Genomic DNA, 71,829 nt, shown 5'->3' on the forward strand with positions numbered 1-71,829 from the left:
TTGGATCCTGGCTCTGATGAAGCAAGAATGACAGACTGTCCAGATGTTGACCACTTGTTCCAGGACCCCTGTCGTGGGACTCCCATCTCCTTCATTCTCTAGGGTGTTTTATGCAATAGGCCATTCCGGGGATCCAGGAGGTCAACTCAAACTGTCCCAGCTGGAGCAAAGTGACTTCTCCATGCAGTGGCGCCAACTGACCACATGCTTCAGGCTATGTCCCCCACCCACCATGGGGTCTGGCCCTTTCAGGGTCTCCTGTGCTCCTGCAGAAGTTGTGCAATCTCCTCAGATGTTGCCTTCCATATGGGACACCTGGGCTTGATTCCCAGCCAATGCACTTGATGCACAGTCACCGTCCACCTGTCAGTAGAGGCTTTGGTGTTGCCAGGATGCTGGACAGGTTTCAGAGGTGCTTCAGGACAATGATGCCTAGGAAGAAAGGCCTGGCAATCTACTTCTGAAAATCAGCCAGTGGAAACCCTATGGGTCACAACAGTTTGATTTGCAACTAATCATGGAAATGGTGGAGGTCCAGGAAGAGTTTTGGTTCATCGTGCATGGGGTCTCCATGAGTTGGGGGCCAATTGACTGCAGCCAACAACAACCTTGGAGTTACGTGGCCATACCCATAATCTGATATTTGTCACTTTATTCAACTGAAAAGATTTACTGGGCTTTTGCCCCTCAAACCTTTTAAGCTCCCACTTCTTACTACTATTCTAACTAAAAACAGTTGGCTCTTCCATCATAACAAAACCCAAAAATCAAACCCATGGCCATCGAGTTGATAGGACTCATGGCAACCCTGTGTGTTACAGAATAGAACTGTTCAGTAGGGTTTGTTTGGCTGTAATCTTTACAGAAGCAGATCACCATGCCTTTCTTCCATGGTGCTCCTAGGTGGATTTGAACTGCCAAACTTTAGGTTAGTAGTCGACTGTAAACTGTTTGTGCCAACGCTGAATTTCTGGGCTCTCTACTCACCTTCTGCTCTGCTTGCAAACCGGTCAGTTCTTTCCTGAGCTTCTCTTTCTCTTTATAATACTTTCCCAGATGCAGCCAGCTGTGGCTGACGTACACAAATTATTAAAGCTCTGCTGTCCAACCCCTTTCCTAGAGCTACAAGTTCAGTAAGCACAGCTTCTGCCCTCCAAGTCGTTGTAGGCAATAGTCTTAGCAAATGGTTGCCCTGTGTCACCTAGATGTCCAACCGTTCACCCTACTACATCTGTCTCCTCACCTCCTGCCACTTGACCGACAAGCCGATGCCACCTTATTTAGAATTTTTCACATCTGCCTCTACCACCTTCTGAGTCCTATTTCTGTATCAGCCAGGACAAGCAACACTAGCTGCTGTAACAAACAACCTGCCACTTCAGTGGCTTAACATAAAAAAAAAAGTGTAGGTTTTGCTCATGTTTAAGTCCACCAAAGTTGGGACTGTCGTCCAAGCCCTGGCTCGGGAAGCTGGGCTCCTTCTGTCATGCAGCTCCACCATCTCACAGTCCACCAGCAGAACAAGGAGGACCAGGTGGAGTGTTTAAGGGCGGGGCTTAGAAAAGTGCCCACTGTTTCTACCACATTCCATGGGCCAGAGTCTAGTCACGTGACCTTAAATCACTGCAGTGGATGCTGGGAAATGCAGTCTTCCTGTGGGCTCAGGAAGAGGAAGCAGCGGTGGTGAGCAAGTAGTTGGATCTGTCATTTCTCTGGAAGGTGGAGGTGGGGGCTTGTCCTTGAGTCAGGTCTCTCCTTGTTCTTCTAAAAATCGCCTACTGAGTAAAACCTCAGTGTTTCATTTAATTCCATCCATGCAGTCATTCTTTAAGCAGCACTGGTGAACATCTCAATGTGCCAGGCATGATGCTTGGCATGGGAAGGTGGGAGGTTGGTGGGGGGACTAACATTTATTAAGCGGCTGCTATGTGTCTGGCTCTTGGAATGATTATTTAACTCTTATGGTGTTGGCGAACAATATTGAACATACCATGGACTGCCAGAAGAACGAACAAATCTGTCTTAGAAGAAGTGCAGCCAGAGTGCTCCTTAGAAGTGAGGATGACGAGACTATGTCTCACACACTTTGGACATGTTATCAGGAGGGAGCAATCCCTGGAGAAAGACATCATGCTTGGTAAAGTGGAGGCTCAGTGAAAAAGAGGAAGACCCTCGACAAGCTGGACTGACACAGTGTTACAACAATGGGCTCAAGCATAGCAATGATTGTGAGGGTAGTGCAGGACTGGGCAGGGTTTCATAGGGTCACTGTGAGTTGTAACTGACTCCACGGGATCTAATAACAACAACATAGACATAGAGATACTGTTTTTATTCCCATTGTATAGATAATGCTGTGGACTGGATTGTGTCCCTCCCCGAAATATGTGGTAGACTCCTTACCCTTGCACCTGCTTAGAAACAGGTTTTTCTTATGGTGACGAGGCCATAGCAGAACAGGGTAGATCCTAAGCACAGTCGGTTCTGAGTTCTAAGAACAGCAGGGCAGACACAGAGATTCGCAGGGAAGATGGGTATCTGCCGTGGAGCACCAAGGAACCTCCAGAAACTTCTGGAACTACTGATGAGGAAAGCCCTCCCCCTAAAGCCACACCCTGAATTCAGACTTTTAGCCTCCAGAACTGGAAGAAAACAAATTTCTGTTCTTTAAAGCCACTCACTTGTAACATTTCTGTTACGGCAGCCTTAGGTTAAATAAGAGAGAGGAGCAAATTGGTTCAGAAAAGTGATCTTGCCCAAGGAGATCAACTGGGATGAAATCTTACATTCATTCCAAGTGACTAACCTATGTTTTCATCCTGAGGAAGTTTGTATCCTCCGATCCAAGGTATGATAGGACAGACAGACACAAAACCACATCATTACCATCCAGGGAGATTAGTGGATGAGGTATTGTCACAACACTGACCCTATAGCCAGGCTTGGGGGCAGGGAAGAGCGGGAAGGGAGATGATTGAGGAATCTTCCAGGGGAAGGGCATATGAGCTAGAATTTTAAAGGATAATTAGAAGCTTACCAGATGGAAAAACCCAAAGGGGGAAAAAAAAAATCCCTTGCCATCCAGTTGATTCCGACTCATAGTGACCCTATAGGGAAGAGCAGAACTGCCCCATAGAGTTTACAAGGAGCAGATGGTGGATTCAAACCACCAGTCTTTTGGTTAGCAGCTGAGCTCTTAACCACTGTGCCACCAGGACTAGATGGAGAGGGAGGAAAATGTATTTGCTACCTGTGGCTCCCTGTGGCCTCTGTTCTAGGACAGGCCGTGCATGGGGGCAGCCCATCAGGTTCCAGTTTGGGGTTTCTTGTTCTCATTCGTGATGCTGTGACAGGGGCTTCTGGTGGGAGAGCTTGTAGCTGTTCTGAGCCGGCCGGGCTGTGTCTGCTGGAGGTGGAGATGTTCTGATAAGATGTGGTGATCGTGACCCACAGAACCAGGAGATAAGGGCAGGCGAGATGTACGTGGTGCTTCCTGCTGTGGACTGATTGGCTGGCCAGCTCAGAGCCGCAGCTGCGGGCTGCCCCAGCCCTGGGACCCACTGTCTTCGTCAGTGAAATGCTGAGGCTGCACTTCTCGCTCCCTTGTGCGTGGCTGTGTCTCCAGGTCAGTGGGTATATGGAGGGCCCCATCCGGACAGTCAGGGGCTGGGGAGGGAACAGGGTGTTCTGTGAGGGTTTCATCGGCTGATTTAAGGAAGTACATCTCCAGGGCTTTCTTTCTTGTTCGTCTTGGTCCGGAAGTGCCACTGAAACCTGTCCGTCATGGGTGACCCTGCTGGTATTTGTAGTACTGGTGGGGTGGCATCCATTATCCCAGCAACAAGAAAGCCACCCCCGGAGCTGGGTTTCAGCCCCAGCTTTGTTATTTGTTAGCTAGACCATGGGGAAGTCACTTAGGTACTGTGACCTACAGAATGGGCTAGCTTCCTTTAATGGCTGGAGTAAACGGCTGGAGAATCTGAAGTTCCTAGAAGGGATTCTGGTGCAGAATAGATGCTCAGTAAAAGGCACCTACACGTTTATCGTCATCACCATCATTCATTCTCCTGGTCTGATTGCAGCCTCTCTACAGAGAGGCACCCATTCCAGATAGTTCTTGAGCTCTGCAGCCATGTGCCAGGCTCTGGGAACACAACAATGACCCAAGCTGTGGCCTTTTCAATCCCCTCACATACATGTAAGAGCTGGACAGTTTGATCTGATGTATTCTAATTGTGGTGTTAGCAAAGAATATTGATATACTATGGACTGCTGGAGAAATGAATGGAACAGGCTTAGAAGAAATACAACCAGAATGCTTTGCTTAGTTTGCACACATCATTGGGTGAGACCAGTTTTTAGAAGAGAACATCATGTTTGGTAAAGCAGAGGGGCAGGGAAAACAAGGGAAGCCCTCCATGAGATGAACTGATACAGGAGCCACAACAATGGACTCAAGCATACCCAGGACCATGATGACAGCACAGGATGGGGCAACGTTTCCTTCTGTTATACCTAAGGTTGCCATGAGTCTGAGCTGACTTGATGGCAACCGACAATAACAACCCCCTTGAAGCTTCTGGGCTGTGGGGGGAGAGAGACTGAATTTAATAAGTAATAGAACCCATATACCACTAATTGGGCCGAGCTCTGTAACAGAAATGGACACAGTGCTGAAAGCAGCCAAAAAGGGGTCTAAGCCACACCTGGGGTCAGGTAGGCACAGATGGGCCAATCAAGATCCAGATCCAGGGCTTGCCTGGTCCTTCAGCTTAGTCAGGGGCAGAGCTGGGCTTCCACCCCTGTCTGACTCTGGAGACATTCTGTTCTTCTGTACCTGTACAGTGAGGCCACCATGCTCTTGGAACCTGTATTTGCCTTATCCTGGTCACCACAGTCCCCAAAATACATAAGGGTAAAAAGTCACCATTTCCCTGTTTTTGTTCTGCTGTTAGTTGCCATTAAGTCAGCTCCAGCTCATGGGGACCCCGTGTACAACAGAACAAATATTACTGGCTTCTGCACCGTCTTAATGATGACTGATGTGAGTCCACTGCTGTGGCCACTGTGTATTTTGAGTGCCCGCCAACCGAGGTGGCTCATCTCCCAGCGCCCTACCGGGCAATATTCTGTTGTGATCCACATTGATTTGTCTTCTCAATTCAAATGTTTCGCCATCTTCATCGCTCATTATGCTCCTCCCCGCCCCCGTAGCACTTACCACAAACTTTAACTGTTCATTTAAGCTTGATGATTTCAGTTTATAGTTTATTTATTTAAATATTATGTCCGTCTCCCCAGTGAAGCTGTAGATGCCAACGTTTTGTCTGTGATAACCTAGGACTTGGGTGGTTTCTCTACCTCAGAATCTTCAAGAGCTGCTCTGTACTCACTGAATGCTGCCCGGTCATCGTCTGGTAACACCAAAGAGCTTGTATCCAAGGGTGGAGGAGGCAGCCTGGCCCTAAAAACAACACAGATCTGGGGTCAGATCTGGGTCCAAGTCCAAAATTTGCCACCTAGTTATTATCATCATGACCTTGGGCAAGCCAGTTCACCTCTCTGCATTCCAGTTTCCTAGTCTGCGTATTGTTGTTGTCGATGCCGAGTCAGCTCCGACTCATGGCGACCCAGTGTACAACAGAACAAAACGTTGCCCAGTCCCGTGCCATCTTCACAATTGTTAGTGTGTTTGAGTCTGTTGTTGTGGCCACTGTGTATCTGAGTGCCTTCCAACATAGGGGGCTCATCGTCCGGCACTCCGTCGGACAATATTCTGTTGTGACCTATAGGGTTTTCAATGGCTAATTTTGAGAAGTACATCACCAGGCTTTTCTTGCTAGTCCTCCTTAGTCTGGAAGCTCCACTAAAACTTGTCCACTGTGGGTGATCCTGCTGGTATTTGAAATACCGGTGGCATAGTTTCCAGCATTGTAGCAACATGTGAGCTACCACAGTAGGACAAACTGACAGACGGGTAGGGTCAGGTCTGCATAGTGAAGGTCAAATACCTGCTGTTACCTTATGTGTAGCAGTCTCTGGGTGGTAGACATGGTTTAAGTGCTAGACTGCTAGCTGAAAGGTTGGCTGTTGGAACCGACCTAGAGGCACCTCAAAGGAAGGCCTGGTGACCTGCTTCTGAAAGGTCATAGCCTTGAAAACAGCTGCTATGGAGCAGTTGTACTCTGACATACAGTGGGTCATCCTGAGTCAGTTCTAACAGCAACAAAAACAATTCTAGTTTCCCAGTGCTGCTGTAGCAAAATATCATCAATTGGATGGCCTACGGAGCCCTGGTGGCGCAGTGGTTAAGACTTTGGCTGCCAATCAAAAGGTCAGCAGTTTGAATCCACCAGCTGCTCCTTGGAAACCCCATGGGGCAGTTCTCCTCTGTCCAACAGGGTTGCTACGAGTTGGAATCGACACGACCACTACGGGTTTGGGTTTTTTTTTTTTGGGGTGGCTTGTAAGAACAGAAATTTATTGTCTCACAGTTTGGGAAGCTAGAAGTCCAAATCAGGATATTGACTACACTGGTTCCTCCTGAGGCTTTGAGGGAGAATCTGTCCCGCGCCTCTCTCCCGGCTTCCGGTGGCTGCGGGTGTTCCTTGGCTCGCAGCCGCAGCATCACATCGTTCCTTCCTCTGTGTCTTAGGATTTGTATCGGAAGGAGTCCCGGTGGCACAGCAGTTAAGTGCTTGGCTGCTAACCGAAAGGCCAACAGTTCAAACCCACCAGCTGCTCCAAGGAAGAAAAGACCTGGCACTCTGTGTCTGTAAAGAATACAGCCTTGGAAACCCTATGGAGTGGTTCTACTCTGTCCTTTAGGGTCACTAGGAGTCAGAAGCGACTCCACGGTAACAGGTACTCGTATAGGATTAGGGTCCACCCTACTCCAGTAAGACCTCATGTTAACCTAACTGATAGACAATTTCAAAGACCCTATTTCACATTCCCAGGTACAGGGGTTTGTACTTCAACATGTCCTTGGGGACACAAATCAACCCATAACACTGCCCACGGCTGACTTCCTCACGGGTCACCTTTTCCTTGTCCTCCAGGGAAGGTGGCACCATCTCCTGGGCTCGGCTCAGGTTCCAAGACATCCTAAGTCTTTGTTTGGGAATGTGATCTAGTGAGCGACAGGACACTAGACAATTGACCTTCATGCTTTCTGGTCAGTTTTTTCCCCCTGAGATGAATTTTCCTTATTTGAACTGTCTTGGTGCTCTCTCTTAAGCCCTGCTGATTTCTTGACGTGGTAGGACCTTGGGGGCTAACCCACAAAACCCCAAAAGGATCAAAGTCTGAGTCACTGGAGAAGTCTTTGGAGTCAGATCCCTCATACACCCCAAGAAGCAGGCTTTCTCCTTTTAACTTCAGTGAGACCCAGCTTTGGGCACGGCCTGCGCTCAGCTCTTGGCTAATTCTACCCTGTTTCGGGCCCATTCCTCAGACCCCGTGTGGTTGGGAGCAGGGTATGGAGGATCCAGGGGAGGTGCATCTGCAGTGTGGTGGGTTGGTGAGGTGGGGAACAGCCCAGGGCCTCTGAAGCCAGCCCCTGCCCACACCCACTTTTGATCCTTTCAGCTCAGGCTGCTCTGGCCTCCCAAGGTGCTCCAGAAACCAGCATCTCCACCTCTTTCTACCAGCCCCCCACACCAGGGGTCTCTACCAATGTCCTAGGAATCCAGCCTCCAGAGGATTTTTTTTCAGGGCCAGTCCTAAACACCTCGTGCTCTGGAGAGACCTGCACTTGTCCAGCCAGTGCCCAGTCAGCTGCTCCGTGGGACAGGGCAGGGAGGGAGGGAGGGAGGCCCATTTTGCAGATGAGAAAATGGAGGTTCAGACAGGAGAAGTGAGTTTCCCAGGGTACACACAGCACCTTTCTTTATGGGGTAGTGAGCGTCCATCCCTGGGAGGGCACGGGGGACATGGTGTGGAGGAGGGTGCTGAGGCGCTGCTGAAAACGGGTAGTGCTCTCTCCTCAGACCACACTGGCTTTCCCTCCTCTGAGGCCACCCAAATGGCTACTGCTCTTTCCATTTCTCCCCTCCTCCCAGGCAAGCTGGACTCCAGCCTCTGTCTGAAGTGAACTCGATTTATAAGTTCCAACAAGAAACACTGTGATCTAACTTCTTGTGGCTTCAGGAGATACCAATCTGTGGTAACACTTCAAATTAAGTGACGTGAATGAGTAATTACTTTCTGAACCTGAGGAGTCTCATTGAATAGGATCGTTATTGTGTGCTAATTAAAATCCCACTGATTATTAAAATTACATTTGGGCGTTTTAATAACTCTATCAGGGACGTGCAGATAAAGCCCAGAGATAGAAACCAGTGTGGAGTCTTGTTAAACCCCAATAAATATTGGTATTAATTCAAACCTGTCCTCATTGCTCTGGGAAACTTGAACGGCATTTATGCTGGAGCTGTGGGTCGGGGTGTTGCAATGAAATCTTCACCCCTTTGGAACCCGAATGCTAGAATCTTTTGAGCTTTATGAAGTCTGAGTTTGGGGCAAGCACCTGCAGAGGACAGCGTGTTAGGAGAACCGAGGAGGAGGTGTGGGGTGGTTGTCACACACTCCTGTCAACCTCCTTCCGGGCTATTCTGAGAACAAGAGTAGAACTGGAACTGGGAGCCAGCTCTGAACCTGATTGTCATCAACCCATTGCTGTGGAGCCTAGTCCAGCTTGATTGTCATTAGAACATACTGGGAGTTGGGGGGAATTTCAAGTCATTTAGGCACCAACACCTGGCTGCTTAGCACAATCACCTGGGGATCTTTGAAAAATGCACATTCCCAGGCAGCTCCTGGAGACTGTGATGTCCATGAGGCTGGTGGAGCCCAGTCCAGCCCCTCATGTGATCCGCCCAGTTTCAGGGTTTCCTGTTCTCCCATGGGTGTCTTGGGGAGGCCTCAGGGACACGTCTACCTCTAGCCCCTCCTCTCCTAGCTCCTGGGTATTGCAAATATGTTTACATGCTCCGCTGCTAACCAAAAAGTTGGAAGTTCAAGTTCTCCCAAAGCTGCCTTGGAAGGAAAGCCTGTCTTCTCCTCTTCTGCCTTTCAAAGGGACACTTGTCATTTGAAGGAGCCTTGATGGTGCAGTGGTTAAAGCAATCGGCTGCTAACGGAAAGGTCAGTGGCTCAAAACCAAGAGCAGCTTCGTAGGAGAACGACGCGGCAGTCTGCTTCCATAAAGATTTATGGCCTTGGAAACCCTGTGGGGTCACAATAAGTTGAAGCTGACTTGATGGCAGTGGGTTTTGGTCATCGGATTTAAGACCTATCCCAGTAATCCAGGATGATCTCATCTTAAGAACCTTCACTTAGTCACATCTGCAAAGAACCCTTTTTCCAGATAAGGTCCCACTTACTGGTTCCGGGATTTTGGACGTGGACATATCTTTTGGGAGGCCACTATCCAACCCACTACAGAGGCCTAGAAAGTTATTTCTTCAGAGGAGAGAGCTGTGCCCCAGGGGTTCGATGGAGAAATGGCCTTGTCTCCCCTCAGCAGAGGAAGGCATTTGGAAGGCCCACTGGGCTTGGCGTTCGCACATGGCTGTTCTGGGACAGGTTGCGGATGGGCCTGGGGTCCCTGGATGGTGCAAACAGTTAAGTGCTCGACTACTAGCATAAAGGTTGGCGGTTCAAACCCACCCAGGGGCACCTCAAAAGAAAGGCCAGGAGGTCTCCCTCTGAAAGGTCACAGCCTTGAAAACCGTGTGGAGCAGGTTCCACTGTGACACACAGGAGTTGTCACGGGTCAGAACCAACTCGATGGCAACTAACAACAACAGTGGGCATGGCCCAGGAAGGAAACGGGGGGCCCCTCAGACTGGGTCACTGGCGGAGAATTTCACAGATACGCCAAGTGCCGAAGCCTGAGCAGGGAGGAAGACGACGGAGGAGACAGTACAGCGCCCCGGTGCCCTGGTCCTGGCCGCCACCCGAGGCCTGAAGGCAGGGAGGGGGATTTCTGGCACCCAGGCAGAGTGGGGAGGGGCTCCTGACAGGGCCGAGGAGACTTTGGGGGGACGCCTGCAGGGAGGGAGCTGGGATGACATCTCTGACCTTATGCCTCCCTCTCTGACCTCCAGGCAGAGTCTCCCACTGATGGAATGTACTGGAAGCTAGAGGCCTGTCGGTCCTCACAGATCTGCTTTCCGGGCCCTGAGGAGGAGCAGGAGAGCAGGCCAGACAGGCACCTGGACAAGGCCAGTTTGATTTATCAGGAATGGGGCTCTGTGAAGCAACTTGGTCTAATTTCACAGAGAGCATGACCTTTGACCTGACTTGAGGGACAAGTCGAGTTTGGACTGGTGGGATGGTTGGTGGCAGCAGGCCCAGATCTGTGGGTTGGAGAGAGGCAAGCACGGAGGTGTGGTGTTGGGAAGTAGGAAGCGGGCGGGGAGAAGAACAGGTGGGTGGAGGTTGGCCTCCCGTCTCTGACGGTGAAGAGAAGGTTGGCCTACTGCCTTGGCAGGTGAGGAGTATTTGATTCCGCAGGCAGCAGCATCCGTCTGGTGTGGAGCAGGGTGGTAAGGGGTGCAGAGCTGTGTTCTGGGTCCCTGGTGGTATAACCCTAAAGGTCGGTGGTTCAAACTCACCCAGCGGTGCCTTGGAAGAAAGGCCTGGTGATCCGCTTCCGTGAAGATTACAACCAAGAATACCGTACGGAGCCCAGTTCTGCCCTGAGTCAGAGCAGACCCTACGGCACTGGGTTTGGGCTCATGGTTTTAATGTGGCAGAAAGGCCAGGACTGGGGAGAGGCTGAGATGGGGAGCGTGAAGGGTTGCCGTCTTGGTCTAGGGAGGAGCTAGCGGGGGTGTGGGGCCGTGGCAGCTGCAGGGGTGCAGGAGAGGAGAGTGGAGGGAGGGGCCCGGGGTTCTGGCCAGAGGAGCCATCAGGACTGAGGGCTGGAAGCAGGTGGAAGGGCAGCGGGGGTGACCACGCCCCCCGCCTGGTGAAACCATCAGAGCCACCTGGGCCTGGCTTGGGCCTGAGGGACTGTCTTCCCAGTCCTCTGGGCAGGGACGAATTATCCAATAACCAAGGAAGCACGGGCTTACTTGTGCTTACTTACTAGTCTGCAGTGAACAATTTCATAATTGGTTAGTAAGTAAGCAGGTCATCCATCCCTATCAGGGACTGTAAATTTGAAAACAGGCTTTGATTCTGTAGGAGGGTGCTGTGGGGTTGGGAGGGAGATAGATGCCAGCCATACCTTGAAACACAATCTTTTGATGTGGTGAAAAAATGTGAAAATGTTTAGTACAGATAATCTGGTAAGCAAGGTACTATTGGATAATCGGCCCTTGCCTCCGGGTGTTGGGGAGCCCCTGGGTGGGGCAAATGGTTAACACACTCGGCTGTGAACTGAAAGGTTGGAGGTTCAAGTCCACCCAGAGGCACCTTGGAAGAAAGGCCTGGCAAGCTATGTCTAAAAAATCAGCCTCTGAGAACTTTATGGAGCACAGCTTTATTCTGGCACACGTGATGTTGCCATGAGTTGGGGCTGATTCAGTGGCAACTGGTTTTGGTTTCTGTGTGCTCAGCGTGCTCCAGGGTCTTCTACGCCCATGATCTCAGGGCATCCCAAACCCGGCTTCACGTTGGTTGAAGTCTCTAGGGGTGTTCCTTAGGGATGCATCTTCCTGGCCCCCCTCAGATGGTCTGCACCGTCCTTCCTGAGACTGATGCAGCTGTGCTGGGTGATACCTCTGCTGTTTCTCAGCCTCCCAACCCCGAGGGCAGGCCCCTGTCCTCTGTCCCTTTCACTAGTGCGGAAACTGAGGCTCAGGGCTGAGCTGCTGGCCTGGCCTCTCACGTTTGAGCCCTAGACTCTGGCCTCACAGCCCAAAGCCTGGAGGAGGTTGAGGGGCAGGGTGTGGCTAGCTTTGATTCCAAAGTCCTCAGGGCTGCAGGCAGCTCCCTGGGAGGTCGTCTCGTCAGGCCAGGGCCACACAGGGAGTGGGTGAGCGGTGCCAGGCCCTTCCTGGTGGCCAGGACTGAGCAGACAAGCTGGACGAGGTCCCCCAAGCTCTTCAAGCCCCCTCAGTGGAAGCTGGCCTGGGGGCTGTGGAGGGGCCGGCGGGCCACTGGGGCCTTGAGGATCCGTGTTGAAAAGATTAAGAGTGGGAAAATGACATGTATCCCTCCCACTTCACCTGAAAATGCTGCCGAGTCAAATCAAGTCTTTATGTCTTGGAGGTTTTTCTGCATTAGCTGCTCTCTGCAGAGAAAGGCAGGTGACCTCAGTCATCCAACCTGTGAAATGGGAACGAAGGGATGTGGCCACTCAGTGTCACACAGTGCTGGTCCCATGGCCCACCTTGTGTACTGGGCACGTTGCTGCTGACTCCTGGTTTCTTTATCTGTGAGATTGAAATAGCCATGCCCCCAGCAGTGGGGGCCGTGGTGGTTCAGTGGTAAAATTCTCACCTTCCATGCAGGAGACCCAGGTTCGGTTCCCAATCAGTGCACTTCATGTGCGGCCACTGCCCGTCTGTCAGTGGAGGCTTGCCTGTGCCTATGATGCTGAACCAGTTTGGGTGGACTAGGAAGAAAGGCCTGGTGAACTATTACAAAAATCAGCCAATGGAAACCCTCCTTCGGGGCTCCACGAAATCTTATTCACCCTTAAAAACCCTATTCAGATGTTATTTCTGCTGATAACCATTTCCTGGCCAATCTACAACTGATCACCGGGATGACACGGGACTGGCCAGTCTACAACTGATCACCGGGATGACACGGGACTGGGCAATCCACAACTGATCACCGGGACAGCACGGGACTGGGCAATCCACAACTGATCACCGGGACGGCACGGGACTGGCCAGTCCACAACTGATCACCGGGACAGCACGAGACTGGGCAATCCACAACTGATCACCGGGACGGCACGGGACTGGGCAATCCACAACTGATCACCGGGACGGCACGGGACTGGCCAGTCCACAACTGATCACCGGGACAGCACGAGACTGGGCAATCCACAACTGATCACCGGGACGGCACGGGACTGGCCAGTCCACAACTGATCACCGGGACGGCACGGGACTGGCCAGTCCACAACTGATCACCGGGACAGCACGAGACTGGGCAATCCACAACTGATCACCGGGACGGCACGGGACTGGGCAATCCACAACTGATCACCGGGACGGCACGGGACTGGCCAGTCCACAACTGATCACCGGGACAGCACGAGACTGGGCAATCCACAACTGATCACCGGGACGGCACGGGACTGGGCAATCCACAACTGATCACCGGGACGGCACGGGACTGGCCAGTCCACAACTGATCACCGGGACAGCACGAGACTGGGCAATCCACAACTGATCACCGGGACGGCACGGGACTGGGCAATCCACAACTGATCACCGGGACGGCACGGGACTGGCCAGTCCACAACTGATCACCGGGACAGCACGAGACTGGGCAATCCACAACTGATCACCGGGACGGCACGGGACTGGGCAATCCACAACTGATCACCGGGACGGCACGGGACTGGCCAGTCCACAACTGATCACCGGGACAGCACGAGACTGGGCAATCCACAACTGATCACCGGGACGGCACGGGACTGGGCAATCCACAACTGATCACCGGGATGACACGGGACTGGCCAGTCTACAACTGATCACCGGGACGGCACGGGACTGGGCAATCCACAACTGATCACCGGGACGGCACGGGACTGGCCAGTCCACAACTGATCACCGGGACGGCACGGGACTGGCCAGTCCACAACTGATCACCGGGACGGCACGGGACTGGCCAGTCTACAACTGATCACCGGGACGGCACGGGACTGGGCAATCCACAACTGATCACCGGGATGACACGGGACTGGCCAGTCTACAACTGATCACCGGGACGGCACGGGACTGGGCAATCCACAACTGATCACCGGGACGGCACGGGACTGGCCAGTCCACAACTGATCACCGGGACGGCACGGGACTGGCCAGTCCACAACTGATCACCGGGATGACACGGGACTGGCCAGTCTACAACTGATCACCGGGACGGCACGGGACTGGGCAATCCACAACTGATCACCGGGACGGCACGGGACTGGCCAGTCCACAACTGATCACCGGGACAGCACGAGACTGGGCAATCCACAACTGATCACCGGGACAGCACGAGACTGGGCAATCCACAACTGATCACCGGGACGGCACGGGACTGGGCAATCCACAACTGATCACCGGGACGGCACGGGACTGGCCAGTCTACAACTGATCACCGGGACGGCACGGGACTGGCCAGTCCACAACTGATCACCGGGATGACACGGGACTGGCCAGTCTACAACTGATCACCGGGACGGCACGGGACTGGGCAATCCACAACTGATCACCGGGACGGCACGGGACTGGCCAGTCCACAACTGATCACCGGGACGGCACGGGACTGGGCAATCCACAACTGATCACCGGGACGGCACGGGACTGGCCAGTCCACAACTGATCACCGGGACGGCACGGGACTGGCCAGTCTACAACTGATCACCGGGACGGCACGGGACTGGCCAGTCCACAACTGATCACCGGGATGACACGGGACTGGCCAGTCTACAACTGATCACCGGGACGGCACGGGACTGGGCAATCCACAACTGATCACCGGGACGGCACGGGACTGGCCAGTCCACAACTGATCACCGGGACAGCACGAGACTGGGCAATCCACAACTGATCACCGGGACAGCACGAGACTGGGCAATCCACAACTGATCACCGGGATGACACGGGACTGGCCAGTCTACAACTGATCACCGGGACGGCACGGGACTGGGCAATCCACAACTGATCACCGGGACGGCACGGGACTGGGCAATCCACAACTGATCACCGGGACGGCACGGGACTGGCCAGTCCACAACTGATCACCGGGACGGCACGGGACTGGCCAGTCCACAACTGATCACCGGGACGGCACGGGACTGGGCAATGTTTGTTCCATTGTGCGTAGGGTCACCATGAGTCAGGGGCTGACTTGATGGCAGCTCACTCTGTGACAACATGGGGCAGGTAAGAACTGCCAGTTGCAGCTGTTACTACAAGAACTTTGCCAAATCCAACACGATGTGCAGTTGTCAGTTGAGCCAAATATTTAGTGAGCCTCTACAGAGCGCCACATGTGGTGAGTATTGCCGTGAGCACATACAAAAATATGTATATACCTATGGACCTGGCGACCAGAAGCTTAGAGTACAGGGAGGGATGTAACGGCAGGCAGAAGATCCAACCGAAATGGAGAGCATGCGTCTGTGCTCTGGGTACCTTCTGTGTCCTGGGTGTTGGCCTGAGCCCTCTCTGGGGCCCGGAAGTGTGAACCAGAGCAAGCAGACCTTTCTTAACATACATTATGGGGACCCTTCACGTCCTGGGACTGTCCCAGGCTGCTTGTAGTCAGCCAGACTGAACTACTTGGCAACTCTTCCTCACCTTGCTCTGCATTTTTCCTCCTTCATGGCTCCACAAACTCCTATTCATGCTTTAAAACCCTACTCAGATGTTACTTCCTCTGAGAATGGTTTCCTGGCCTGTGCCCATCCTTGGCTGGGTGAGGTGGCTTCTTGGCTTTCCCAGCCTGTGTGCCCTCTCACACTGTTTTCCCTTGTTAAAATGTTAGCTGCCGGAGGGCACTGTTACTCACCTCTGTGTCCCAGGGCCTGATGCGACACAGAGCGAAGGCCAGGCTTGTTAAGTAAGTGAATGGGCATAAAGGGAAAGAGACCACAGCCCCTGTCCCCAGGAACAAGCATGCATACAGGGTGCGGGCCAGTGAAAGCTCAGGGTCAAGTGTGGCATGGGGACTGGGGCAATCCTGGAGGGTTTCCAGGAGGAGGGGGCCTTTGAGATGGGATTTGAAGCTGAGAGGAGGTCTGATTTCTAAATTCTTTTTCATCTTGCAGGGTGGGAGTCTGGCTGGAGGTGAGGCGGAGCACAATGACTCATCTGGGGAGAATGTCCAAGGCCGTTCTCTGTCCGCCCAGAAACAAATGTACGTTTTGCCAAAAGGGGGAGCAGATGCCCATCCCTCCATGGCCTGGCTGGCCATGATTACTTCCAAAGCAGCCAGAATGTTTCATTTCTGTAAAGGTGGGAAGGAAGAGCCAGGGAGTGCCAAAGGAACGTGAAATGGGGTCGAGAGAGCCAAGCCTGCTAAGGGCCAGAGGCTGGCCTCCCACTCGGGGGTTCTGAGCAGTGGCAGGAATTCAGGGCCAGCCATGAACTATTTCTGGCCCAGCAGTTGCTGTTCCTTCAGTTGTTGGTGCAAAACCAGGCTCGCTGGGTACCTTCAATGGGTCGGGCTTCATGCTGTGGGCTGGAGGGTGGGGCAGATGGGCAAGTCATGCTCCCTGCCCCCCGGGAGCTCATAGGCTAAGAAGACAGAAGTATATGGAGGTGATCAAGTACACCAAAGCCTTGTGACTCTGCAGAGATGGGCTGCGAGGTGGCGTGGCCATTCACCCACCATACGCTTGCAGCCAGCACCTCTGTGTGTCCAGTGTCACGCACCAGATGGTGAAAGTTCTGCCCACACAGAACTTACGTTCAGCAAGGGAGCCCGTCATTAATGACAGCGTCAATGGCCAGAGCTAGGGACACCAGTAAAACAGAGGTCTTTCCTGGTCAGGAAGGTCATGAGCTGAGATATGGAAGTAAAGAGGCAAAGGTGGGGTAGAAGCCTCCCAAGAAGAGAGAACAGCACGAGCAAAGGGCCTGGAGCAGGAGGGAGAACGGTGGGTGAGGAGCCGGGAGGGGGCTGTGATGGCTGGAGTGAAGAGTGAAGAGTGTGGGCAGAGTGGTGCAAGTCGGGCTGGAGGGGTGAGGCAGGGAGCTGCCCAGCATACCAGGCACCCCAGGCTCAGCAGTGCCTTTTGGAAAGATGATGCTGGTGAGGGGCTGATTGGGCAGATGAGAGTGGAAGCTGTCCGAGGTGCAGGCATTGGTTCCAGGGAGGGAAGGCGGTGCCCAAGACCAGGACTGTAGCAGAGCTTGGTCTATGTGGCATTAGATCTTATATTTTCCATCTAAACTTTTTTCCAGGAATGTCTTTGAGCTATACCCATTCATCCATTCTTCACTGACTTTCTCTTGAGAGGAACATGATGGAGGTGTTTGTGGGTTCCAGTTCAGTGCACCAGCATTTGGTGCCAGCCACGGGAGGGCTGTGGTGGTCACCCTGTCCACGGGGACACGGGAAGCTCATTCCCCACGATGGCCCAGTGGGAAACCTGGCAGTGACCACGGAACTCAGTCTGTACTCTCGTGGCGGGTGCCTAGGGGGCCTCTGGGGACCTGGGAGCAGACTGAAGGGGCAGGGGAAATTTCTGCCTGAGGCCGTGCTTGCCTTTTCTGGGTGCAGAAGGCAAGGAAGGGCATGCCAGGTGAGGGAACAGCCATCATGGAAGCATGGAGGCTTAAGAGATTGTAGCAAGCATGTGAGGACGGTGGTTGGCTGCTGTTAGAAAGGGAGGTATGGGGTGGGAAGTGGAGCAGAGACGCCCCTGCCCAGGTGGGCTATTTGGAAAAGCCCAGGCTCTGGGCAGGCAGGCGGCAGGCGCTGGGGCAGGACACGGCCTGGGCCTGCCCCAGGCAGCAGGGCGCTTCCAGCAGGTGGCCCTTTGATCTCTCAACAAATAGCCCATTCAGCATCTCCAAGACAGGCCGGCTCCTGGCAGCCAGGCTGGGAAGGTGGGCAGACGCAAGGGATTGTCTGCCCAGTCCCAGGGCTGCACGCACGCACGCAAGGAGCAGCCAGCTTCCAGCAGTTGTTGCAATGGCCTGGTGCCAAGGACTCCCTGACGGGACTGGAGCGGTCTGGCTCTCTGCCTGCCTTTGCAGGTCCTGGGGCACAGCGGGAGGGGAGGAGGCCGTTGCCAGGGCTTGGGGCTCGGGGGTGGGAGGGTGTCTGTGTGTGTGTGCACAGATCCCAGAGAGAGAGATGGGCCCTTCAGGGCCTCAGCCTCACCCCAGTGCACCCAAAACTGGCCGAGGGGAAATTCCTTTCCTCCACTGGCCAGTTGCAAAGCCCATGTGTCAGGAGAGGAGAGGCTGGGCATAGTGGCCCTAAATACTGAAAAGATTGGATTTTCCTTCTCGTCCTCCACCCACTGTCCAAAACAAGGACAGTACTAAAACCACAAGAGGCAATTTTATCTTTTGAAATGACACAAAACATGCATGAATGCCAAAAACAAAATAGCTTTTTTCCTAGAACTTTGGGGTTCTTTCTCTTCATTCACGTATTTTTGGTGTCTTTGCTTCTCCGGTGTCCTGAGTGCGTATTCCGAAGACCTGTTGGATAAGGGATAATGCTAGAGAGAGGCCCACTTGCAAATTGCCAAGCCCAAGAGAGAAAGCTTGGCTGGGGCTAAACGGTGTTTGGGGCTGATGTTGGGGTTGGGCGTGGACTCACATAGCCCTGGCCTTTGACCTTCTTGGCTTCACCTAGCTGAGTATCCTCAGACAAGCCACTTAACCATGCTGAACCTCAGTCTCCTACTCTGGAAACTGACAATACTGCCCATTTTCAGAGTTGTGGTCAAGCACATAAGTACTAACCAAAAGTTTGGCTGTTCAAGCCTGCCGAGAGGTGCCTCAGAAGAAAGGCCTGGCATTCTGCTTCTGAAATGTCACAGCCTTGAAAGCCCCACGGAGCACAGTTCTATTCTGCACACATGGGGTCACCGTAAGTCAGAGCTGACCCTGTGGCCACTGGTCAGGTTTGCTTACGAGGTTACTCTAGGTGGTGTGTTCACACATAGTAGGTACTCAGAGATCATCCGTTTTCCATCTCTTAAGCAAGAAAAGTTGGCTTAGGAATAAACTTTAATTAAAATGTTTTGGTGCAAAGAGTGAGTCAAAAGTCACAAAATTGTTCATGGATGGTTTTCGTTGAGTTCAAACATCCAGGAGACCATTTAATCAACTGTCTGTTTTCTTTCTGGCAGACTTGCTGACACACTCAGCCCTGAAAAGTCAAAGAAAGCAACGCAAGTTTTCAAATTCCCTTTCTTCACTTCCTCCCTCACACATTCGGTTATTCCGCAAACAACCAGCCAACACCTACTGTGTGTGGGTCGCGGCTGCTCCTTAGGATACAGCCAGGAGGAGGGGAGGCTGAGGTGGTGGGAACTGGGCCACTCAGGCCCAGCTGGTCCCTGCAACTCACTAACCGTGACCTCGGGCAAGTCATTTAAACTCAGTAGCTCTCAGTTTTCTCATTAGTATAATCAGGATAATAATATTTTCCTTGCAGGATTGTTTGTGAGGATTAAAGATAATGCCTGGCTCAGGGTGCCAGTGGGAGCAGCATTCATTATTAAGACGTGGTCCCTGTTCTCCCGTCACCCAAGGCCTCGAGGTGGTGACGGACAGACAGACTGGCAAGTGTAACACAGAGTGATTTGTCTAAGAAAAGTGCCTCCCTCCATCTGTATATGAGTGTGACGGAGGTGGGACATGGGCGCAGGGACTTCTCGGAGGAAACTTACCCTTTTCTTTGAGTAGACCTTTTCTCCCTGCCCTGTTGTAGAAAGGTCACTGGCAACTAAGCAAGTCTTCAAAGTGCCTGTAAAGACAGAGCTTGGGGGTGAGGCAGGGCAGGGAGCTCCCATGGCTGCTGAGTAATAAGGAGACCCCGGAACCCGGCGGCAGGGCCTTGGAGCTGGGCTGGCTGGGTGCTTGGCTTGGATGAGTTGGAGCAGCTGCAGGAAAAGCCAGAACTGGTTCCCCTGGAGTCTGTTTATCCTGCTTATCTGACCTCAGAACGCAACCATCCTAATGATTTTTAATGAGTCCAATGTGTCTCCAGTCTTGGCTGGACCCATTGGCCACGCTACCAGATGACCCTTTTTTCCCACTTGCCTCACCCAGTGGGAGCTGGTCTCAGCGCCAGGTGGGATTACACGGTTGGACTTGGAGTTAACAAGTCTTTGACCCAGGCTTTGCATGCGCTCCTGCAAAGAGGTGGCTCCAACCAAACCCCCGTACAGAGCCAGATGGAAAAATGAGCCAGCAAGTGGTCCCGGCCATGAGGTTCCTGGGGGGCACAGTTTGCACTCAACTACTAACTTAAGGAGCCTCTGGGTGGTGCGAACGATTAAGTGCTTGACCACTAGCAGAAGAGGAGGGTGGTTCGAACCCACCCAGAAGCAATTTGCTTCGAAGGGTCCCAGCCTTGAAAACCCTCTGAAGCAGTTCTACTCTGCACATGTGGGGTCGCCATGAATTGGAATTGACTCGACAGCAACTAACAACAACACTAACCTAAAGGTTGGAGATTCAAACTCACCCAGCTCTGCCGTGAAAGAAAGGCCGGGCGATCTGCTGTTGTAAAGATCACAGCCAAGGAAACCTCACGAAGTGGTTCTGCTCTGCACAACCAGCTGCCACGAGTCTGAACCGACTTGATGGCCGTGGCTGTTGAAGTCTAAGAAGACATGGCCCCAATTCCAGGTGCACTTCTCATTGGTCGAGCTCTCAAGAAACAAAGCTGCCTACCCCTCTATTTGCTCATCTGGGAAATGGGTATGATAACGAGGCCTTCCTTGAATTGCGAAAATGTGACACTCACTCTCTCTCTCTGGGCCTGGCTTTTGCCTTTAGCAAAATGGACTCCTTCTCAGGAGCCTCCCAATTTTGTAATCCTGTGACTCTTGCCGGCCAGCTCCTTCGTGTCAACACCTGTTCCCACCCACCTGAAAAATACCTGCCCTTGGATGATATGGACAATTTCACAAGACCGGCAACGATGGCCTAGGGTGGCCGCCTGCCCAAGGACTTGCAGGGACGGGACTGAACAGGAGTGATTAATGTGGACGCTCACTGGTCCCCAGGCCCTCCTGGTTGCCACCAGACAAAACTGGACCAGGAAGAACTGTGGTGTCTGCGGCCTCTTAATGGTCACTGGCCAGCGCAGAAATTTCTAGAAAGTGAGAGCTTCTCCATTAGTCAATCAAAGGATTCAGACCCTCCCTGGGCCTTCCAGCTGGGTCCTGACTCTTGCGTCACCGTACCCACCCTCTTTTGGAAGCAGTAGCCTGCCTGTTGACTGAGTCACCCAGAATTTTCGCCAAAAAAAAAAACAAAAAACAAAAAACACAACTCAGTAGCGACTCAATGGACAAGAGGCCTGGGGAAGGGCCTTGTCTTTTCCTGGCTGTCTGTGTAGCTGGGATATCCCCCTCCTTTTCCCATTTTACAGATGAGGACCCTGAGGGGTGAAGGGGAGCCGGAGAGACTTGCCTTGAGGCAGGGAGACCGGGCAGCTTTGCCCTGGGGTCTGTCGGCCTGCAAAGTCCTCCCTTTTTATTGTTATTTCTTAATGGTTTTTCAGTGGGTGAGACAAGGGACTTGAGGGCCTGAATTTGAATGCGTCTCTTAATATAGACTGGTGGTTCTCAAACAGAGTGAAAAAAGTGGAGGGGGTGATTTCGGCCCCCAGGGGACATTTGCAACACGTGTAGACATTTTTGGTTGTCACAGTGGGGTGGGGGCGGTATGCATGGACCCTACAGCACCCACCAGCAACAGCGAGGTCCTGAGTAGTGTAAACGATTAAGTGCTTGGCTGCTGGCCAAAAGATTGGTGGTGTGAACGCTCCCAGAGACGGCTCAGAAGAAAGGTCTGGCAACCAGCTTCCAAAAAGTCACAGCCTTGAATGCCCTATGGGACAGTTCTACTCTGAAGCACAAGGGATTGCCCTGGTTTTGGTTCTTTATTTTATTTTATTGGCCTTCTCTCTACACCCGCAACGTCTGCGCTCATTTCCTCTTTTCACTGCAGTCCTGCCTTTGCTCTCCCCGTTTCTCCAGGCCTCTCCTGGGGGCAAATCTTTTGTTCAAATCCCTGCGCAATGAAGGCTTCCGATGCTGCTTGCTGCTAGTGCTGCCTCTCCTGTCAAAATCCCCGTTCTGCTCACTGACAAGCGACTGGCGATTCCCAGCACTCTACCACCGGCTGCCCCCTTCTCACTGAGGGGTAAGCTATTTCTCTTCCTCAGCCCTGCTTCCCACACAACCAACGGCTTCAAATAGGTATCAGTGGCCCCATTCTATAGGGAAGACAAATGAGGCTCAGAGAAGGTCCTAGGTTTGCCCCAAGGGCCCCAGGCTAGCTTACTTCAGGCCAGAGGTGGTGCCCCGGGTTGAGGGGGCACTGTGGGGGAGTCCAGGTGCCTTCCTTGGCAGCCCGTAAAGCGGCCGGTAGAGCACTCAGCTGCTGTTGTAGGACGTTCAGTCGTTCATAAATCCGCTTATTGTCGGAGAATGCCAGCATCAGCGTGGTGAATGAATGGTTTATCCATTCAGCAAACTTTATGTCACATCTTTCGTGTGTCAGGCACGTAATTATTGTTGTTAGTTGTTGTCAAGTTGATTCCGACTCACGGCGACCCCATGTGTGCAGAGTAGAAATGCTTTATAAGGTTTTCAAGGCTGTGACCTGGGGACGCACATCTCTAGGGCTGTCTTCTGGGATGCCTCTGGGTGGGCCTTCTTTCTTTCTGGTCTTCTTTCTGTGCCCGCAGCTTCTGTGCTCATTTCGCCGTTCGCCTGGAATCACCCAGCTTTCGAACCACCAAACTTTCCGCTAGCAGGTGAGTTCTTAACTGTGTGTGCTACCCAGACTCCTAGGCATATAATAGGTGCTCAATAAAAAATGTTCTGTTGTGGTTTTTGGAAGCAGGGGTGGAGGGCATTTATATCTCTGGTCTATGGAATGAGAACTTAAAATACTTTGATTCGAATTTTAGAACCATATGTGGTAAAACTGGGAGGAACGCTGGCGATTCTCTTTATCCGGTGTCTTCATGTCCCACATGACAACATGGCCCAGCAGGGAAGCGACTTGCCCAGGGCACCCAGCAGCCCAGAACCGAGCCTGGACTTGCCCCTCCTGGCTGCAGTCTTAACAAGAAAGGGTTTTACTTTCTCAAAACAGCTGATCGCCATGGTGTCTATGGAAGAGGTGTTGCTAGCCTGGGCTTGGTGAACATATGTGACTGGAGGGGTTTAGAGGTGGAAGAGGAGGAGAGGGGACCGAGGTCTCCTGTGCCCTCACTATGTCCCCATTGTCATCACTTCATTTACTGGGAGGAGGTGTCATGGTCCCATTTCACAGATTGAAAACTGAAGCTCAGAGAGGAGAATTGACCTGCTCTTGAGCCCCGAGTGCTGAGCTGGGGGCTCGGGTCTTGCAACACCAAAGAACCCTTTGGGGTGGTGGGTAGAAAGAACACGGTAGTGTTCCTCATGGTGTGCATTGCTGCTCGAGCATTAGAGAGCTGGGTTTGAATCCTGCCCCTCACTTCCTTGTGACCTGGGGCAGGGCACTTTAACCTCTTTGCCCCTCATTCTGTTAGGCTTTCCGCCTCACAGGGTGGTGGTGATGAATGAATGAGTAAGAAGCATCCAGGACTGAGCTCTGTGCCCAGAACATGCTGGGCTCTCCATGCTGGATGTTATGTTGTTGTTATCAGGGAGAACTTCGGTTTCAGTCCTGGATCTTCCAGTCCCTTTTCATGCTACCTTGGGTGAATCTCTTAGCCTCCCTGAGCCTCAGTATCCTTCTGTGCAAGACGGGTAGCACCCCTCCCTCTTTGAGGGTGGTGCTGGGTCCTGGCAAGCCATCCAGCCAGCTTGAACTGCTATTTTTATTTCCACTTCTCTGTAGAGGTTGTTGGCGTTAAAAGAAAGGGAAAGGGGATCTTGATGCTGAAGGAAGATGAGTGGGGAGTGGAGGGAGCCGGGAGTCAGTCCCTAGGAATTCCGGTTTTTGGCAATTTGCCCTGGGTTACTCTGGAAAAGCAGGGCAGACACCAAGTGTCCCTCTTGCTTCATCTGGCTGGGCGTTGCAACATTGGCATAAAAAATATAGCTGTCCTGGGAGAGCCGCCTGAGTCATGGGAACCTGGGGAAACTTGTACAGGAGTGGCCTGTAATCCAGGGCCTGTCCAGGGCAAGACTCTCTGCAAGTAGCCACTAGACAGTTGATCCCTGTTGGACATGCAGACGCAGAGGCCTCCACGTGCAGGGGGCTGGAGGTGCTGCCCTTGTCCCCATCAAAGGTGTTTATTTTGGATGCACCATCAGGAGAGACTTATGCCTGGAGAAGGACATCATACTTGGTAAGGTGGAGGGTCAGAGAAAAAGAGGAAGACTCTTTATGAGTTGGATTGACACAGTGGCTGCAACAGTGGGCTCAAGCATAGCAACAATTGTGAGGATGGCGCAGGACTGGGCAGTGTTTCCTTCTGTTGTACATGGGGTCGCTATAGGTTGGAATCAACTTGATGGCACCTAACACCAACAACGGGTCCAAGGACAGGGAAGACATAGCAGGGGCTTCTGTGGCCTCCCCAGCATGCAGAGAGGCCCAGATGCAGCTTCTATTCTGGCTCAGCCATGAACTTGCTGGGTGGACTTGGGCAAGTCCTGGCCTTAGGGCCTCTGTAAGAGGAAGTCATCAGACTCATGTCTATCATCATCTCAAGTTTACTCTTCTCTAAGTTGTGTTCTCAGCTCCTTATCCAGCCCAGAGCCTGGTGTACAGTGGATTCCCATTGATGAGGACATGAATGAATGAATGATCAAAACACTGATTCTCTGCTTCTTTGCAGCCCCCCAGAGTACCTGGCTCCAGCATCAGTTCTGAGCAGAATCATTGGCAAATACTGAATGGCTGCATGGTTCAAGGGTGTAGGTTCACCCAGAGAGGCTAAAGTTGGTGGATTGGAAGAAGCCAGTTAAGGAAGTTTGTATATTTAGTGTTTTATGCTCAAAGTACTTACGGGGGAAAGGTAATCCTTGGAAATCAAACACATCTTGTTGGTTGATGCTGGTGTTAAGTTTTTCTTGGAGGCAGGGCCTGGACAAGGTGGCCAGAGCTCATGAGAAAAGGCAAACCACCCATACACGAGGTTAGGCTTAATTACCTGAAATCCCCTCCTCTGTTGAGTGAAAAACACGGTTTTCATCAGCTCCGTATTAATTATGGCTGCCGAGAGCTGTAATTGGCAAAGGCATGTTTTTAGCTCATGACTCAAGGCTGACTCAACGTTGGGGACCAAGCTTTCCATGGCCTCAAGCTGGGCTCCCTTTTTTCCTGGAAACGCCTAAGCTGTTTGCCAAGCCCTCCAATGGGCCCTGCCAGCCTTCCTGGGAGGCTCAGCACCCTGACTTCAGCTCTTGGCTTACAAGCTGGGGCGCAGCGGTGGGGAGGCAACCTGTTTTCCTCTACCTCCAGTGGGTCTGTCTGTTCTAGATGCTTCTGCAGGTGCCCTTGTGTCAACCTGACAATAACCCACAGAGGCAGGTTCTACCCTTCAAAAAGGTGAGGCAACTGAGGCAGTGGAGCTTCTAAGCAGTAGAGCTCGGATTTGAACCAAGCGCTTTCTGACTTGGAACCTACTTTTTTTGTTTTCTGTTGCTCTTTGGTGAGCTCCCTCAGGTTTGCTGCAAGCCGCTAGGTGTCTGTCCTGGGAGATTCCTGGTCTTTTGGTTTCTAGAAGGTGAATCTTGCTTAGTTTAAGCTGTGGCCCATGACGATTGGAGGTGAGCTTGTTCCTGGCTCCATCAAAAGGCTTTGAGGAAATGCCAAATTATAAAACATGGAGGATTTTCTAGGTGGGGAGAGAGGACTTTGTCATCAATCCTGGCCTAGTTTCTGGATTGATGATTTATTGACTGATTGAGAACTCAGCGTGTTTGTGAGGCTGTCTTCTCATCTCTGTTTATCTTCTCGTGCATCGTTTTCTCTGCTCTTGAGTTGTCTCCTGGGTCTGACCAGGAATGTCCGCTGGAGGGCCGATGGGCATCCTGAACAAACACTCTTTAGGGTGTGAGCTAAGGTGTCTGGAAGGTTCACACATGGGCCCCTCAGTATATCTCCCTTCTCCTCATTCCTGCTTCAGCTCTCAGAGGCTGACCAACTGTCTTCTCATTCCTTGCCTTCTTTCACGCTGGCTGTCCTGGGAGATGGGTCTTAATAGATCCAATTGACCGATGAGGAAACTCAGGTTCTAAAGGTGAAGTGACTCTTTCTAGCCAAGATGAAAGACCAGGTTTTGATTTCCCCAGTCCAGGCCCTCCTACCACCCGTCATGCTGTCTCTGTTTAGAATGAGGTGAGTGTCCGGTGAGTCGGCTCCTGCTTACGTATCAAATACGACTACAGCATTTTTGCTGATTGTCTGGTCACACAGGGAAGGCCCCCGAGGGGACTACCTTGCTGCTGTAGAGTCGATCCGACTTATAGTGACCCTACAGGACAGTGTAGAACTGCCCCACACATTTCCAAGGAGTGCCCGATGGATTCGAACTGCCGACCTTTTGGTCAGCAGCCATAGCTCTTTACCACTGTGCCACCAGGGTTTCCCCAAGGGGACTAATAAGTATGAATTACCCTCCAGGCACCCCACTTTGCTATTTACAACCATTTGCTCTTTTTTTTTTCTCTTACATACCCTGAGGGGCTGAGTTTTATTATTGCATCTTTTTAGATGGGTAAACTGAGGCATAGAGTGAAGTTAGGCATCTTGCTCAAGATGGCATGGTGAAGACTGCAGCCCTAGTCTGCCCAACTCCCAGGCCATGCTGTTTCCGGTACCCCATTCTGCTATGTTTTGCCTGCTATGTGGGCAGGGGCTCTCTGTTGGGGTACCAAGGGATCGCATGACAGTGCTCCTGTGCGTGCTCCGGAACAGTGCAGGGTAGTACATCACCATCCAGGAACCATGGGCAATGCAGACAGGTACCTTCTGGAGACTCATGGGGCAGCTAGCGTTTTCAGGGCATGAGAAGACTTGCTGTAAGAGCCTGCTGTTTAATTTTACCTAATTCTCTAGCCCCCACACTTGTCTGACCACAGTGGCCCTTTTCTTCTCTTTTTTCCCTTCCCTCTTCCCTTTTACCCCTTCCCTTCTCTGCCCCTTCTCTTACATTCTTTTCTCTTCTCCTTTCCTCCCTGCTTCTCTCTTTCCCTCCTTGTGTCTCACTCTTTATCCCAAATAACCAGAGATCATAGACCCTCCCTTTGAGAGCTATGGCTATAAGACCTGGAGGAGGAAACCTCTCCAATTCAGTCTGAACAAGTATTGGTTTCTGCACCTGCTTTGGGCCTGATTCTGGGCTCGACTTTTACCACTTCTGGCAACAACCCTGCAGAAAGAACATTACCCTCCATTTCCCCAGTGAGCAAAGTGGATCGGGAAGCTCAGGCCACCCTCCAAAGTCATGGTGAATGGTGGAGCAACACGAAACCACTTGATTCTATCTGTCCTAGGCACCCTTTTTCACTCTGTTTGTACCAGCAACGTCCTCAAAAATGGAAGTTTTCAGTGGATTACCTGGACCTCTGGGCTCCGTCTGTGGCATCTTCTGTGCCGGCTGACCACTTGGGGACCCCAGCTATATCCGCCAGCTTCACATCACACTGAAACTGTGGCTGTGCCTGTTGTGTGAGGGCTGGAGGGGAGAGGAGGCCCGTTGTTTATCTCTATCCAAAGGAGTTGGCATTTGAGTTCATGTGCATCTCACCAACGGGAAAGACAAGATCCGCGCCTCTGCCTTCGTGTCTTGTTCTCTGGTCAGAGCTGCTCCCAACTCTTAGCGTTACATACTGCTTGGTGACACGGTGGCCATCGCAACACTCTCTTTCTTTCTTTGTAATTTTGAACAGGGTGGGTGTTCAGCTCCCTAGTGATGCCTGTGATTGACTCTGATGCTGAGGGGCAGCTCTTGTCCCCAAGATACCGGGTCCGGCTGCTCTTCCTTCCGTCTGGCCGGGAGGCCTGTTGTGTTGACGTAAACCTGTCTTCTGAGATCTTAAAACATTTTTGAACCAAATAGCGGTGATTCACTTCTAGATGGGACAGCAGGGCTGGGAGATTAAGCTTTGCAGTCTCTCCTGGCCAACTTCCCTGTTATCTCCCCGTCTCCTTCCCTTTCTTCCTAATCTACACAGGGCTTCCTTTGACCTCCTCTCCAAGCCCCAATTAGTAGTGGGTGGGGCTGCTCGGTCAAGGGCGTATGTGGTGGTCCATGCCCTTGAGGAGATTTTCTCTCTGTGCCTCTTGCCCTGGGGAGTGGGCTGCTGACTCAGTGGGAAGACCTTCCCTGGGGGATTTCAAAGCTTTGGAGGTTCTACTCTTGGTGGTGGATTGAAAGGACAAAAAAAAAAGAAAGGCAAAATATCCCAAAGGAAGCATTTGGACTTGATCATCTAACCTCATACCACCAGTGTTCAGGTTGTATGATCTCAGGTTTCACTGGGACATTACAGTTTGGTGTTGATGCAAACACTATTGACAGATAGACAGAAGCACAGAGAGAGAGAGGAAGACCGGTAGTGTTTGCTGAGAGCTTTCCCTGGGCCAAGTGCTTTCCGTGCCCATAGATTCTGGCACTCTTTGGACCAATAATAATGATGATGATGATGATCATTGTTGTTTTTGTCAGGTGCCATCGAGTTGGCTCTGACTCATGGATAACAGAATGAAACGTTGCCCAGGCCCGTTTCATCCTCACATTCTTTGCTGTGTTTGAGCCCATTGTTGCAGCCACTCTGTCAGTCCATCTCATGGAGGGTCACCCTTCTACTTTACCAAGCATGATGTCCTTCTTCAGGGACTGGTCCCTCCTGATAACATGTCCAAATTAAGGGAAGCGAAGTCTCACCTTCCTTACTTCTAAGGAGTATCCTTGCTGTGCTTACTCCAAGACTAATTTGGTTTGGTCCTCTGGCAAACCATGGTATATTCAATATTCTTTACCAACCACCACAATTGGAATGCATCAGTTCTTCTTTGGTCTTCCTTTTTCATGCTGAAGGTGGTAGCCAACACACCTGGGTGTGCTGTACACCGGGCATTGCTTTCAGTGCTTTGCATGTATTAATAACCAATTTAATTTTCCCAGCAGTCTTGTGAAGTGGTAACTGTTATACTGATTTTACAAAAAGCACAGAGATGTTAAGTAACCTGCTCAAGGTCACACAGCTTGAAGGTGATCAAGCTGGGATTCAAACCTAAACAGTCAGACTCTAGGGTCTGTGCTGGTATTCGTTTTGCCAGACTACAAATACTTGCTTATTAGGGACAGCCTCCCCAAGCTTTTGCAACCGTGAGGGGTGAGGGTGTGGGTTTGGGGGACGGCACAGGGGTTCTGCACATCTAGATCTCACTAACACCAACGCTAACACGGTTCTCCCCAACAAACCTCCAGTGGGTGGGAGCATGAGTTGGGATTCACCTTGCTTACAGTGGGGGTGGTCGGGGATGGGAAGGGTCGCTATGACATGTAAGCAGACCCCTGCCCAGAGGAAATGACAGCCTGGGCACACAGGAAGGGGTCCAGAGAATAAATCTGGGGGGAATGGGGCAGGGCCAGGATCAGCTATTGCTGCTGTTGTTCCTGTTTCTTGGCGAGGAGGTTCTAGGAGCTGCATCGGACTCCGTGAGGCATCTTGTGTTTAAGTTTGTCATGCAGATGTGTAGCTGTGCTCACCACACTGTGGGTAGTATGCCGTCCTCTGGATGTCTGAGTTACGGAACCCCTGACCACTCCTGCCAGCTAACGAACCAACGAAGCAGAGGTGGAGGCTTGCAGTGAAGGCTCCATAGCCATCAGGGGCAAGATTTTGGCCTCAAGTGTGGGCGGAAGCTGATGGAACTCTGTCTGGCCAGGCGTACTCTTGGATAAGTGGGTTTCCTGCACTTAGATGCTCTTTGCTTTGTTTCATTTTATCCTATTTCTCCCTTACTACTTTCACAGGTCTGCAGTGTGGGTGGAAACCCTGGTGGTGTAGTTGTTAAGAACTAAGACTGCTAAGCAAAAGGTCAGCAGCTCGAATCCACCAGGCGCTCCCCAGAAAGTCTATGGGGCAGTTCTACTCTGTTGTATAAATAGGGTCACTATGAGTCAGAATCCACTCGACAGCAATGAGTTTTGAGTTTGCGGTGTGGGTGCTGGCACCCACTTTTACGAGAATAGAGCAGAGACTGGAGTGGCCCCGTGGCTTCCCCAGGTCTCACGTTGGTGAGTTGCAGCCCAAGCTGTGTGCATAAGGGATCATCCACCCACGTGCAGAGTCAGCTCACGGCGACCCCATGTGTGGAAGAGCAGAACTGTGTTCCACGGGGCTTTCAGTGGCTGAGTTTTCAGAAGTAAATCACCAGGCCTTTCTTCCAAGGTGCCTCTGGGTGGACTCCAACCGTTTCAGTGAGCACGTTCACCGTTTGCGCCCCCCGGGACTCTGTACCATTGATCACCTGGTCCCAATGGCCTACATCCCTGCGGCCCCTCCTCTCCCAGCACGTGGCTGCTCCACATCTCCTCCCCCTCTCCGTCTTGCTGTGCCTCCACTGGGAGACGGTGGATGAGGAGCGCAGGGTTCTTGGAGTGGAAAGACCTTCCCTGCTGCGACTGGCTTGTGCCGAGTTCTGAGTCTGCTCGGCCTTCAAGGGCGCTGAGTCTGGAGCTGAATGCAGCCTCTGTGGAGCTGTGATTTGGTTTCCTCTTGGAAAAAGGCTGCTTCCGGATTGCTAGAGAAAGAGAAGAAAGTCTTTAAAAGGCTCCGGTGCTCCCGTTGGCCTCCAAACCGTTGGCCTACGACATCTTGATGATTTAAGTGTGGATGGATTGAAAACATGTGGCCTATGTTTCCCCTGAATTCAAAATCATGTTAAACTTAAAGGAAAGTTAAAAAGAAAAAAAAAATGTAAAAGTCAGAGGAACAGCCTGGGTTTTACTCAAAACTTGGCCTAAGGTGTTAGCGGAGTGAGAGCAAGATTCAAATGGGTACACCCAGCCCTTCCAGAAATTTCTTCAGTTGGTCAGGAGGCAGAAGGACCCCTGCAGACCCCAGATTTCCCCAGGGCAGACCCAGGTTGGCTGGGTGCAGCTGTGTGCGCAGGGAAAGCCTGGGATTTGAGAAGAAAACAAGGCTTTCACCTCTTCTTTTCCAGAGGCCCCTGTCCATCCTAACCGGGCCTGGTGCATAGCTATCCTGGCCAGCCAGTGCTTACTGTACACCTACTGTGTGCCATACGGCTTGGTGGAGTCTGAGGTAAGCGCCCGTTGCTTCTGTCTTACCCCTTGCTTTGCCCAGTTGAGCTACTCACTCTTCTCTGCCTTGGCTGCTCCTATCCCGCTACTTGCTTCTCTTTCTTGTCTTTATCCATCAGATCTTCTTGTCCATTCACACCCACATTGTCCAGGCTCTGTGCTCCATCAACACTGCAAAGGACTTGTGGGGTGGCCTGCCTACTGCAGACCAGGGCTTGTGATGAAACCCACGATTGCTTCACATCAGATCGGGGATGCTGGGCTGAGCAAAGGGGTTTTAGAGTGTGCTGTGCAGCTAAGCTCCACCCCCCATCATTTCTGGAGGGCTCTCTTTGCGCCCCCCACTGTGCCTTGTTTACTGCCGGGAATGATCTTAGTTTAATAGAATACGGGCGGGATTCTGCTTTCATGTGGTTGGGAAGCAGAGGCCCACACAGCTATCTGTGGAGTTTTACGGCTGAGCTGGGGGAGTTGGTAGATTTGTTGGGGAGAGTCCTGATGCCGGCAGCTCACTGGCAACCAGGCTTATAAATAGCTGCTGCCAGTCAAAGTGTAATGATTTCAATCTTCCCACTGTATAAATAAACAGCACTGCTCAGGAGTTCTCCTTGGCTGCAGTTTTGGCCCTCATATCTCCAAGGCTTGCAGAAAACCCAGCTGGAACTTTCGAAGAAGGAGAAAGAACTGATACTTGGGGAGCGACTACTGTGTGCCCGGCCTCGTGGGAGATGCATACATAGGCTGTTCCGCTGAACCCTCACGCCATCCCCAGGCATCAGCATGGTCCCATCTGATAGATGAGAAGATGGAGGCCCAGAGACGGCAGTAAACAGGTCCAAGGTCGCAGGCCAGCCGGAGAGAAATCAGCTCATGCCTGTTGACTTGCGAAGTCCTGGCACTTCATGTTTCCACCTTGTTTCAGGCATCCTACAACGACTGTATAAGGTCGATATTTTTGTAAGGCTTGCGTTCTTCCTTGATCGGATAAGTAACACATGTTCCTTCTTTACAGGAAAGTTTGAGAATTCAAAAATGTATAAAGGAAATTAAAATCACCTGCATTCCTGCCACCCAGGAACATAAGTGGGTTTCATATACATTGTCCCAGTGCTTAGGCAGCTAGGCAGATAGATATGAGAAAGAGAGATGGCCTTGTAGGCACAGATGCTGGTGGAGAAACAAAGTGAGATCGTGGAGCAGATACTGTCTTGTAGGTTTTCTCTTCATTTAACGTTATCTTAAGCTCATGTTTTTGTGCTGTTATCTCCATTTTCCATTTGAGGCGTTTGAGTCTCAGAGGGGTGAAGTGACTCTTCTAAGTTCACGCAGGTACACAGGGTCCGCTTCACTCCCTGTCACCTTTTTGTCTCTGGTCTCCCTGTCCTGTACCCAGGTGCAGGCACAATTTAGGGCACCAATCAACTTGTTCCTATATCCATATACAGTGGGTATACCCTGGATATACATGGGACAGTGAGCCCATATACCCTGCATATGCATTGGACAGTGTATCCATGTACCCTGGATATGCACAGGACAGTGAGTCCATACACGCTGCATATACACTGGACAGTGTATCCACGTACCCTGGATATGCACAGGACAGTGAGTCCATATATACTGCATATACACTGGACAGTGTATTCATGTACCCTGGATATACATGGAACAGTGAGTCCATATACACTGTATATACACTGGACATTGTATCCATGTACCCTGGATATACACGGGACAGTGTATCCATGTACCCTGGATATACATTGGACAGTAAATCCATATACTCTGGATATGCACAGGACAGTGAGTCCATATACACTGCACATACACTGGACAGTGTATTCATGTACCCTGGATATGCACAGGACAGTGAGTGCATACACACTGCATATACACTGGACAGTGTATTCATGTACCCTGGATATGCACGGAACAGTGAGTCCATATACACTGTATATACACTGGACATTGTATCCATGTACCCTGGATATACACAGGACAGTGTATCATGTATCCTGGATATATATGGGACAGTGTATCCATGTACCCTGGATATACACAGGACAGTGTATCATGTATCCTGGATATATATGGGACAATGTATCCATATACCCTGGATATACATGAGACAGTGAGTCCATATACACTGCATACACACTGGACAGTGTATCCATGTACCCTGGATATACACAGGATGGTGTGTCCATATATACTGCATATACATGGGACTGTGCATCCACATACACTGAATATACACTTACATGAGGGACAGTGAATCCATATACACTTGATACACACAGGACAGTGAATCTATATACACAGAATAGTGAATCTGTTTACACTGGATAAACGCTCTATAGGATATCCATATACACCTGCTGTACATTGGATATACACTGGATAGTGTGTTCATATACATTGGATCACTAAAAGTCAGCATTCCCATCCCGACTCTGTGACTTACTAGCTGGGTGGCCTTAGGCAACTCTGCTTTTGGTTTTCATCATCTGTAAAATGGGTACACTGTGATTCAAAGCACTAATGAATTTGAAAATGTTTTGTGAAGAGTGATCTATAGATTGTCATTCCTCCTTTGGAACATGGTCAAGCATATGTTTGGGTTTTGATGCCTAGCTTTATCACGTATTTACCATACAAACTTGGGAAAGCCACCTACCCTGTGTCTCAGTTTTCACACATGTAGCCTGAGGACAGTGATACTCACTTCATAGAGTTGTTGTTTGGATTGTAATAAGGGTCTGTTGAATAGTCTCATGGGCTGTGTTAAGGTTTTCTCATTCATTCATTCAGTCCTCACAAGCACCCAATGTGATTTAGGTATGTTTATTATTCCCATTTTACAGATGAGGAAACTTAGACAGAGTTGAGAAATTGATGACTGAGGTCACACAACTAATAAAACGGATCTGAGATTGATGAAGACCCCTTGGAACTGGAAATCTTTCCCATACAAGACTCAAGCCAGGCTTCTGGTTAAAAGGTTAGTTTAAGGCATTTTCTCTATTACTATCCCTCAAAATGTATGCCAGCCAGCAAATAAGAAAAATGAAACAACTTCTCATTTTCCTTGAAACAAGGAAAAGGCACAATCCTGGAGCATAATGCACATCTTTCAGTCACTGCAAAATTTGAATCAATGGGAGGGTGCCGAGAGCTGGTACCCATCTCCTTGGTCTTTGAGCAGGAAACAGGTTTCCCTAGGAGTAAGTGGCCCAGGGTTAAAAGGCGTATCCAACAACCCATTGATTTTGACAGCATTGTCTCTGACACAGGCAGGCAATGACCCTTTAGAGACCCAGTTTGACATTATGCTTGGATGGGACAATGGAGCTATAGGAGAAACCAAGCCCACATGTCTTTTCTAGCCCCTAAGACTAAGGCTCCTGGTTTGGAGAAAGTGCTGGATGTAAGGTAACGTGGTGTGTGTGTATGTGTGTGTGTGTGTGTTTGGGGGGTGGGGCAGAAACGCAGTGAATACTGGAGAAAATTCAGAGACCTCTTAAGGAAAAGGGAAATCCTCTCTTAAAGCCCTCAACACCAAGCAGGGTGCAGATGCCTTAGGGACAAGGACAACAAAAGGGTGGCTCCAGAAAACAGGCTGAATCCATGTTTCCATTGTCTCAGATCTTTATCTGGCAGAGCACAAGAAAAAACAAAAACAATGTGAAAAAGAAAAATGTTAAATAAAGCAATATTAAAACAAACATGATAGAAAACATCATCAAGGACATGGTGGCCAGGCTGACTCTAATAGGCCCTACTGGCATTTTGAGAAGTATATTCATCATAAGGTAGGGCTCCTGTACATTGCGGGATACTTAGCATCCTTAACCCCCATCCCTAAAATGCCAGTTATGCCTATCCAGTTATTCTGTCAACCAAAAACACTTTTGCCCCATTTTAAAAGTACAAGGATGTGAAAATGATTATAAAAATGACATATCTTTATAATAGATAAGCAGACAAGAGGAATAAATACATAATCTGTGCTCTTTCGGAAGGCCAGAACAAATGACACCGAAAAATATTAAATGATGTAACTGAAGAAAGCTCTACTGAAATAAGTAAAGGGCTAATCAGAGGCACATCATGTCCTAGAAAAATGCAGTGGAGAGAGAGCGACATCAATGCATAGCCTTCTAGAAAGACTGAATTTCAAAGGTAAGGAAAAAACTCTATTGGCTTCTAGGAGAAAAAGCATATTTTTTGAGGTATAAAAGAGAAAAGTAATCAGGGTTATCTTATAATTTTCTTATAATCTTATAATTTTCCACAACTATATTTAATTCCAGAAGACTAAACATATGCACACACACACACAGACAAATCCTTTGCTGTCAAGTTGATTCTGACTCATAATGCCCACAGAGAGGTAAAGATAGGTATAAAAGGTATGAGCCAACAATTTTATACCCAGCTATGTTGTCCTTCATATATAAATGTTTTAGGACTATTGACAAGCATGCACAACAAGCTCACAGATTGCAATACCTATGAGTCCTTCAGGGAAAATAAACACTCCTCAAGCTGAAACTCCCAATTATTTTGTCCTTGAGTCTAGATAACACAAGAAGAACTAAAATATACAATGCAGGAATGAAGATGTCATGGCCAAACGGAGCATGTCATGGTCATTTAAATACAGGACTAAGACTGAACAACTGTGAAATCTTGTTTACTGAAGAGAACTCAAATATTATAAAGCTAGGCAATAGCAACACAACTTAAAAAACTGGAAGGAAGGGAAGGAGAAGTATATGATGTTAATTTCCTTCTCCTTCATAGTGGAGAGTTAATAGTCTAAAATTGAAATGTAATTTAAAAATGAAGCCAACCCAAAGTATGTTATAATCTCTTTTTTTAATTTAGAAGGATCTTTTAGACAGGAAACCCTGGTGCTGTAGTGGTTAAGTGCTATGGCTTCTAACCAAAGGGTCAGCAGTTCGAATCTGCCAGGCGCTCCTTGGAAACTCTATGGGGCAGTTCTACTCAGTCCTATGGGGTCGCTATGAGTCAGAATTGACTTGGCAGCACTGGGTTTGGTTTTGATTTGATTTTAGGCAGGAAGGAAAGTCTGGTGGTGTAGTGGTTAAGTGCTACGGCTGCTAACCAAGAGGTTGGCAGTTCATATCCGCCAGGGGCTCCTTGGAAACTCTACGGGGCAGTTCTACTCTGTCCTGGAGGGTCACTATGAGTTGGAATTGACTCGACACCAGTGGGTTTGGGTTTAGACAGGAAATCATATTCCATGTATCAAAGACAATTTATCTGAAATTTAGTAAGTCTTTCAGTTCTTCGGTTTCTTTTTTTATTTTCCTTTCATTGAATTCAAGTACAATAGAATTTGTTGTTAGGTGCCGTCAAGTCAGTTCTGAGTCATAGTGACCCTATGTACAACAGAACGAATCACTGCCCGGTCCTGCATTATCCTCATGATTGTTGTTATGTTTGAGCCCATTGTTGCAGCCACTGTGTCAATCCACCTCATGGAGGGTCTTCCTCTTTTTCTCTGATCCTCTACTTTACCAGGCATGATGTCCTTTTCCAGGGACTGATCTTTCCTGATAACATGTCCAACGTATTTGAGATGAAGCCTTGCTATCCTTGCTTCTAAGGAGCATCCTGGTTGTACTTCTTCCAAGACAGATTTGTTCTTTCTTTTGGCAGTCCATAGTATATTCAATATTCTTTGCCAACACCACAATTCAAAGGTGTCAATTCTTCCTCTGTCTTCCTTATTCATTGCCCAGTTTTCACATGCATATGAGGTGACTGAAAACACCATGGCTTGGATCTGGGGCACTTTAGTCCTTAAAGTGACATCTTTGCTTTTTAACACTTTAAGGAGGTGTTTTGTACCAGATTTGCCCAATGCAATGCATCGTTTGGTTTCTTGACTGCTGCTCCATTTTCTGCATTTATCATGATGTTCCTTATTGGTCCAGTTGTGAGGATTTTTGTTTTCTTTATGTTGATGTGTAATCCATACTGAAGGCTGTAGTCATTGATCCTCATCAGTAAGTGCTTAAAAGTCCTCTTCACTTTCTGCAAGCAAGGTTGTATCATCTACGTATCACATGTTGTTAGTCTTCCTCCAGTCCTGATGTTGCATTCTTCTTCATATAGTCCTTCTCAGAGTATTTACTCAGCAAACATACAGGTTGAATAAGCATGGTGAAAGGGTACAACCCTGATACATACCTTTTACGATATTAAACCATGCAGTGTCCCCTTGTTCTTTTTGAACTACTGCCTCTTTTTATACGTATGCATTCCACACGGGCACAATTAAGCGCTCTGGAATTCCCATTCTTGGCAGTGTTATCCATAATTTGCTATGATTCACACAGTCGAAAGCCTTTGTGTAGTCAATAAAACACAGGTAAACATCTTTCTGGTACTCTCTGCTTTCAGCCAAGATCCATCTGACAATCCACATTGTTTTCTGAACCTGGCTTGAATTTCTGGCTTTTTCCTATTGATGTACTGCTGCAACTGTTTTTGAACTATCTTCAGCAAAATTTTAGTTGTGAGTGATATTAATGATATTGTTATATAATTTCTATAACTAATGATATTGTTATATAATGACCTTTCTTTCTGATATGCGTAAATATAGATCTCTTTCAGTCAGTTGCCAGATTTATTGGCATAGATGAGTGAGCATCTGTTTTGTAGAAACATCTCAATTGGTATTCCATCAATTCCTGGAGCCTTGTTTTCCGCCAACGCCATTCAGCTTGGACTTCTTCCTTCAGTACCATCGGTTCCTGATCATATGCTACCTCTTGAAATGGTTGAACATAGACCAATTCTTGTGGTACAGTGACTCTGTGTATTCCTTCCATCTTCTTTTCATACTTCCTGTGTCCTTCAATATTTTGCCTATTGAATCCTTCAATATTGCAACTTGAGGCTTGAATTTTTTCTTGTAGTTTTCTCACCTTGCAAAATCCAGAGTGTTCTTCCCTTTGGTTTTCTAACTCCAGGTCTTTGCACGTTTCATTTTTTACTTTTACTTTGTCTTCTTGAACTGCCATTTGATATCTTCAGTTTAGCTGTTTTACTTCATCACTTCTGTCCTCTTTCGCTCCTCTGCATTGAAGAGCAAGTTTCAGTCTCTTTTGGCATCCATTTTGGTCTTTTCTTTCTGTCCTGTGTTTTTCATGACCTTTTGCTTTTTTTCGTATATAATGTGCTTGACGTCAGCTCACAACTTGTCTTTGTCGTTAGTGTTCAGTGTGTCAAATGTTTTCTTGAGATGGTCTCTAAATTCAGATGGGATATACTCGAGTTTGTACTTTGTCTCTCATGGACTTGTTTCAGTTTTCTTCAGCTTCAACTTGATATTGCATAGGAGCAACTGATGGTCTGTTCTGCAGTTGGCCCTTGACCTTGTTCTGACTGATGATATTGAGCTTCTCCATTGTCTCTTCCCACAGATGTAGTTGATTAGATTCTTGAGGATATGTGATAGCCCCTTTCTCAGTTCATGACATTTGAACGGGGGCTTGGCAACTCCAACCCATCCAGCCACACTGCAAAAGAAAGGCCTGGAGATATATTTCCATAAAGGAAACCAAGGAAACTCTATGGAGCTTAGTTCAACTCTGTAACACAGGCAATTGTCATGAACTGGAATTGACTCCATGGCAATGGGTTTGGTTTTTTGGTTTGGTTTATACCCTTCTCCAAATCAAGAATGTACAGGTGACCTGGACACAGGAGAATGGTGCATTCCATTGCCCTGGGTACAGTGATTAGTTCAGGGGTTGGCAATGACTCAGGATGGTCCAGTGAGAGTGAATACTGGGAGTATTTCTGGTGGACCAGCAAAAAGGCATTCTATTTTCTGCTAGCATAGTCGAAGCATAGATGAGGTAAGCCTGTAGCTGTTAGGGAGCACCGGGTTGATTCCAGGAATAAAGCCCACACAGAGACAAACAGCCAAGACCAAGAGAGGGAGAAAGACCAGGGTGCCATTGCGTTGTTGAAGATCTGGGATCCAGCAATGCTGGAATCTAGTCTACCATAGACTTTTGAGATATACAAGACAATGGAGGCACCTTTTTGCTCTATTGAGTTGTCTTTCTGTAATTTGGAGCTGAATCATCCTTATGCACTTGGAAACACTACCCCAGGCAGGACAGAGGTGGCATCCAGATTGTCTGACAGTCTGTGTGCAGTTTTTTTCTGTCAGACTCTTTCCAGTACCTCTCAATAATCTCACCCAACATTTCAGTCCCTCTGAGGATGCTGCTCTTTCTGTGCAACAGGAAGCCTTAATCACTGACTTTGCACCCTGTATCTCAGGAATGGATTTCCCTATGAAGACGGAACTGTACTAGACGAATGAATTACAACTAAAAGGTTGTCACTTGGCAAGTTTTGTTTTAAATGATCTAAATTAAAGGAATGGTCTTTCCCTTTTAATGTGCGTATAAAATTATTGCACTTTCCTGTTTAACAATATAGCTTCCATTCTCATTATCGGAATCATAAAAAAGACTGAGGCGACAGTTTCTTTTTAAAATGCAAAGTGTTATATGCCAGAAGTTATGAGAAATTCGAAGGGGACTTTTCCTCATCTAGGTACCACAAGGTGACTTTCTTTCTCTCTTTTGGTATTTTCCACAATTCTGGTCCTATTTTCTTGCCTTAAAATAATGATAATCTCTACCATTAGCCTAAGGAAAGAAGAAAATACTCACATAAACTCCTGCATCTTTTGTGGAGACAAAAAGGAGTCAGTGAGCTTCTCAAAATGAAAGATAAAAATGTAATGAAAGGAAGGCCACGTAAAGCACATTTATTCCAAAGTGCCCTTTTATTGGATTGTGATCTGATTGTGTTTACAAATATATAGCCAGAAGGCTTTTAATTTTGGGGCAATTTCATTGTTCATAGATATACATCCAGCTACAGATATGCGTCTATGAAATTATGTGCTTATGTGTTTTAAATGAGATACAGCTCTCTCCTTTAATGCAATAATGTTCCTACTTTATGATCTTCGGTTGCCCAAAGTTGGGGCAATTTTATAACAATCTTATCTGAAATATCATCACAGATGAAAGATGCAAATAAAGTGACGTTAGGAGACAGGGTTGAAATTTGAATTCACTGGAATCTCGGGAGCCAGCAAGGGCAGACTTTATTAAATCACACAGGTTTGAGTTCTTGCATTTCCAGCCACTTCTTGCCTCCTTGCTGTCTATTTTTTCTTTTAAGCCTGAGTTCAATAAATAAACCCAACTAACAATTAAAAAGTCCCCAAATGATTCTAGATTGAAAAAATGCAAAAATAGCCTGGCTGGCACTGCACTCAAAGTGGAGTTTGATTAAATTCTCTAATTGCATTCAAACGGGCGGGGAAGGTGACAATGCGTTGGCGCTTTTAGCAAGAGCCACCGATGAAAAACTTCAATTACCACTAAAAACGGAAAATGTTCATAATAGATAAATGCTCTTCCTCTGTGAGAGCTGCCTTTTAAAAATTACATAAGCGACTTGGGTGAGATACGCTTCTATTTCCTCTCCTACTCTGTGGATCCATGTACGCCCCCGCCTCCCTCGAGCTGCTGTCAGATCTGGGAGCCTTCTGGCTCCTCTGGGGGAGACCCTTTGCCCGGAGCCTGCTTGGTTAAAACAGTTCTTCTTCTGGCCAGAGGCTGGGCCATTCTGAGGTAGGGGTGGGAATCTGAAAGCCCCTAGGTTGCTGTCGTTGTTAGGTGCCATCGAGTCAATTCTGACTCATAGTGACCCTATGCACAACAGAATGAAACACTGTCAGTCCTGAGCCATCCTTACAATCATTGTTTATGCTTGAGATCATTGTTGCAGCCACTGTGTGAATCCACCTTGTTCAGGGTCTTCCTCTTTTCTGCTGACCCTGTACTCTGCCAAGCATGATGTCCTTCTCCAGGGACTGATCCCTCCTGACAACATGTCCAAAGTATGTAAGACGCACTCTCTCCATCTTTGCTTCTAAGGAGCATTCTGGTTGTACTTCTTCCAAGACAGATTTGTTCGTTCTTTTGGCAGTCCATGGTATATTCAATATTCATCGCCAACATCACAATTCAAAGGCGTCAATTCTTCTTCGGTCTTCCTTATTCATGGTCCAGCTTTCACATGCATATGATGTGACTGAAAATACCATGGCTTGGGTCAGGTGCACCTTAGTCTTCAGGGTGATATCTTTGCTCTTCAATACTTTAAAGAGGTCCTTTGCGGCAGATTTACCCAATGCAATGCGTCTTTTGATTTCTTGACTGCTGCTTCCGTAGCTGTTGATTGTGGATACAAGTAAAATGAAATCCTTGACAACTTCAATCTTTTCTCCGTTTATCACGATGTTGCTCATTGGTCCAGTTGTGAGGATTTTTGTTCTCTTTATGTTGAGGTATAATCCATACTGAAGGCTGTGGTCTTTGATCTTCATTAGTAAGTGCTTCAAGCTCTCTTCACTTTCAGCAAGCAAGGTTGTGTCATCTGCATAACGCAGGTTGTTAATGAGTCTTCCTCCAATCCTGATGCCCTGTTCTTCTTCATATAGTCCAGCTTCTTGTATTATTTGCTCAGCATACAGATTGAATAAGTATGGTGAAAGGATTCAACGCTGACGCTTACCTTTCCTAACTTTAAACCACTCAGTATCCCCTCGTTCTGTCCGAACAACTGCCTCTTGATCTATGTACAGTTCCTCATGAGCACAATTAAGTGTTCTGGAATTCCCATTCTTCTCAATGTTATCCATAGTTTGTTATGATCCACACAGTCGAAAGCCTTTGTATAGTTAATAAAACACAGGTAAACATCCTTCTGGTATTCCCTGCTTTCAGCCAGGATCCATCTGACATCAGCAATGATATCCTTGGTTCCACGTCCTCTTCTGAAACCAGCCTGAATTTCTGGCAGTTCCCTGTCAATTTACTGCTGCAGCTGTTTTTGAATGATCTTCAGCAAAATTTTGCTTGTGTGTGACATTAATGATATTGTTCTATAATTTCCACATTCAGTTGGATCACCTTTCTTGGGAATAGGCATAAATAGGGATCTCTTCTAGTCAGTTGGCCAGGAAGCTGTCTTCCACATTTCTTGGCACAGACGAGTGAGCGCCTCCAGCGCTGCATCTGTTTGTTGAAACATCTCAACTGATATTCCATCAATTCCTGGAGCCTTGTTTTTCGCCAATGCCTTCAGAGCAGCTTGGACTTCCTCCTTCAGTACCATCGGTTCCTGATCATATGCTACCTCTTGAAATGGTTGGACATCGACTAATTCTTTTTGGTATAATGACTCTGTGTATTCCTTCCATCTTCTTTTGATGCTTCCTGTGTCGTTTAATATTTTCCCCATAGAATCCTTCACTATTGCAACTCGAGGCTTGAATTTTTTCTTCAGTTCTTTCAGCTTGAGAAACGCTGAGCGCGTTCTTCCCTGTTGGTTTTTCATCTCCAGCTCTTTGCACATGTCATTGTAATACTTTACTTTGTCTTCTCGAGCAGCCCTTTGAAATCTTCTCTTCAGTTCTTTTTTATTTCTTTAATTCTTCCTTTTGCTTTAGCTGCTCGACGTTCAAAAGCAAGTTTCAGAGTCTCCTGTTACATCCATCTTGGTCTTTTCTTTCTTTCCTGTCTTTTCAATGATCTCTTGCTTTCTTCATGTATGATATCCTCAATGTCATTCCACAACTCGTCTGGTCTTTGGTCATTAGTGTTCAATGTGTCAAATCTATTCTTCAGATGGTGTTTAAATTCAGGTGGGATGTACTCAAGGTCATGTTTTGGCTCTCGTGGAAAGTCACTAGGCGAGAAGGAAAAACAAAGACCAAGGAAGATATTAATGGAATATGTTTGGGGCAGCTGTGGAGTCCAGGGTTGATTTGGACTCTGTAGGTTGCTATGAGTCAGTGTTGAGTTAAAGGCAACAGGTTTGGACTTATAGGAGCCATGGTGACACAGTGGTTAAGAACTTGGCTGCTAACCAAAGGTTGGCAGTTTGAATCCACCAGCCGCTCCTTGGAAACCCTATGGGATAATTCTAATCTGTTCTATTGAGGGTCACTATGAGTCAGAATTGACTCAATAGCAAGTTTTTTTTTTTTTTTTTTAATAGGAGGTAGAAGGAGCCCCGGTAGTGCAGTGGTTAAAGCCCTTGGCTGCTAACCAAAAGGTCAGTGGTTCAAACTTACCAGCTGCTCCATGAGAGAAAGATGTGGCAGTTCTGATTCTGTAAAGATTACAGCCTTGGAAACACTATGGGGCAGTTCTATTCTGTTCTATAGGGTCGCTTTGAGTAAGAATTGACTTGAAGCTAGTGGGTTTGGTTTTGGTTAGTTTTTTATAAGAGGTAGAAGGAGCCCTGGTGGTACAATGGTTAAGGGCTCAACCTATGACGCAAAGTCAGTGGGACAAATTCACCAGCCATTCTGTAAAAGAGAGATGTGGCAGTCTGTTTCCATAAAGATTTACAAACTTGGAAACCTATGGGGGAGGTCTACTCCATCCTTTAGAGTTGGTATGAGGTGGTATGGACTTGATGGCAATGAGTTTTTATAGGAAGTAGAAGAAGCCCTGGTGCAACAATGGTTAAGTGCTTAGCTCTTAGCTGAAAAGTCAGTGATTCAAACCCACCAGCCTCTCTGTGGGAGAAAAGACCTGGCAATCGTCTCTGTTAATATTACAGTCTGGGAACTCTATGGGTCAGTTCTACCCTGTCACATGGAGTTGCCATGTGAAGGGATTGACTAGATGGCACCTAACAACAACATAGGAGGTGGGGAGTCCCTGAGTCATGCAAACAGCTAAGCTCAACTACTAATTGAAAGGTTGGGGGTTTGCACCCACCCAGAGGTGCCTCGGAAGAAAGGTCTGCTTTGGAAAAGTCTCAGCCTTGAAAAACCTGTGAAGCATAGTTTTACTCTGCAGACCTGGAGTCACCATGAGTCAGGATCGACTCGATGGCAAGTGGTTTGGTTTGGAATGGAGGTAGGTGTACTTGGGGTGGGGGAGAGAGCAAGAAAGATTGGCGGAGAGGTGTCAATATTTGAACATCCCCCAAAACCAAACACTCCTTGATCATCTGGAAACATGCACTGTCAATCATACTCAAGGCTTGGTTCCAAGATCACCTCCTCCAGGAAGCCTTCCTTGCCCTCTCACCTCTATACATTGTGTAGCCCTTTGCTGTGGCCTGGTTTGTCTTTAAGGTGATCATTGTCCATGCCACTCTCCTGCTTCCTCTGTGACCACCTTGTGAGCTTCCTGGGTTCAGAGCTTATACTTGAGACACATTTGGGTTTTCAGTACCCAGCTCTGGGCCTGGCCCCTGGTGGGTTCTAAAAGCACAGACCCCCCCTGAGTATTCCCTGGTGCCGATTATCTCCTCCCCTTTCTGTGTTTCCTCTTCTCTAGAAGCTTTAGAGTGACAAAGACCTAATTTGAAGCCCGTCCGGCCAGATTGTAGCCGGAAAGATGGCTTGAGCTTTTAAGCCTTGGTTTCATCATCTGTGGAGCTCCTGGGTGATGCAAATGGTGAGCACACTCAGCTGCTAATCAAAAGGCTGATGGTTCAAGTCCACCCAGAGGCACCTAGGAAGAAAGGCCTGGTAATCTACTTCCAAAAAAAATCAGCCATTGAAAACCCTGTGGAGCACAGTTCTGCTGACACCCATGGGGTCACCAGGAGTCAGAGTGGACTCAACGGCACCTCTTCACTGGTTAGGGGAGAATCTGTTCCCTTGCTTTCTCCAGCTTCTAGAAACTGCCTACATCTCTTGGCTTGTGGTCCTGCATCACTCTGATCTCTGCTACCGTCATCACATCTTCACCGACTCTGGCCCTCCTGCCTCCCTCTTAAAGAACCCTATAGGGTTGCTATAAGTCAGAATCGACTGGACAACGGTGGGTTTGGTTTTGGTTTTTGTGATTAGATTGGGCCCATAGGGTAATCCAGGACAGTTTCCCCATCTCATGATCCTTAAGTTAATCACATCTACAAAGTCCCTTTTGCCATATAAGGTGACATATTTACAGGTTCCAGGGATGAGGGCATCAACTTTGTTCGGGGCCATTATCCTCCAGACCACAAGACTCCAGGACACTGCTCTCCGAGCCACCATCTTTAATCCCCCACTGGGTCATCCCAGGAGCACTGGTAGAGCAGAGGTTAAGAGCCGTGGTAAGCTATGGCTACTAACCAAAAGGTTGGCCGTTCGAATCCACCAGCTGCTCCTCGGAAACCCTATGGGGCAGTTCTACTCTGTTCTATGGGGTCACTATGAGTTGGCATCAACTCAATGGCAACAGGATTTTTTGGTGGGGTCATCCCACTGTCCCTGGGTGGCACAAATGAATTGTGCTTGGTTTAAGCTCAGCTACTAATAGAAAGGCTGGTATTTGGACACACCCAGCAGTGCCATGGAAGAAAGGCCTGGGTATCTGCTCCCACAAAGATGACAGCCAAGAAAAGCCTATGGAGCAGTTCTACTCTGCACACATGGGGTCTCCGTGAGGCAGAACTGACTCAACAGCAGCAGGTTTGGTCTGGATTTGGGTCGTCCGAAGGCCTTCAGCATGCATCTTCTTCCTGACGGAGGCCAGGATCCTGGACCTGGCACAGGTGTCCTCTGTGGTTGGGTCCCCACTGGCCTTGTTCTTCTTCCTCTCCGGAAGCACTTCCTGGGACCCAGCACTGCACACAGCTCCCTCTCCCCTGGAAGCAGACCCACCGTCATGGCGCTGCCCCTGCACTAGGCATAGGCAAGCCTGGGCTCCGGGGTGACTGTCCTTTGCCCTTCATTTGCTCCTTAGTACTCAGCCTGCTGTTACTGAGGGATGTTTGCCCCTCCTTCTGCCGTGACCCTCCCCCAGCCCGAGTCCTGAGCTATTCAGAGCCTGGTTGTCATGTTAGCTATAGAGGGGGCAGCTCTGACTGCACCACAGACCCAGATTTCCAAGGATCGTGGTCAGCAGGGGCTGACCTGTGTGCTGGGCCCTGGAGCTGAGGCTCCTCTGCAGGCCTGAGATGACCCCCAGCAGCTCTTTAGACCAAGACCTGAATCCCTGCTGTTGTCCAGGCTCCTCCCACCAGGTCCTCTGCTCCCTGTCCAGCCACCTTGCCCTTCCTAGGCCTCCTTATGGGCGCCAAGTGCCCTCCTGCATAATGGTTTTGCTCACTCCAGTCACGTCCTCTACTGTTCCCTCCTCTGTCACCTGGCTGTTGCCTACGCAGCCCTCAGGAGTCACTCAGCTCAGGTTCTCTTCCTTGGGGTTGCGTCCAGGACCCTCTGGAGGAGGCCAGGGACCCTCGTCAGTGGGCATTTGTAGCTCTAGGTCCAGATGAGCATCATGTTTCATGCTAGTTACGTTCCGCAACATCCCCCAGACACTGAGTTCACAAACACTGAACCAGCCTTTTCTGACTGCGGCTAGGAACATGTGTGTCCAAAAAAACCCCAAACCAGGCCCACTGCTGCCTAGCTGATTCCGACTCATAGTGTGACCCTTCAGGACAGAGCAGAAGTGCCCTGTAGGATTTCCAAGGCTGTTTTTTAAGGCTTTGCAAACAGACTGCCACATCTTTCTCCTGAGGAGCAGCTGCTGGGTTCAAAAAGCTGATCTTTCGGTTAGCGATTGAGCACTTTAACCACTGCGCCTCCAGGGCTCACGTGTGCAATTAAAATTTTTCGTCACTGTGCACACGTCTGCGAGTGACTGCAGAAGTGCTGTTGGTGTTGGTTTCAGGGTTACGAATACATGTTAGTGAGCAGCCAGGTTGGCAGAGGCAGGATCTGTGAACGGTGAGGAGGGGCCACGCCCGGGCACAAGCCGTCTCAGCCGCCCCCCGGCTTCGCAGTCACGTCCTTCTGTGCTGGACTTTGCCTTAGCTCCCGGGGAAGGTGCCTGTTGTGGTGGATGCTGTGGTTTAGGACTGTACACTCCTTTAGGGTCCAGGACTCATCCCTCAGCTGCCAGGGTTACTGGCTGGGGATGGCTCGCGTCTGCATCCTTCTCTGGGAATTGCCCTGGGCTAAGGAAGTCTCCCCCTCCCCCTGGGGGTGGCCCGTGTCTAGTGGCTATGCCTTGTGTGGGTACAAAGGCTTTAATTCAGGAACCTCTGACGGCGTATCCCAGCTTCATAACTCCCCATGGGAGCTTCTCCTTCTCCCCAGTTTTTCCCCCTTGCTCTCTGTCGTAACACATTGAATTGTGCCCCTCAAAAAGTTATGTTGAAGTCCTAACCCCTGTGCTGATAGATACAACCTTGTTTAGAAAGAGTTTTTTTTTTTTTATGTTGATAAGGTCATACCAGAATAGAAAAACCAAAACCAAACCAAAACAAACACACAAAAAAACCTCGTTGCCATTAAGTTGATGCTGACTCATAGTGACCCTATGGGATAGAGTAGAACTGCCCCATGGGGTTTCCAAGGTGGCTTCAAACTGCGGACCTTTTGGTTAGCAGATGAGCTCTAAACCACCACGGCTCCATACCAGACTAGGGTGAGTCCTAAACCTAATCTCTTCTGAGTGATGTCTTACAAGAAGAGAAGAATAGACATAGACACACAGGGGCAAGCGGCCAAGGAATGTCGAGAAATGCCCAAGGCTGCAGAAGCTAAAAGAGACAAGGATCTTCCCCTAGAGCTGAGAGAGAGACAGAGACAGAGACAGAGACAGAGACTAGCCCTGATGACACCTGAATTCAGACTCCTGGCCTCCAGAACTATGAGACGATACATTGCTGTTCTTTAAAGCCACCCATTTGTGGTGCCTTTGTTACAGCAGCAAAAGGAATCTGAGACCCTCTCTCAAAGGTGTTCCTTCCAGCTCTCCTCAATAAGCTTTTTGCATGCACATCTTCAGTCCGTAGTCTATTACCTGGAAGCCCATCAAGCAACCTGTGATACTAGGAGCGGTCCTAGGAAGCAGGCCCAGATGGGATTTTGGAGCTTGAACACCTGCTGGCTGGCTGACAGCAAAGACCTCATCCCTGGTGCTGTATGGAATTGACCCTGCCTGCTGTGCAGTCGTTGAAACTTTCACTGGTAGTGACATTGGATAGAATAGTGCACGGGGCAGGTGCAATATTTCAGGAGAGGGGGAGGGGATAGCAATTAGAAGCCTTATGGAACCGGATGCTTGTTGCTACCGGCAGTCTACACATTGCAGACAGACAATGAAAGGCTAAGGGTGATTAATCACCAATTAAAAGCTATGTGTGAAAGCCAGAGGGGAGCAGTTAAAGAGTCTCATTCTCAGGAGGGCAGAAAAAGTAGATCAGCCCAGGTTTTGATTATCAGAACATCTGAGTGGTCCAGAAGAAGCTGAGCTCTCAAACCCTGCACGTCTGCTGTGCCAAGGTCAGGTCCCTGATTAGGAAGGAGTGGAAGCCCATCACAGTGCAGCATCTCCCCTTGCCCAACCTTGGTTTTCTCGCTCCCTTAAAAGTTAAAATTTTACTGGAAGTGAAATGGGATGGGGCCATTCCACTAGGTAAGCCACCTGGACCAGTGGTGATGCTGGGCAACAATCAGAGGACCGTAGAGTAGGTAATGGGAGGTGGTGGAGATGGGTATTAGATTTACCCATGATACCAGTTCAGTGGCAGGGCTCTGCTTGGACCCATGAATCTTATAAGTTTTCCCAGGAAAAGAGGCCAGCCAGAATGTTGGAAGAGCCATTTCCAGGTCAGATGAGCTTAGTAAATGCAGCAAATGGATCCACGTGGTGAAAGGGGTGGACTGTAGTGGATGCTGTGGTGAAAGGGGTGGACTGTAATGGATGCTGTGGTGTCTCGCCCAGGGGCCTGGAGTGTTGGATGTACCATTCCTCTTTGGAAATCGCCCTTGGCCAAATGAAGCTGCCTTGCCTGAGGTTACACACCCTCTCTAGGACCACCTGCATCCAATGTCTGGTTGATGCTGGAATACAAAGGTTCAGCCCCTTTGTCTGGACTGGAGACATCCCTGAAGCTCCATCCTAGCTTCAGAACTTGCCGTGGAATCAGCTGTAGCTCCCCTTGTAACTGAATCCCAGTTCACATTTCCCCACTGCACAAGCTTGCTTTCCTCAACTCACTCTCTACCCCAACATGTTCTTGAAAGCACAGCTCCCCAAACCTTCTACGTGCAACTCCAAGCCTCACAGGCTATTTCCAGAGAACTGGACTGCTGCAGACTTTTAGGTCTGGGACTCTTGTTTCATTTCTCTCTCTCTTCAAGTACAAGGTCCCTGCTCCGTGACCGGGGCCCTGCTCACTGCCCTTAGACTCCCCAAGGCTGCTGCTGGGATGCTGTGTCTGCCTCCTGCCACCCCCTTCCCTTGCCTTGTTCCCTCAACCAACCTCTGCTGCTTCACGAGGGGTCCTGGGCTCCAGTCTCTCCTTCCAGGCCCGGCTAGCTATGGAATACGTCCTGGTCTTTCAGGGAGAGCAAGAGAGAAGACATTGACCTGCTGGTGGAGAGCACACGGGGAAGAGGCTGACGTCCGAATGTATGAAGCCTGCCTCCTCTGTTGTTTGGGATCACCTAGGAAACACTGCTTTGAGGATGTCAAGACAGAGACAGGGCAGGCACCAGAGCCACTTCCCGTTCTAATGACATGTGAACAGATGGGCGGGTCACCCCGGAGGACTTCTCTCTGGGTTACTTCGCTTCTCCCATAGGCACCCAGAGTCCACTCTGAGTAGCAGAGTTAGGGGCTGCGAATGCCAGGCCATAGTTAAATATGTTTTTTCTAACGTTTGGGTTTGGCAAAGCCCTAAGTGTGGTTTTTTTTTTCCTATTTCCAAGCCTCCTATGTTTCAAGAGAACTTTAATTCTCATATTTGTACTCATTTGCATGGAACTCATCAAAGTGCTATTTTTTGAGATAGGTTTGATGTCCGAGCAGTCATTATATGCTATTTTTTTCCTTTTTTCTCTTTGATCTGATGATTTATGCCTTGCTGATGCTGAAAGGGTTGCAAGTGCTTTCCTGAAGAAGTTCAGAGTCTTTACCAAATGCAAACTGCCCAACGTCCTGGTGAGATTTCAGACTTGGCACAGCAGATTGTCTCTGAGGCCTAATAATTTCCATGCTTGCGAGATAGAAGAGCATTTGGAAGAAAATAACTTTTTTTTTTTTTTTGGTAGCCTTAAGAATCTGCATCATGAAAAGAGAGCAAAGGCAACACATTATCTCCCCAGCTTGTGGCTTTGCCGCAAAGGCCTCTGGGAAGCTCCGTTATACGTGCCTTGTTGCTCTCGCTGACCACATCCTGCAGCTCAGCGGGCCGAGCGAGACCCAAGGCAGCTGGTGGCAGGCACAGTGGCAAGTTTGCTTCTCTCTGGAACACACCAGTCTGCCTTAGCCCCCAGCAGAGGACCGGTGAGGGGCAGCCGTGGCCGTTCCCAGGCTGACCTGAAGGGGGAGGAATTTGCAGAGTGCTTTCTCCATGTGGGGGCACTCACATCTCCTCTCTCATTTGAGCCTCCCAGAAGTGTTGTGACAGGGACATTGTTGTCCCATTTTACAGATGGAGAAGCCAAGAGATTGCAAAAGCCTCGCTGATGACTCTACAGCTCCCTTACTTTCTCCTTCATGTGTCCAGGGGGACAGTGGTGGCTCAGAGGTAGGATTCTCTCCTTCCATGTGGGAGACTCAGGTTGGATTCCTGGACAATGTGCCTCATGTACAGCCACCACCCATCCGTCAGAGGGGACTTGAGTGTTGCTACGATGCTGAATAGCTGTCAGTAGAGCTTCCAGACTAAGACAGACTAGGAAGAAAGGCTTGGCAATCTACTTCTGAAAATCAGCTAATGAAAACCCTATGGAATAAAACAGTCCCATCCGTACCTGATCTTGGGGATGGCGCAGGATTGGGCACTGTTTCCTTCTGTTGTGCTTGAGGTGGCTGTGACTCAGGGGCTGACCTGACAGCAGCTAACAACGACAATAACAACAAACCCAAAGTCCAAATAACCCAACAATTGCTGCCTAGCACCTCAGAATGTTGAGAATGTACTGAAGGGAAATGGATTGCCTGTGAAGCGGGTCCCAGGCCTGGGACCCGTCCTCACGTGGTTTCCTGACCGCTGTGCCGCAAACATGTGATGCTTTGTCCAGGGCAAAATGCCTTGAACGTGGGCCCAGCTCTTGGCCGGGCAGAGTGGACCTGGGCGTGCCACTGAGAGCCTGAATCTCTGCCAGTGAGTTTGGGTTGCTGGGAGGGCTGGTGAGAAGAAGGCTGGGGTGTGTTCAGCATGGTGCCGGCTACGAAAGACAGGGGGCCGAACGTTGTTATCTTGGGGCCTGGGAGTGCAACTTTCTTTCCTTCTTCCCTGCCATGGTGGGCTTCGCGTAAGCTAGGGGCTTTCACTCCAACCATGTGGAGAGGTGGAAATTGGTAGATGGGGGCATTTCACATGGCCTTGGAGCCCTGGTGGTGCAGTGGTTAGGAATGTGGCTGCTAACCAAAAGGTTGACAGTTTGAATCCACCAGCCACTCCTGGGAAACACTATGGGGCAGTTCTACTCTATGAATCAGCATCGCCTGGACAGTTACGGGTTTGATTCCCCTGGGAGGGGAACCGTGGCCCCTCTGCACGAGTGCTCGTGAGAAGAGGAGCTGGGCAGGGCTGAGATAAGTCACTTCTACAGCCTTGTCACCGTGTGTGTGTGTGTGTGTGTGCACCCACAGAAGAAAGCTGGAGTTAAAACATGAATAGAAACTTCTGTTGGGTTGGCAAGACCTAGTGGCTGCTTCTCAACATGGACCTTGATTATTTCTTCTTTCATCTCTTCCTTCCTCCCTTCCCTCTTTTCTTGCCTTTAGCAACTAGCTCCTGTGCAATCCACACATTTCCCATGTGACACACCTGCCTTATATTCAGCCCTGCTGGAAAACATCACCTGGTTAGCGAGGGATGCAGCTCACTTGGCTGAGAACCCGAGAGGCTGTCTAGGCCAGCCCCTCAGGTTAGCAACGAGGAAACTGAGGCACACATAGGGAAGGGGATTGCCAAGCACCTCATAGTTTATTAGCTGCAGAGGTGGGATCTGGACCCAGAATTCCTTTCATAGCACTTTTGGGAAATTTGGAAAAAAGCACAAAGAAAAAGATTGTAGTGAACTTTTATTCCCAACACCCAGAATTAGCCATTTACCTTTTATTATTATTATTAATATTATTTTTTTCTTGAACCATTTCTGCATGCAATATGTGAGTGCACTACTCACCAGAGAAATGACTAGAACCCTACAGGGAAACCTAGAGTTGCCTCCTGTGACCACCATTCCATCCTGATCCATGATGCTTTCCCCAGAAGTGACCATTATGATGAGTTTGATGTACTTCTTTCCAGGTGACTTGTACATTGGCACACACACACATACACACACACAGGGTATTACTATTTTGTGTTTAAACACCTATTGACATAAATGGTATCCCATTACTCAAGGTCATTTGCAATTGGTTTTATTTTTTCCTGATGGTTAGTTTTGGAGATCTGTCCACGTTGGTGGACACAGAGCCTGTTTGTCCTCCTGTGGCTGAGTGGATTCCATGCATTAACCCACCGCTTTTTAGTTATCCGCACACCCAGGAGCTTACCTTCAAGTGGCCACGGCTTGCCTTTCAATGAGCATCTGAATAACAAACCAGGAAACCAGAAAGGCCTCTGTGGCCTGTTTCTGCCCATACCCTGAAATTATGGAGGGCCCCTGGGTGAACCACTTCATGCATCCATGCCTCAGTTTCCTTGTCTGTTGAAGACAACTTGCCAAAGAACCCTGTGGATAACTACAAAGTCCCACCACAGCGCCGGATGCTACCACCTCTAAGGGCATAAGGACAAAAGCTGTTGCTCCTATCATGGGGTATGTCTGGAATAGCCCTCACCCCCAATGCTTGAATTGCTCTTTTTGTGTGAGTGACTTTTGTCATGGGAATGCTGGGCTCTCAGTCATATCTCACGATATGGGGGACCAGCAATAGGGGAGTGGAGAAGAGGCCTCCTCCCGAGAGGTGGGGCCATTTCTAGTGTCTGTCACCCTGGAAACAACCTTGGGTGGTGGTCATGAAGAGGCTGAGGTATTTCTATGGCAGCCCCCAAATGGCTGGTCCTTCCACAAGGGAACAGTCTCAAGTAGGGAGGTGATATTTCTAAGATCCGAAAGCTCTAGAAAGCCCTGAGGCCAAACCCAAGGCTTGGCCTGCTGCCCTGGGCTCTTCCCCTTCTGCCCATTAGGTAAGAAGACTGCCTGGAGAAGCTCCGGCTTGACTCAGTAGCATGGACTGCTGCAGGTGGAATCTCAGGCGTCGTAATGGTCTAGCAGCAGGCGACGTCTCAGGGAACTCTGCTGGGGTCGCTGCAAAAGCATCCCTATGCGAGGGGACCCGTGAGTTGGGCTTTGAAGTATGAGTAGGAGTTTGCCAGTTGAGATAAGAAAGAGGTCATTCCAGGTAGAAGGAGTACGTGGTCAAGATGTGCAGGTATAAAAAATCTGGGAAGGATTTGGGGGTGGGGAATAGTTTAATGTGTAGGGAAGACGGGGAGAGTGGGGAAATTAGGAGGCTGAAAAGATGGACTAGCATCTGACTATATCCTGGACGCTACAAGGAGGAGCCGTTGGAGAACTCAGAGCAAGGAAGAGACATAGTGAGATTTGTGGCTCAGGAAGATCGCTGGGCAGCCTTGGGGTGGAGGGAGCCTGACTGGAGACAGAGGGGCCAGTGGAGGAGGTAGCTGCAGTAATACCAGCACAGAGGATGGAAGACATGTGACAGGCCATTACATGGGGGGTGGGAGGGAAAGGAAAGGACTGACCATTTATCAACCATGTTTTACATGCATTACCTTGTTAATCTTCACACTAACCCTGTGAAATCAACCCCATTTTACAGATGAGAAAACAGTCTCACAAAAGTGAACTAACTCTTGCAAGGCCCCACAAGCCCTACAGCCTGCATGACTCCAGTGTGAGGTCTGTCTTCCCTACTTCCTGGCTGAGGTGGGGAAACTGGGCAGGAATCCCAGAAGACTAGGGTTTCAGCTTTGGGGACCTGAGCAGATAGTGATATTGGCAGACATTATTACTGCCTACCAATAACCATTATAAGGACTAAGGTGTGCCTGATCCAAGCCATGGTGTTTTCAATCACCTCATATGCATGCTAAAGCTGGCCAATGAATAAGGAAGACCAAAGAAGAATTGAATATGCAGTGGACTACCAGACGAATGAACAAGTCTGTCTTGGAAGAAGTACAGCCAGAGTGTTCCTTAGAAACAAGGATAGCGAGACATCGTCTCATATACTTTGGACGTGTTATCTGGAGGGACCAGTCCCTGGAGAAAGACATCATGCTTGGTAAAGTGGAGGGTCAGAAGGAAAGAGGAAGACCCTCGATGAGATGGACTGACACAGTGGCTGCAACAATGGGCTCAAGCATACCAGTGATCGCGAGGATGGTGCAGGACCGGGCAGTGTTTCCTTCCGTTGTACACAGGTTTGCTACGTGTTGGAACCAACTTGAAGACACCTAACAACAACAACCAATATCCAGTTCTCCTCTCCAGTGGTTGGATGTGGCCATGTGACTAGCTCTGCCCAATGGGTTGTGAGTAAAACTGATGTATGTCACTTCTAGGGGCCTTGGTGACACAATAGTTAAGCGTTCAGCCTCTAATCAAAAGGTGGTGTTTCAAACCCACCAGTTGCTCCCAGGGAGAAGGATGTGGCAGTCTGCTTCCGGAAAGATTATAGCCTTGGGAACCTTATGGAGCAGTTCTGCTCTGTCCTACACGGTTGATATGAGTTGGCATCGACTGGACAACAGTGGGGTGTCACTTCTGGGCTAAGGTTTTTAATTAATAGCTGGTGTGAGATCCGACAGCTGTGCTCTTCTCCTGCTTTGCTGACCAGGGAAACCCATGATGAGATGCAGACTCCATCAGTTGGACACTTGAAGGATTGTGATGAGCAGAACCCACTTGCCTACCTGTGTTCCACGGAATGTAAGTGAAAAGTGAACTCCTCCTGTTTGAAGCCACAGATACCTAGAGTTGTTACTGTGGCACAACCTAGGCTATACTACTTGACATGGTGATGCCATTCCTGGAGTGAGGGCGTAAAGGAGAAGGAGCAGACCGAGAGCAAGGGTGGGGAGGCTGAGGTGGGGCAGAATATTCTAGTAAAAGGGAAAACAGGCTTTGTAGACTAGCAGACTTGGGTCCAGTGTTCCCTCAACTGGTCACTGCTGAGTGGCCATTGGGCCACTGGAGTGACTTAAGACAAAGCTCATAGAGTGTCAACTGTTGTGGCCAGCTCCTTGGAAGCCCCCAGCAAACTGTGGTCGCCATTCTCAGAAGAGGGTCAAAGGAGACTTGGAGATTTAAGCTTCGTGAGCTTAGACATCTTCCTGTCATGGTCATCTGCATTTCCTCAGTGCTGAGAACGGTGCCTGGAGACAGCACGCATTTGTTATCTATTCACCTGATAAAGAGGGTAACATTCACTGCATTTATTCGCTTTATGTGGCCCTTTGGTCTCTCAACCAGACTAGGGACTCTTTGATAGGTGGGACCTAGACATATTAATTCACCTCTGTTTTCTCAATGCCCAGTAAATATCAGTTCTCAGGGAATTTTCCTTGATGGAGTGAGTCATCCTGGGCTTTAGAAATAGCCAGGTCTGTGGGCCATTCTCCTTGGCTCATTGATGCCAAGCCCAGGCTTGGATTTCTAGGTGATCTTCCCCACCCCAGCCCCCAGGTCCTGACCTCTACCCAGCTAGCAGGTCTCTGCCTGACATCTGTGGTCCTTTCAGGGACCCCTCAGGCTCTGAGTCCAGGTGGCTCACAAGGTCATCACACAGCAGCTGTGGCGTCCACCTGTCCTGACCGTGTCTGGCAGCATCCCGGATGGCCCCACACCTCCCCGTACTCAGACACAGCCTGCAGATGGCCTGGCGCAGACCTTGGCAGGAGTGGCTGGCAGGCGGGTCCTCTCCTTCCCAGGTAAACCTATATGTAGCAAGTCTGTTTATCAGGCAACGCCTTGTTGTAGCCAGAGGTGGTGGCTTAGCAGTGGCAGCAACGCCCGCATTGCATCACAGGCTGCCAGTTACTGAGATGTGCCCTTGGCCTTGGTGGGCAGATAAGCACCTGCATGGGAGAGGGAGCCCTTGATCAGGGCTGATAAGCTTAGGAAGGAAAAAAAAAAACCAAAACAAAACACACACACCAGAAGCCGAGCGACTCGCTGTCGGAGGCTTTTCATGTACACATGGGCGTGTTGCTTGTCTTCGCCAACGCACGGGTGATGCGAAAAGTGTGATTTAATTTAATTTCGTGGTCACGCATTCAGGGAACCAGAGCATGTCGGAGCTGGAAGGGACTTTGGAGAGTGTCTCGTTGAACACTTAATCCTCCAGACGAGGACACCGAGGGCCACAGAGCTGTAAAGACTTGTTTAGGATCATCTAGCAGCGAAGTTTTGGCAGAGCTGGAACTATACTCTGGGTCTCTAGACCCCCAGGCCTCTGATCTTCCCACCACACTGGGTGGCTTCACAGGCCGCTGCTTGATACTGCAGATTGCAAGTTGGCACCTCAACATTCCTCTTTAATGTCAGAAATCTGGGTGTTCTGCTTCAAGAGTCAGACACAGCCACCCTCCCCCACTCCCACCATGGATGGGGTCGACCAGTTAGCTCAAGGCAACAAGCCTGGTGAGTGATGCTTCAGACCCCAGCTATCCCAAACCCTGCCATTTTACATCTTAAAAAAGTGAGGTCCAGGTCACCAGAAAGGCTACTTCCCTTAGGCGGTACAACTAGAGAAAGTGAGAGAACTGGGCCTAAAATTCCCAATTTCCTGCCTTCAGTCTTGTCCACTAATTAAAAAAAAAAAAAAAAAATCTGTTACCAGTGAGTCAGAATTGACCCCTACAGGACATGGTAGAACTGCCCCGTAGAGTTTCCAAGGAGCAGCTGGTGGACTCGAACTGCCAACCTTTCTGTTAGCAGCCAAGCTCTTAACCACTGTGCCACCAGGGCTCCTGTTCACTAATAGCCAATCAGAACCAAGGTGTGGGTAAGGGCACCCAGAAGGATGCCTTGTCTCCATGTCTCTCCCTTGTGGCCTGGTTTTGGGGAAAATCCCATATTTCTTCTTAAGGGAAAAAAGAGTCAGGCCAAGTCCTTGCAATATTGAAAATATCATTATTCTTAGAAGGAACTCAATAAAGGATGGTTGCTGAAATAAAGAAATTCTTAATAATGGCAGGATTTGGGTGGTGTATTTGTACCTTCAAAAGTGTTTTCAAACTGCAGTTTGCTTCTTTTTCTCAGCAAAACTTGCCTTCTGGGTTTGATCTGTGAGTGGAGTGAAACACAGAAGTCTAGGTTTTAGTTTAAAATCAATTCTAGATGAAAGTGACAAACATACCAACAATTGCAACAACAAACTAACCTCTCAAAAATCATGAATATAATTGGTACATCCCAAACCTAACCACCCGTGACTACAAAATGGTCTGCCTCCTTTGCCACGAGGCCTGAAGAACTGGATGGGGCCCGGCTACCGTTACTGGACATTTTGATCAAAGATTCTATAGAAGAATCCTGACCAAAAGTGGGTAAATGTAGAATAGAATTTCAAATTCTTACGGACTCCTGACTTTTTGGAGTGATGGAGGCTGAAAGAACCCTTGAAACTATTGCCCTGAGGTAATCTTTAAACCTTAAACCAAAAATATTCCCTGAAGTCTTCTTAAAACTGAACAATAGTTTAGCTTAACTAGTAAAGAATGACTGCCTTGAGCATTGTACTCTTTCAAGATCTATTCAAATGGGATCCAATGACAACAGCAACTCGAAAGATTAGATAGGAAACTTAGGGAGCAGTGAGTTTATGTTTATGAGGGAGGAACAACTCAGAAAAGGAGGGTGAGAGTGGTCACACAACTTGAAGACTGTAATCACGTCACTAAATTGTACTGTAGAAACTGCTGAATTACTGTATGTTTTACTGCACATATTCTCAGCAACAAGAACAAAATACATAAAAAAAATGGTACCTAAAAATACAAAAAAAAAAAAGGTACCTAAAAATATTTCTCAAATACTTGCATAAGGTTAAAAATTCAGAGAGAAGAGAAATATTTCTGATTGAGAGCAATTGTTCCTTATCCTCCCATTCCTTACCTTAAGCACTTTTCTCCTGAGTAAACCACTCTCACTTCTTTTTGTTTTTAATTGTCCTAGCGATTAATTGCATGTGTCCTTATATCTGTTAATATCTATGCTAATACATAACGTCAATCATGTCATTTTCAGGCATCATCTATGGATTGACCCTGCAGCAATGGGTGCAGAATTTGTTTATTTGGACCGTTATCCCACATCTCTTTCTTTCCCCCAAGTCAACAGCCACACACACACACACTCACACACATACACACCCACGCACTCACACACACATACACACTCACACGTGCACACACACACACTCACACACAGACACATGCACACTCACACACATACACACCCACCCCCCACACATACACACACACAATACACAGACACACACATACACACACTCACACCCACACCCACCCACACACACTCACACACACATACACACACCCACACATATACACACACATACACACACACTCACACATTCACACATACACTCACACATTCACACACACATACACACTCACACACAGACACACTCACACCCACACCCACACACTCACACACATACACATACTGACACACTTTCACATACATACACACACACTCACACACATACACTCACACACACTCACATACATACACACACTCACACACACTGACACACATCCACACTCACACCCACACCCACACACTCGCACACACATACACATACTCACACACATTCACATATATACACACACACTCACACACCTACACGTACACACTCACACATACACTCACACACACACTCACACACTCTCACACACACAGTCACACACACATAAATAAAGTTCCTTTATTGGTTGGGTGCCTTTCCAAATTTAAATTACATATACATACATTTTTTGGTCCCTTCAACTCTATGCGGTGATTTTTTACATACAGTAATTCTGACTTACTATAAGGTGAGAATGTTAACACTCCACTGCTTTTCACCTCTTCTTCTCTTTCTGACACCTGTACTTTTATATTCTTATGACTGATGACTTTTTTTGTTTTGTTTTGTAAACTTGCCTGCCAGGTTTTGTCTATAGGTTGATTCGACAAGTAGAAAATGCATGAAAAAAAATATAAAAAGGCTGTAGCAGGTGAGGAGCTGAAGCAGGTGAGGGGCTGTAGCAGATCAGAAGCTGAAGCAGGTGAGAAACTGTGGCAGGTGAAGGGTTGTAGCAAGTGAGGGGCTGTTGCAGGTGAGGGGCTGCAGCAAGTGAGAGGCTTTGGCAGGTGAGAGGCTGTGGCAGGTGAGGGGCTGTAGCAGGTGAGGGGGACTGTAGTAGGTGAGAGGCTGTGGCAGGTGACAAGTTGTAGCAAGCGAGAGGCTGTGGCAGGTGAGAGGCTGTAGCAGATGAGGGGTTGTACCAGGTAAGAGGCCATGGCAGGTGAAGGACCATGGCAGGTGAGGGGCAGTGGCAGGTGTGGTAGCAATGCGCAGCTGAGCTGGGGAAGTGAGTCAGTGCAACTCCAGGCACAAGGATGGTGATTAACAGGACAGGCTGGAGTCTGCGGGGCAGTAAAAGGGAATGAGGCTGGAGAGGGAGGCTGGGCTGTGTCCTAAGTCCCTGACTGACAGTCTGAGGACAGCTTTCGGGTCCGGGCACTGCTGCCTCGTCTTCTGATTGGAGGTGGTGTGTGTGTGCACATGCGAGCCTGTGTTTCCATCTGGCTCGCCTTTATGCCCTTTGAGGTCCCACCTTTGTGTAAGGAGGATCTTCTCTTGGACTCCCATCTTGAATAGGCACTGGGCTATGTCCTCAGCACCCCTCGAGGTTCTGGAAACCCAGGTTCTCCAGACTTAGCAGATGTCCTCGGAGCAAGAGTGGCTTCACAGCTCTTCACCCCATTCTAAGCCCCCACTTAGATTCGTCCTGTCTTGCCAGCAGCTCAAAGCTTTCAAGGAGGTGTTTTGCGTATTTCACAAAGAGTTTTCACCTTGTCCCTCAAGAGAGTTTGTCAGAATACCTGGCTGGCTCTATTGCTGGAGATGAAGCTTGGCTCTTGATGGACTCTGTGATTGCTGGCCAAGATGCTCTCTGGTGTCTCGGTCACCTGGCTCCAAGAGTGGCAGGAAGTAATGCTTCCTATTACAAAGATGAAATGGAACTAATGAATAAAATACTCTCCAAATGATGTTGACTCTCAGTTATATGATGGTTTGGAGTGCCAACAACCCTTCTGCACCCAGTCTCATTTAGTGCTCACGATAGGTGAGGGATTACAGCCCGCTTTTTTACAGCTGGGGAGTCCAAACAACAGAGAGAAGTTTGCCCAAGATCACCATTCAGGGGCAGCATTAGGGGTGGAAAATTGGCTTTTTGGTTCCATTTGGTTCCATTTCCTTTTCTCTTCACTTCTTTGTGCAAATGGGCCTGACTAGTTTCACGCAGCTCAGGGATATAACCAGGGTGGGTGGCACCACACATCCATTGCACTGGCTGGCAATGGAGACATTGGTGGCTCCGTGGTAGAGTCCTCACCTGCTATGCGGGAGACCTGGGCCAAGGCACCTTGTGCAGCTACTGCCCACCTGAGAGTAGAGGCTTGCATGTTGCTATAATTCGCAACAGGTTTCAGTGAGGCTTCCAAACTAAGACAGACTAGGAAGAAAGGCTTGGCCACCTACTACCAGAAGTCAGCCAATGAAAACCCTATGGATCATGACGGTCCAGTCTGTAAGCTATCATAGGGATGACATAGGACCAGGCAGCATTTTGTTCTGTTGTGCATGGGGTTGTTATGAGTTGGGGGCCCATTCAATAGCAGCTAACAACAACAACAGGGTCTGGGTACTCCAAACTCGGTTGTTCATCATTCCCTTGGCCTGAGAACAGTGCACGATGCCTCCGTGGAAGTGTCCTGTCTCTCTCTCTCCATCAAGGACTAGGCTAACGCTCGAGATGACAGCTTGGCTCCTTCTCACAGATATCCAGTCCCAAGTGATCAGGAAGACTAGGAAGTCCTAATCCATGGACTTTCTCTCCAGCTCTCTTTCTGCACTGGGTAGAAAGGGATGGGACAGGGACTCTGATGGCTCAGTATGGAAAAGGAAGGGGACTCTGTACATGGAGACACCTTGACCCACAGAAGCTGTAAGACGAGGTGAGAGAAGTGTGAGCCTGAATCTGTACGAGCCCCTTTTGATTACAGATACAGGAGCCAGCTCAATTCTTTTTAAGGCTTAATTTTCTCTTCTCACGTCAAAGCAGAAATGGGATGCGAGTGCCTCTTCACCAACTCTAAGACATTATTTATGTAAGAACTGATTCCCCACAAGGCCATCCAGGGAGGGGAGAAATACAAGGAGAGCAGAAAGAAAAATAAAAGAGAAAAAAAAAAATTAGACAACCAATAGACCTGGTACTTGACACTAAAGGCTTAACATCAAATACAGCCAGAAATCCATTTCCACAGTTTTATCGGCCATTCCGGATGCCTCGTTTCAAAGGGAAAGATTTGAATTCAGAGACGCAAGGCTGTCTTTGTTCTCCTGCCCTCCAGCCTTTGGTTTCAGCGTGGACAGTGCTGCAGGGGGAGGGTGAGATCAAAACCCCTCTTCGCTCCACTGCCGGCCCCCAGCGCTGGCCCTTGGCATGCTTAATGAAACCGGCCTGGCTGTAGATCGACAATGCCCTGTGAGTTATAATCATTTATCTTGGCAAGCAGCGCACTTCAACACTTAAAAGAGCAGGGGTTCAGCAGGCCCAGGGGAGAAAAAAAAAAAACAGAATAAAATTATACTGCATGGTAATCAGCGCAAGAGTGTACTGCTCCCATGAAATTGAACTTGGACTCTCAGAAGGACCCATACTGTGTGATGTCGCATTTTCTGCCCATAGGGTGTTTTGGTTCCATTCAGGTCTCTTTCCACTAACTTGGAAGTAGGAGGAGTTTGCAGAGTGGGAGAAGCCGGGGCCTCGGGAAGTGGAGGAGGGGCTGCTTCTGGTGGCCTCTTGGTGGCCCCAGGGGCTGGCAGGTAGATGGAACACAGAGGTGGTTTGGGTGTATGTTGCCGCTGCTGTACGGGTATCGTAATGGTATGTAATGGCCATGGTGTGGGCAGCGGGCAGAGGAGTTGAGGGGAGCCCTGGTTGTCTCACCTTGTGACTGTGGGAGTACGAACAGAGTGTCGCAGCTTGTGGGGTCTCCCCTGTCTTCTACACAGTAGTGGGTAGTGTCTCCGCAATGAGGCCCCTGTAGCATTGTGCATTTTCTGTGTTTCGCATAGAATTGCATACCCAGGTTTTAGCTGGGCTTATGTCCACCCTGAGTACCGGCTACATCTCTCAGCCATCCATGTACCTAGGGGTGGTGACATGGCTCACTTCTGGCCAACAGGTGTGGGTGGACGTGTTCTGTGGCAGAGTACTGGTTCTGTTGGGCTCCCCTGAGAAAGCACCCCGAACTGGGAGGCTTGAAACAACAGAAATGTATTCTACCACAGTTCTGGAGACCAGACGTCAGAAATCGAGCTGTTGGCAGCACTTCGTGCCCTCCAGAGGCTCTAGGGGGTTCTGTTCCCTGCCCCTTCCAGCTTCTGGTGACTGTGGTGAACCCCAGCTTTTGGCTGCATCACTCCAGTCTCTGCCTCCATGGTCACAGGGCCTTCTCCTCTTCTGTCATCTGATCTTGCCTGTGTTCCTCCCATAAGGACACTTGTCACTGGATTTAGGGCCCACTGGGATAATCCAGGATGGCCTCATGCTGAGATCCTTAACTTATTTACATCTGTAAAGGCCCCTTTTCCAAATAAGGTCACACTCACAGGTCCTGGGAATTAGGATGTGCATCTCTCTTTTTTGGGGTCACCATTCAGCCCTGGTGGCACAGTGGTAAAGAGCTCAGCTGCTAACCAGAAGGTCAGCAGTTCAAACCCACCAGCTGCTCCTTGGAAACCCTATGGGGGCAGTTCTACTCTCTCCTATAGGGTTGCTATGCGCTGGAATCGACTGGATGGCAATGGGTTTATTCAGCAGCTTCCTGGAGCCCTCCTTACAAGGTAGTGGTGGGTGCTTTGGTTCAGTTTCTGAAAAAACATTGGCTTGATATGTAGACTTTCTATATATTTATTTTACAACAATAAAAGTGAAAAAAAAAAAAACTACTGTTTCCATAGCGTGTCAGGTTGGGATCAACACGACGAAGAAAAAGCAGGGAAGGGGGTTGGGGATGCAGAACAGGAGTAGAGTGCTCTCTGTTGAAATAATCTAGTCATAGGAGACCGAATTCCGAGCAAAGCCCCCATGTCGGACATCTAAGGGAAGACCATCCCAGGCAGGGGAACAGCCAGTGAGTGGGCTAACGCACAACAGAAGTTTCTAGATGTCCAGGCTTCCTGAAGGAGAGAGTCCACTCTAAGGACTGAAGGCGGCCATCAGATCACAGGGTTTGCCGGGGATCTGATTGGCTCAGGTTACAGGCTTCCTATGTTTATCAGGAAGCTGAGGGAGGCGACTGGCGTTATTAAAGGTCCATCACGTGCCGTTTGCCCTCTGCGCTGCGCTAGTTTCTGTCCCAACGTTCCCTGTACGGTGAGTCTCAGTGTGAAGATGCTCAGGCTTGTAAGTGGTGGAGGTTTCAGCCGGGTTCACACCAAGTCCAGTGCTTTCTCCCTACATGTGTGGAGAGCTCGGAGCGCACAGGTGAGACTATAAAACACAGAGTGGAACAGATCCTTTGAGGATGTAGGAGCCAGCTTTCCCAGGCACACAGGAGGCCACGTTCCCAGCAGCTGGTGGGCAGGGATGGTCAGAAGCTCAAAGTGCAGCGCAGGGGCTGATGGTTCCTGAGGAGGGGTCTACCCCTGCCCCACCCTGTGACTGACTTTGGGTGGGGCAGCAACAGCAGCCCCAGAAATGGTGAGGGGAAGCAGAGAGCACCTTGCAGGTGACCTGGGCCAGGTCCTGTCTGCTGCAGAGCATGGAGTATCCGAGCTAAGGGCCTCGGGGCACACGGCTGGAGATGGGCTACCCACCCCTGTGAGGCACTGTCTGGGAGCCTCTGGAGGACCTGAGCCCCCTGAGGTGGAGGCTGCTGAAAGAGAGGTAGAGAGACCCGGGGAGCCTGGGCTCTGGACAGGGAGGACCTTGTGACCAGAGAGTATGGCAGGGAGGATGCCCTCGTTCTCAGATCTAACAGTATGAAAACAAGGACCAAGGCCACCAAGGACGGCAGGCATTGAGGAAAACTGTCCAAAGTGTCTGAGAGAAGAGAAGCCACCTCAGAGGGAAAACAGCACATGGTAGATGGTTAAAGTGAGCTGCCCCCCTCAGCTTTCTTATAGAAAATGGGAAGAAGGAAGAGCCCACATTTGCATCAAAACCTGTAATCTGATCGCTGCCTCCTAGTCCTTAGCTCCCCTTCTCACACTGGTGGTTTGCGTGCTGCTGTGATGCTGGAAGCTGTCACCGGGATTTCAAATACTCGTGGTAGGCAGGTTTCAGTGGAGCTTCCAGACTAAGAAAGACTAGGAAGAAAGGCCTGGTGAGCTACTTCTGAAAATTAGTCAGTGAAAACCCTAAGGGGCACAAAAGAATGGTGCTCAACATAGTGCTGGAAGATGAGCCCCCAGGTTGGAAGGCACTTCACACACACGGTAGCTGCAACAATGGGCTCGAGCATGCCCAAGATCCTGAAGACGGCCCAGGACCTGGGCAGCGTTTCGCTCTGTTGGGCATGGGGGCACCATGAGTGTGGCCGGCTTGATCGCCTCTAACAGCAAGGAAACACGTCTGCAGAGCCCACCAGCTGCCAGGCCCTATCCTGGCCCTTTTATACCCACAATTCTCATTGTCACTGTGCAGTGTGGGGGAAGGCATTTATGTGCTTTGTGGGGAGGAAACTGAGGCTAGTAGAGGGCTGGGCCTCACAGCTTGTGAGCAGCAGAAGGGTATCAGCTTCCGGTTTCTGCCTGCTCTACCTGGAATGCCTTTTGTTCCTTGCCCGCCTCTGGTCCCCATGCCTCAGACCCTCAGTTTCTGGGGCTGTGGGCCAAGTTACCACAGGACTTAGCTCCGGGCAGCTGTGGCCAGCTGTTTTGTAAAAGGGCTTTATGAGGACAAAGACATTGTCCCCTTCCTCTCCCCAGTGTGATTGGGTTTCCTCATTTGTGCTTCCGACCACGAGGGGCCCTGGCAGCTGGAGCTGGGCAACAGGGCAGGGGCGGGGCCCCTTAGCCCTTCTCCCCTTCCAACTGGAGACCCACAGGATGGGCTGGGGCCAGGGGTCAGGCCCCCTTCAGGGTACACCCCTATATGCAGTCAGGAAATGAAATGATGTATTGCATTGGGTAAATCTGCAGCAGAAGACCACTTTAAAATCTTAAAAAGCTACTATTTCACTTTGACGACTAAGGTAAAACTGACCCAAGCCGTGGTGTTTTCAGTCGCCTCGTACGCGTGTGAAATCTGGACGGTGAATAAGGAAGACTGAAGAACTGATGCCTTTGAATTATGGTGATGGTGAAGAATATTAACAATGCCAGGGGCTGCCAGAAGAACAAACGAATCCATCTTGGAAGAAGTACAGCCAGAACGCTCCTTAGAAGCAAGGATGGTGAGACTTTGTCTCCCTTACTTTGGACACGCCATCAGGAGGGACGAATCCCTAGAGAAGGACATCATGCTTGGTAAAGTAGAAGGTCATCGAAAAAGAGGAAGACCGTCAACGAGATGGATTGGCACAGTGGCTTCAGCCACAGGTTCAAGCATAAAAATGATTGTGAGGACGGCACAGGACCAGGCAGCGTTTCCTTCTGTTGTACATGGGGTGGCTGTGAGTCGGAACCGACTCGACGTCACCCAACAGCAACAACAAAATGGCCACGCTTACTGCACTGGTTGTTGTCATGGTTCACGGAGGCAGTATTTGAGGAGACTAGGAAGCCACCTCTTAGAGAGAGAATCATGGGGCCCAGAGAGGTGCGGTTCCTTGCCCAAAGTCACACAGCACTTTGGGCCGGGCTCAGCTAGAACGCAGCTCTCTGGCACCCAGTCCACTCCTCTCTGTCCCACAGACTTCTCAGTCCTTAGATGTGAAGCAGCCTGCTCCGTAACCTTTCTAACAACATTTTCTTTCTCTGATTCAGACATCACAAATGCATGACATAAATTAAAAAAAAAAAAAAAAAAAAATACAGCCAGTTGGAATGAATGAAGCTATTGTAAAACAACATGAATAGGAATTAAAATCTCAAGCTACATTTTTCTTTTTAAGGGGGGGGGGGCACTGAATCTGGAAGTGGGAGCTGGCACACTAGGCCAGCAGCGGGGAGGGCGGCAGAGGCTGAGTGGAAACAGGGCTCTCTTACTGGGTGGACCTGGGGTGGAGATGTTTGTAATCATGCTCCCCAGAGAAGGGGACAGCCTGAGGAACAAGGGACGCTCTGTGTGGGGCCAGTGGTGAGACAGCCATGTCAGCATCAGGCTGGCCGCAGATGGCTGGGGGAGAGGGCTAGACCCTAAGGCTTTCCACACCCCATTCCCTGATCCCTTCTTCCTTCTCTTCTTCCCTCCTTTGCTCTTCCTTCTTTTCTCCCTCCCTGTTCCTTCCCTTCCCTTCCCTTCCCTGTTCCTTCTCTGTTCCTTCCCTTCCCTGTTCCTTCCCTGTTCCTCCCCTCCCCTCCCCTCCCCTCCCCTCCCCTCCCCTCCCCTCCCCTCCCCTCCCCTCCCCTCCCCTCCCCTCCCCTCCCCTCCCCTCCCCTCCCCTCCCCTCCCCTCCCCTCCCCTTCCCTTCCCTTCCCTTCCTCCCTCCTTCCATTCTTCTTTCCTCCTTTCCTTCTTTTCCTCCCTCCCTCCCTTCCTCCCTCCTTCCATTTCCTTCCTTCTTTACCTCATCCCTCCCCTTTCCTCCTCTCTCTCCCTCTTTCCCTCTCTTTCTTTCTTTCTCCCTCCCTCTTCCCTTCCATCTTTCTTCCTTCTCTTTCTCTCTCCCTCCCTCTGTCCCTCTTTCCTTCCATCTTTCTTCCTTCTCTTTCTCCCTCCCTCTTTCTCCTCCCTCCCTTCTTTCCTCCAACCACCTGCCCAGCTCTAGACATGTGCTTAGAAACCACTCCGCCCCCTTCAAAAGGGCCCTGCGCCCATCTCTGACTATCAGAAGTCCTGTCTCCCTTCAATGCTATCTGAAGGCCCTGCCTCTCCAGGCAGCTGTCCTAACTCTTTCCTCATTGAGTTTCAGAGTGAGAGACACAAGCCTACACCTGCTGACCAGGCCCCTAGCACGGGCAGGCACCACAGGTAGGTCCTCTCACAGACCCTTCCCATTGCCCGCGTGGCATTCTGCCTAGGGTTCATAGCTCAGCTCTTGGGCTTTGTCTGATGCATGATTATTGCCATGGAATCTCTCATGTGTGGGTGGAGCCTAGCCCCATCTTACAGGCCATGAAATAGAGGCACAGAAGGAGAAGGTAGGAAAATTAGTTCCTTCGTGAATGATAGGGGCAGAATTTGAACCCAAGAAGGTCCTGTTCCCCTTGCTGGCCATCCTCCTGAGCCCAGGAATGGGTGGTGTCCTGGCTGATCCTCCACTCTAGCCCTTTGGAGGGAGTCCTGTTTCAGAGTTATTTGTGGACATCTGGCTATGGGGTCCAGTGGAAAGACTGTGATTTGAAGTCCGAAGGTCTTATTTCAGCTGCCTCTGAACTTATATTAATAGAAACCACTCATGTAACACTTGCTCCAGGTCACACCCTGATCTAGGAGCTTTACTTGGACCCAAGAACCCCACAACCGCCTTAGGAGAAGGGCTTTATTATTCCCCTTTCCAGATGAGGAAACTGAGGCCTCAGATGGTCACATCACTTGGTCAGGCCCACACAGCTGATGCTGGCTGAGCTGGGCTTTGCTCCTAGGCAACCTGAAGGCAGTATCTGCCCTGAGCCTCAAAGCTGCCTCTAATGTGAGCATCTTGGGATGAGACTTAGAAACCAGGCTAGGGGGTGTAGGACAGAGCTGGCCCCCCAGGAGCTGGTGGCTTGGACACATGATTTCTTTCTTTTCCTCCTGATCAGGGACAAACCTGTCCTCCCCACTCACCAGCAGCACCTGCACCAGGCCAGGTGTCTTGTTGCTGACCGGGATGCTGGGGCATTGAACCTGACCTGGGCTCTAGTGAACTTGAGTGCTGGTGAAGCACACGGCATTCTTGCTAGGTCCTGCCAGAAGCCGCTCTTGCTAACTGGTCATCCAACGCTGGGGAGCCGAGTCCACTTTAGGGCTGATGTCATCTTAAAAAAAAAAAAATTAGCATAGTAAAGAGAGCAAAGATAAAATTGATTATGAATTTTGTTTGAAACTTCCCAGTTGACGATACGGTGTAAGGATCTCCCTGTGTTATTAAAAACCTTTTGAATTCTGCAGAATATGCTACATTGTTGTGTTTCTCCTGTCCTTTAACATCCATGATGACTGGACATAGTGTAAATATGTATATATATAGCCCTGGTGGTGTAGTGGTTAAGTGCTTGGCTACAAATCAAAAGGTTAGCGATTCTAACCCACCAGCTGCTCCGTGGGAGAAAGATGTGGCAGTCTGCTTCTGTAAAGATTAACCAAAAACCAAACCCACTGCCGTCGAGTTGATTCCAACTCATAGTGATCCTAAAGGACAAAGTAGAGCTGTCCCATAGGGTTTCCAAGGAGGGCCTGGTGGACTCGAACTGCTGACCTTTATTGGTTAGCAGCCGTTGCTGTTAACCACTAAGCCGCCAGGGTTTCCTCCATAAAGACAGCCTTGCAAACCCTTTAGGGCAATTCTACTCTGAGTCCGAATCGACTCAGTAAAAAAAAAAGAGCAGGCTAATATATATGTGTGTGTGTATTTCGCTATTGTAACGGAATGGTTAGGGATATACCTTTGACTTTCGGATAACTGAAAGGCAGAGTCCCTTGATGGAATTACTGGTTCAAAAGAAATTTCTTGAACACTTTGTTAATGACACCCAGTACTTTTTGCTTTTTTGACCTCTTTTGCCAGGCGTGGGATTGGTGGAGAACATCCCTTCAGTCCCTCTGCCTGTGTGTCCACCAAGCAAAATCAAGTCTATCCTTCAAGGCTCATTTCAAGGGCCACGTCCTTCAAGAAGCCGCCATGGCTAGCATCTAAGTCTCTTGGCTGGTGGTCTAGTGTCCTTTCCACAAACACTCCCTAAACCCTCTTGTTATTGTCGCTGTTTGCCGCTGAGTGGATCCCGACTCATAGTGACCCCATGTGACAGAGTAGAACTGCCTCATAGGGTTTCCTAGGCTGTCATCTTTACAGGAGCAGATTGCCAGGTCTTTCTCCTGTGGAGCCGCTGGTGGATTGCAACCACTGACCTTTTGGTTAGCAGCCGAGTGCTAACACAAAACTTCCTCAGTTAGTTGAAATTCATTTAGGTATCTAATCATTCATTCATTCAGCAAACATTCACTCAACACCTATTCAGTATGAGTCCCTGTGTTGTACGCTGGGGATGATAAGAATAATAAGACGCTGCCCCTGCCCTTGAAAGGGCTCGTAGTCTCATTGGTGACACATGACCTAAACATACAAATTTGCATCTTGGGAAGACAAGTTTCTAACAGGAAGTGGCATAGAGGTGGGCATGGCTGACCCCAATTTTCAGGCCTTGGGGAGGGCTTCTAGGGAAGGGTTTAGCTGAGCTGGAGTGACCATGAGTGGATCCTTCCGGGCAGCTTGCCACTGGCCCTTATGGTGCTTGTGTGTGAATTAGGAAAAGTCTTCCCTCTCCGGGTACACCTGTGAAGTCCACAACCTGTGCAACTGTACTCAGCCCTGTAGGTCACCCTGTCTCCTCTGTAATCTCCAAGCACACTGCCTTAAACGTCTTTGTGACCCTGGCCCACTTGGGCTATGTATTTCATTTACAAGTTGGTCTTGATGGGGGTTGGGGGTCTCCCTGAGGACAGAAAGAGTGCCTTTCCCATCTCTGTATCGCTCAGTGTCAGACAGGGCTCTGGACCGAGTGGAGTACCCTTCACATCACAGAATCTCATGGAACTCAAAAAAAAAACGAACAAAAAAAGACCCAAACTCATTGCTGTCAGGTTAATTCCTACTCATAGAGGCCCTACAGGACAGAGCAGAACTGCCCCAGAGGGGTTCCAAGGAGTGGTTGGTAGATCTGAACTGTTGACGCTTTGGTTAGCAGGTGAGCTCTTAACCACTGGGCCACCAGGGCTCCTGTGGAATTTCCGGTGGCCCGTAAACACCAGGCCGAGGACACATGACTTCAGAGTCATCTGAGCAGAATTTGGAAACTGCCACATGTGCTTCCCACTCCTGGCAGATCTGAATTGGCTGGCCTGTGGCAGGGACTGAGCGCTGTGCATTTAAATACTGCCTGGAGGTCCCTGATGGTAAGAACTGGTTGGTGGCATGGTGGTTAAGAGCTGTAGCTGCTAACCAAAAGCTCCGAATCCACCATGCGTTCCTTGGAAACCCTATGGGGCAATTCTACTCTGTCCTAGAGGGTCGCTATGAGCTGGAATAGACTCGACGGCAACTGGTTTGGTTTTTGGTTTTGGAGGGGGCTGTCACTGTGCATGGTGCTGTTCTCTTGTATATATCATCTCATTTAATGCTTGTGACAGCCATCTGAGTTGGGTGCTACTAAGAGCCCCATCTAAGGAGACAGAGGCACAGAGAGGTTAAGTGACCTGCTGAAAGCCATCTGGTTGGTCAGACCTGAACCCGCGGAACAAGCCCCAGAGTCCGCACATTTGTGCACTATGGGGAACGCAGCTCCCACAACAGTGGAATCTGGGAATGGTTGTTGGTGTTAGCAGCTGTTGAGTTGGCTCTGACTCATGGGGACCCCACGTGCAACAGAAGGAAATATTGCCTAGCCCTGTGCTGTCTTCAGGGTTGCTGGTAGCTCGAATCCAGTGTTGTGGCCACAAAGTATTGAGCGCCTTCCAACCCAAGGGACTCATCTTTCAGCACAATATCAGACAATATCCTGTTGTGATCCGTAGGGTTTTCACTGGCTTATTTTCAGAAGTAGATGATCAGGCCTTTCTTCTTAGTCTGTCTTAGTCTGGAAGCTCTGCTGAAACCTGTCCATCACGTGTGACCCTCCTGGTATTTGAAATACCAGTAGCATGGCTTCCAGCATCACAGTAACATGCAAGCCACCACAGCATGAAAGACTGACAGACAGACAGGTAATGGCAATCTAGGTGTAGTAGATTTAAAACGGTCTTTGCAGTTCACATTCTGCATCCTACCCATTTGAGAGATGGGAACACTGAGTCCACAGCAAACAGGCTTGGTCAATGTTCCCTGTGAGTCAGGTTCAGTCTGTGCTCCCTGAAGTCTCCTTGTTTTCCCAGGCTCAGCCACCAGCTCTGAGAGGTTTATTCCCACAAGTCACTGACAACAACAATAATAATGAAAGTGGCCTCATCTGGCCGGCATTGTGGTGCCCTGATCTATGCCCCTTGCTTTTTGGGCTATGACTCGTCTGAACT

At 49.4% G+C, this 71,829-nt stretch overlaps 1 long non-coding RNA gene across 2 annotated transcripts; it reads left to right on the forward strand.

Moving 5' to 3' along the window:
- The first annotated feature begins 14,966 nt into the window (after window positions 1-14,966).
- LOC111750190 (uncharacterized) lies at window positions 14,967-57,044 on the forward strand. Of its 2 annotated transcripts, XR_010323231.1 has the most exons (8): window positions 14,967-15,177; window positions 15,953-16,041; window positions 31,011-31,111; window positions 31,700-32,055; window positions 33,975-34,111; window positions 35,133-35,292; window positions 48,942-54,744; window positions 55,050-57,044. It is a non-coding gene; the product is annotated as an uncharacterized LOC111750190 (long non-coding RNA). The 2 variants fall into 2 exon arrangements; XR_002785362.2 differs by having other exon boundaries at window positions 48,942-57,044.
- Window positions 57,045-71,829: the final 14,785 nt, after the last annotated feature.

Source organism: Loxodonta africana, chromosome 10 (assembly GCF_030014295.1).
Source record: "Loxodonta africana isolate mLoxAfr1 chromosome 10, mLoxAfr1.hap2, whole genome shotgun sequence".
Taxonomy (NCBI): domain Eukaryota; kingdom Metazoa; phylum Chordata; class Mammalia; order Proboscidea; family Elephantidae; genus Loxodonta; species Loxodonta africana.